General features: G+C 37.9%; 1 protein-coding gene and 1 pseudogene across 1 annotated transcript; both read right to left on the bottom strand.

The window, feature by feature from the left end:
• Positions 1–26012: 26012 nt before the first annotated feature.
• Positions 26013–27166, bottom strand: LOC128108787 (cilium assembly protein DZIP1-like; annotated as a pseudogene).
• A 3966-nt stretch (positions 27167–31132) lies between these two features.
• Positions 31133–40889, bottom strand: Prr27 (proline rich 27; the record flags this gene model as incomplete). The annotated part of the gene is made up of 5 exons (XM_052735958.1): positions 40839–40889; positions 39331–39354; positions 36077–36100; positions 33765–34694; positions 31133–31150 (listed from the first exon to the last, which is right to left on the bottom strand). Coding segments are annotated over exons 1-5 (1047 nt in total), but the record flags the coding sequence as incomplete, so codon positions are not given.
• Between the last annotated feature and the right edge of the window lie 31200 nt (positions 40890–72089).

Below are 72089 nucleotides of genomic sequence, written 5' to 3'. Positions count from 1 at the left end.
AAAAAAGTTGTACGGTCAAGAACTGGAATGGTATAAAGAAGAAATCTGGTTGAAGCAAATACAATTGTGTCTGTTAGTATATGTAATTGAGAGAATCAGGACAAAGTGATTTCCCCTCCAAATATTCAATTACCTTATTTACTTGTTGGAAAATGATATTCTTTTCTTGGAGTAAAACTCCACCAATATGTAAAATGCCATAAGGATAACTAAAAAGTCAGGCTTCCAGAAGTAACACTGAAAGACTTTGGGAATATTCAAGATTGTTTAGATTGCTAAAAGACTTGAGAGATAGAGAAAGGGAGGGAGGGAGGGAGGGAGAGAGAGAGAGAGAGAGAGAGAGAGAGAGAGAGAGAGAGAGAGAGAGAGAGCGCCCACTATTACTTTATTAATACATTGTCCCTCTGCCTCAGACAGGCTCCAGCTAACTGGGAGATCACAGTTAAGCTGGGAAACTGCCGGGTCTGGTCTGGTGAAATGGGAGCAGAGGCAGAGAATTCTCTGTGCAGTTTGTCCAGCATTGATGCTTCCGTGGATGTTTTTTAGTGATAGAGCCAGGAAGGAGCCTCACTTTTCCACACAGAAAGAGGGCTGTTGGATTGCATTCAGCCTTCCCTCTGGACATGCCTTTCAGCCCTGAAGTAAGGTTAAAAAAAATGACCATATGAAGAAGGGTGGTCCACCCAAAGAAGATCCCCTGTTCAAGAAAAGGCTGATTTGGCAGTCAAAATTTTGAGGTGCATCCTATTACAGGAATTGAATGAAAATATGGGTCTCCTAAGTGACTTCAGTGAAGTGACTGGGTCTAGGGGTGATGTAAGAACAATTATGTATTAGTATAAGGAAGAAAAATATGCAGTGATCTTACCCCAAGTACATACCTTTTAGCACAAGTGTAGTGTCTTATCAGTATTCAGTGAAAAGAGTTGAAAATATTTTCTCAAAGGGCAGAGAACTGAAATCTTCCATGAGTCTAAATTTGGTTTTGTTTGGCTGAATTCCCTGGACTGTGACTTATGGAGCACAGAAGAGAAAATGAACCAGTTATAGAAAGGGAACACTGGGTATTTATAGCCATGTATCAAAGCCTTCTTGTGGAATTGCATATTTTGGGTAGTCAGGAAATGAGATTTACTTGGGAAGCACTCATCAGAAAAAAAAAAAAGAAGTGGATTGATAATTAAATCAAGCCAATGAGAGATGGGTAAGATGAGTTATAGAAACACGCACACACTTCTCAGGAAAAGGTCACTAGTGACCTTGACAGCACCCAGGAGCACAGAGAAGATAAGAGACTAGGGGCTGAGGAGAAGGAAATTTACAGTGAGAAAACAGTACTAGTGAAGATGTCTCTTTGATTAAATGTGTCCGTGAAAGCCAAACGAAACACATTTAAAGGAAAACAAGCATGTTAAAGACTTTGTAATTTGCATGGTAAGCTTTGTTTTGTGAGAACCTGGCATGTTCAAAGGGTGTTGAGTTAAATACACCAAAATCAAAATTTAGAGAGAGTTATAGAAGTTTTGCGCTCAAGTTTTCCCAAGAGGTGTTTGTACTAACACACAGAGCAGAGGATTTTTGTAGTGTGGAAGGTACATGCCTTTTTGGTTTCTTTCCATTGTTCTTTCCTTCTTTCGTTTCTTGAGTCACAGTCTTGCTATGAGGCCCCAGTCCTCTGGCCTCATGCTGGCCTCAAGCTTACATAGAATTTCTTGCTTCAACTCCCCTAAGTGTTGGGATTACATTCTACTTGTATTTTTCTTGCATAATTAAATTATACTTATCTTTCTTTTATATACTTACCTATTTCTGTAGGGAAGACATAATGTTTGAGGGTTTGGAGAAAGTAATATAACCAATCCACTCAGCTTTCTCCTTGTACTATATTTCGTTTAGTAGATACAACATTTTCTTTTCATTTTTTTCTGATTGCCATCGACTACTTAAAAACATACTGGTATGGTGACTGGGGTTATATGAAAAGAAAAGACTATATTTGGGGGCATTTGGGCATAGAATATAAAGGGGATAAAAGGTGAGAAGTTGGAGAGCGTCATGAATGGTACAGCTGAGGATGCAATCAGAAATCCCTGCTGTTTTCAATGTCAAAGTTTCCATTAATACCGAAGTCAGGGCATCTTGGGGAGGTCACTTCTACAGCAATAGACAAGTAGGTTGGAGAAGGAGGTTGTCCAGGATGAACTGAGTGGCTAAAAATGAGAATTAGAACAGAGGCAGCTTCTAGGAGGTTCCTTTCAAGGAGCTAACTGCCTAGGCCAGCGGGGATGCTGAAGGAAAGTATGGAAAAAAGGCTCATGGGCCTATAGCATAGACAGGACTGAATTATTCACGCAGTCTATTACATTTCCCTATTCTCAGGAGTTGTGGCTTGGGGATTTGATGGCAGTTAGGTCAGAAAGATTCTTAATAAAATATAAGATCCCAGATGATCTTAGTGTGGAAGCATAGGAAGCAGTGTGGTGGTTTGCATTTCTAGAGGCATGCTGCCAGTTTTCACGTAATACTGGGGCAGAGTTCACCAACAGCAAGTCTGAATGGAACTAGTGCAGAACATAGGCCTGAGATATACTTTTACTTGACAGTAATGACCACCATCTTTCCAGAACAACCCTATATTTGCCCAATTTTCAAATAAATCTCTTCCCTCTGATGCATTGAAAGGAGCCAGAAAATGCAAATGTACTTTAAAGTACGTTAGTAATGTCTGGTAAAGCCTTGTGCCAGGCTCTATCGAAGCACTATACTCTCTTCTTCAGCACTTCTTTTATTCACTTCTTGTTTTATCTTTTTTCCCTCTGTATAATTCTGCTGTACTGTAATATGACTGAGAACAATTATTTTTCTATTGTTGACGCTTCAGTTCCTACTCCACAGAATAACTCCTGTAGCAGATATAAGAGAACTAAAGGCTGCTTGTTAATGACTATATTTGGAGTAGTGTAGAAGTAACCGTCTTATTCAATAAGAAACACAGAACCAATGCAAAGATGAAAGCCCAAGAGGTCAGAGCTAAGAGCCTTACCCTTCACTCTGCAGCTATCCTCTTCAGCCTATAGGCTTAGCGTATCTGACAGGCTCATTTGTGAAGTAGGTTGTACACAAGGTCAACAGTTCGACCTCACATTGGGTGAGAGCAGTCCATGTACCAGAAACACCTGAATTCCACTAGTGTCCTGTCATGATTCAGGAATTTGTTGGTTCTAGAAATTGTTGATTTTTTTTTTGTACCTCCTCTGTGGTTTGGAGTAAATGTCTGTCTCTCAGAACCATGAACGTTCTTCCCTAGAAGAGAAAATCTTCACAGCAATTTCTCCCCACCATTTGTCTTGCCAAATTTTTTCAAACTGACCTTTGCCGATGCTTTCTTGTAACACGATGGTCCTGGCAATTCTTCTCTGAACAAGCAGCAGTAAACCTTTTGTCCCAGGTAGCAGCATCATTGTAGTCACCAACACGAAGAGAGGTAGCCAGCAACATGGAGCAGCAGCCTCTGCCTCCATGGTCCCACCACCGTTTGTGGCTGGGCCTGGGCCAAAGCTTTTCCTTAGCAATCCTCCTAGGTCGCCCTCAAACTTGGGATCCTCCTGCCTCTGCCTCCTTCAGCAAATCCAACCGGCGTGCACCACCACAACCGGCCGAGTGTAGCTGGGGTCTGAGCAGGGACCTGCACGGCCACAAGCAAGCAGCTTTTTCATGAATTCGTACCACAAATGTTGGGCGCCAGATGTAGCAGGAATCTTAGAGAGTCTTATTAATAAAATCAAACCTGAGGCCAGTTATTGGGGTGAAATGCTGGATGGTCAGAGAGACAGAACAAGTCACAGCTAACCTCACCTGGCCAACTTCTCAGCTGATCTTGTTTCCTCAGACAGGAAGCCTCTGTGTCCTCATCCCAATGGCTCTCAGCTGAACTGTTGTTCAAAAGCCTGAAGCTTAACCAGCTAAAAGCTTAACCAGCCAAATGCTTCTAGTTTCTGGTCTTCACACCTTATATACCTTTCTGCTTTCTACCACCACTCCCTAGGATTAAAGGCTCACTTTCTGGGATTAAAGGCGTGTGTCACCATGCCTGGCCGTTTCCAATGTGGCCTTGAACTCACAGAGATCCAGAGGGATTTCTACCTCTGGTTTGCTAGGATTAAAGGTGTGAGTGCCACCATTTTCTAGCCTTTGTATCGAGTGGCTGTTCTGTCTCTGACCCCAGATAAGTTTATTAGGGTGCACAATATTTCGGGGAACACAACACCACCGCAGAGTAGAGCTCAGAGAACAGCAACATGATGTCTTATTCCATCGAATATATTCCTCAGCCTAGGCGCTGCCATTTTGGGTGCTTCATTCTTCAGAAAACGAGGGGCCACTTTAAGATGAGTGGTTAATGGTGTGATATCAGGTATGATACATGTGTGGTAAGGCAATGAAGACATAGAAATTAGGTGAGATAAGCCAAAATATAGCAGCATATAGCTTTGGCTGTTATATATAGGCTCCAGAGAAATTAAATAAAATGAAGCAAAACATTTAATGCTTGCAAGAGATTTATTAGTAAAAGTAAAGAAATTCCAATTTCAGGCCACTATTCTTCTCTACTGTTACACTTCATGTGGCTCACAGTCCCATCACAGTAGAAACAACCTCATGAGAGGAAAATGCTGAGTTAAACTTTGAGTTGCTAAAAAAAGGACCATGTTTCAAAAGTTTGTACCTGAAAATTTAAAAAATAATATATTAGTGACTCAAAATATAAGCGACCAGTTTGACTGATTTCATTTGTTTTCCCTCCAGGCTCCCTCCAGACAGTGTGGTGTGTGGTGTAAAGTGTAAGGGCCTTGCTTTCTCCATCGTGTTTTCAGACTTCTTTTCAGGCCATGGAGGCTCATTATGTTTTCCATTCCTGGTTATGGCAGTCAAGAGTGTTCCTTCTCTCTCTCCACCCTTGACTTGAAACTTTGAGGTCATATGTACTAGAGGGAGCACATGAGTGAGAGTCATGTGTCAGATACATATGTATATGATCTAGTGTGAGGAAGAAATAGTATTCAAAAAACATTAATATTTTTGAGATAACTTGTTTTCATAGCATGATGATATAGTGACTGTTGACTTATTATCTAAATGGGGTCAGTCATCATACAAATACATGCAGAATTCTTTAACATCAAGACTAATAACCACATTTTTCCCAACAAGTATGTCATTGTTATACTACTTTAGAATATCATAGTGCTTTTTATTATACTTCTTTTTATTATAAATACATTACCTCAACATTGTAAAGTATATTCTTGGAACTATCAGTGATCATCAAACATTGTAACCAGTGTGAGTAAGTTCTCTATCACCCACAATCAATGTAATTCTAGGCAAATTAGTCATTTGTGTTTTAGTTTACTCATCAATAAAATAATACAGAACACACAAAATTAATGCTTATCTTAACATAAGACTTTGAAAGAGAGTTTATGTAGATGCATGGGAAATAGAAATCAATATTTGCTTTTGAAAATCTATTTCTGCTGAGGTAATACTAATTTGGTGTATTTATGGGTACATAAGTATTCTAAACCTGGAAATTGTTTTTCATATGCTAATAAGCTAAGACAAACATGAATATTATGCCCTCTTTAAAATTTTCATTTTAAAATGATTCATTGAAGAAATGTTCCTTTAAAAAAATCTTGAATCAATAACAATCACATTTATCACTTGATTATTTGGTGTTGCTTAATCTTATATGTTACTCAGACAAACACCATTCTTAAAGTACTATTATTTCTACTTGAAAGATGTGGGAATAAAATCACACCAATAAACAACAATTAGCTTGGGCTATCCTGTTACTAAGTGTTGATCTTGAAGTATTGAACATTGTAGTCTAACACCTGAAATTACCTTGTTTTCATTACACAGGAGAGGTAAAATACAGAATTTCTTCACTACCATAGTCTGGAAGATCTTGTAAATTGTCTCCTGGAGGCACCCGTTGGGAATAATCATCATCCTGAAAGTTAAGGTCATCTAAATGCTAAGGATGAAAAAGATAAATGAGAAATGAAGTGCTTGTGTTAATAATGAGGTCAGCATTCTGACAGCCTCACTGGTTTCTGGTCTGGAAGGGGTTTCTGGGTAAATACATTTCCAGAAATGTTGCTACCCATTATTGCTAACCTGAGAATGGGCTAAATTTATTTACATAACCTCTGGCTTACTCAGATGTCTTTGTATAGTCCTTGGGGGCATTTGGAGACCTCCTAAAAGTTCTCACCTTGTGCTTTTCCAGAAGTCAGCAGGTGATGAAGGTGACAGATGAAGATATGATGAGGAATGAATTAACTCTGGGGACATATCTCTTCTCCTACTGGAGCATCTTTCAACTTTGGGGACATACCTCTTCCCGTACTGGAGCATCTTTCAACATTTTGGGACATAACTGGTTCCCTGCTGGAGCATCTTTCAACTTCTCTGATATCATCCCAGAATATCCCATCACATTAGATACTCATTAAATCATAATTATATGATATGGTTGTTAAAATAATTCTTCAACAGAAATATCTTCTCCATATGAGGAAATTCATTAATTAACAGTGCAGCTAAGATTTAGAGAACCCACACAATAGTTTTAAGATCATGTCTAGACTCTTGGTACTTTTTATTGTATTTTATAATAACTACATAGCTTTATTTGGGGGTATATATTTATTTTTGTGGAGGAATATAATTTCCTGTACAAGTTGGAACAAAGATGATGTGATAGTGGACATCATCTGACTGGGTCACCACAGCAAAGACAGGTCCAGCAGTTTGAAATCTAAGTGAGATATTTCGAACTGCATGCACCACTGGCCCTTTAAACAGTTTAAAAAATATACCTTTTTTTTTTAACATTTCAAACAAGGAAAAAAACCTTCAAATAAACAGGTAAAAATTTGCACTTATTACTTAATTTTATATATTCTTCTTTATTCTTCAAACTTTAAATTACCAGTGTTTATGTGATATATATTCTGTCTAGGCACAGCTCAATCACAAATGAAGAACATAACCCGAAGGTATGTAGCCTTGGAGGCTCAGGCAAGAGGATGGGGAATTTGAGACCAGACTGGGTTCTATAGTGGAACAGTACTTTAAACAAGCAAGCAAAAATCTACCCTCTAATTTTATAATTATATATTTAAAATGAATGATGATACATATAATACTTAATTAACTAAGATTTTTTTTTCCGGTAGTCATAGTGATTACAACAAATTTAGAAAATGATTAGGGGGATCAAGAAATGCATTTCAGATGTGGTAGAAAAAAATCAGTAAAAGTCTTATTTAAATGTTAAGATATTAAATGATTACCTTTTCACTGGATGGATCCCAGGCATTTGGGACATTTTCCCTCTGAACCAATGACAGAAAGAGAGTTAGTTGTTTAAATTTTTAAAAAAATATTTTAGAATGTCCTCTAAAACAATCCATGATTGTTTATATTCAAAATAATTGTGGACAGAATCCTCTAGTTGCAATACTGAATTTCATAACTTACCTAAATGTATAGTCATTTTCAATTAGATTATCCCTCATCATATCACACAAAATTGCATTTTATAGAATCATTTTTAATTTCTGGCTTGGATTAAGATTTTTTACCTAACACATATATGGATACACACACACACACACACACACACACACACACACACACACACGTAGCTAGAGTTTTCCTGCCTGGCCCACAGTCAGGACAAATCTCTCTCACCTGCCAGTCCCACAGCCGCTCAGACCCGACCAAGTAAACACAGAGACTTATATTGGTTACAAACTGTATGGCCATGGCAGGCTTCTTGCTAACTTTTCTTACAGCTTAAATTAATCCATTTCTATAAATCTATACCTTGCCACATGGCTCGTGGCTTACTGGCATCTTCACATGCTGTTTCTCATCATGGCGTCTGGCAGTGTCTCTCAGCCTTCCACTTCCCAGCTTTATTCTCCTTCTTGTCCCGCCTATACTTCCTGCCTAGCCACTGGCCAATCAGTGATTTATTTATTGACCAATCAGCAACACACTTGACATACAGACCATCCCACAGCACACACACACACACACACACACACACACACACACACACACACACACACACATGTTTTATATGACTATATAAAAACATTTCTATTTTATTGAGTACTAAACTATTTAAGCCCATAGCAAAAATAGTTTTCCCAGGTTAATTTGCAAATTCCTCAAATATGACCTATGATTATATTAAATTAATTTGTCAACCCTGTTGTATTATATATTAAGTTTAAATTTAACCATATATAAAATTTACAATCTCAAAACTCTATTATGTATAGACAATACCATTTATTATTTTAAATTAAGATATAATTACATAATTTACCTCATTCCATTTTCTCCCATTAGTCCTTTCCATACCCTACCTTGCTCTTTCTCAGATTCATGTCTTCTTATTCTTTGTTTTATGTGTTTGTGTGTGTGTTGATTCTGTTTAGTGTTGCTTGTATGAAAGTGTCACTTAAATGCATAAAAATTAACAGGGGTGACCTAGGCAAGTGTACACACTAAGTTCACATTGGGTAACATTTTGAGTGGGATGCAGTGGTCTTAGTTTACTTGGGGAAAACTTCAGCAGGCTTGATAATAGTTTCTTTTATTGTAAAGGACCCAAGTTTCTGTGGCAAAACATTTTCACTAGTAAAATTATAAATTTGGGGTAAATGGAGTTCTTATATTTAAATTTGCAAGACAACTTGCTGTTATTTACAATTATTGAGTTTATAACTTAATATACAGTCTAACCATAATGTCATTATTGTCTAGAATCCTTTTTATAAAGCGAAGGAAACCCAGAGTTTTTGATTTACTTACTGTTCCTTCCGTCACCACATTCAAAACACACATAAAAACCAGGAATTTCATTGTCAATTTCTATGAAGAAAAATGATAATATATTTATTAAATATTAAGTATCATCATTGGAAGAGGTCATCTTCTTCCAGGGAACAGTGGTAAAATAAGGAAGGAAAATTAATTTTCTCTTTGTAGAAGATATTTTATGTAGATTTTTCATCGTTTCATAATCCTCCCAATGAGAGAAGACCAGCTGACTTGATGAGGAACACATCCCTACAAGCACTATGTTCTCTGGAGGGGTAATTGATTCACCTCAGTCTTATGTTTGAGCACTTAGAGCAATAACTGCATCTATCCATGCAGAATGACATTTTGTTCTTTTGCAAGCTGTTGATACTCCATTTCTCCAGAATGTGCCAATTCTTTGAGTATTGCTACCACTCATTGCTACCTACCCTTGTCTTATACACATTCACGATCTTGTATCACATTGGCTTCAGTGATCTAAAAGGTGGATTCATCATTTTCCTGATGGTTAGGCATCAATCTCCCACCCAAGGAGTGAAGGGGTGCTTGAAATTATCACTATCCCTCCTGTACACTCTCCAAATAGTTCGTCGAGTCATTATTTAATTTTACTCCCAGAATTTGCCTCTAGAAGCCGTGTATGCTTAGAGACTCAGATTCCTACAAACTAGCCCATAAATATGTGGGGATGTATAAAATGCCCAGCTTTAGTTTCAGTGAGAATATATCTTAATCTGATCGGTTGGAACATTCTATTTTTTTAAAAAATGATTTAGCATTTTAATATTTTAAACATTGATTAATTTTGTTGATACTTTTATCCATAAACACAATATATTCTGACCAGCCTTCCTTCTTTTACCTCCTTCCCAGTGCCTACCAGCCATTCCCCTCAGTGTTACTCAGCCCCTCCACAGATTCATGGCTTTTGGTTTTGTTTCATGACCTCTTTAGTTTAGTCATCTGTGTAACTATTGGAATGGAATTATGCCCTGGATCCTGGTAGGGTTATCAGTGGATGCGTATATGAAGGCAATAGCTCCCATTGCCATGAATATGTCAGTAGTAGTTTTTTTTTTTTTATTTTTTAATTGTACAAGGTTACCTAAGTTCGAGGTTTGGAAAATTCTTTAGGAAAATAATATGCTACCTCAAATGATCATGTTCTATCTAACATTGTCTATTTATATACCATGATGGTTTGAAATAAGGTAGTTGCAACTCATGTCCACCTCTGCATACCATCATCCTACACAACCACTCATTAGGCCACTTAAGACCATATTTGCAATGCAAACCATGAAAATAACATCTCACAAAGTTATGCTGCCAATAAAGATTGTTAAAATCTGTAATTTTGCTTCAGACACTGTTTTTTTTTTTTTTTAAATTAGGTTCCAGCTCTTTTTTCTTTATGGAACAAATTCAATTATATTCAAATTTGAATGTTTTCCCCACTTAGTGTTTTTGATATTTAAAATGCCTTTATGCTACAATTTGGCATTGAAAAGGGATTTTTTTTTTTACATAGAAAAGCATGAAAAATACCTCAGAATATTTTATAGGATTATGGGATTCATACTTAAATCTTGGAACAACTTAATTGAACATCTATCTGTTTCTCTCTCTCTCTCTGTCTCTCTCTCTTTCTCTCTCTCTGTGTCTCTCTCTCTTTCTCTCTCTCATCTATCTTTTAAATATCTTCTATCATCTACTTATCTACCAATAAACAATATATCTATGTATCTATCTAATCTATCATCTATCTATTATGTATCTCTATCCTCTATCTATATATCTCTCATCTGTCAGTTCATCTGTTTCTCTACCCATTTTGAACTTAAGTTAATGATACATCAGGTGAAATGTTAGTACTATGTCATTAATGTCCTTCTTTATCCATAAATACTGACACTCTCAGTTAAAACTGGATAAAGTAAATAAAATTTTACTTTTCTTAAGTCACCTAATATTGTCAGCAACAACCATTCTGACCCCCTCCAGAAGCCTAAAAGAATCTTTTAAAATAAATATTTTCATATGTAGATGGGGTAAATTTCAGTGATAATTAGTAACAGTATTTGCCAGGTAAAAAATTTCTTGGTCTAATAATTGTTCAGTTTTGGTGACTTTATTGTGTCAAGTAAAATGATGCATGAATAAAATAAAATAATGCTATTAATTCACTGTTTATATTCTTTTTTTTTTTTAAATGCTTTTTTTTTTTAAGTTTTTTTTTGGTTTTTCGAGACAGGGTTTCTCTGTGTAGCTTTGCGCCTTTCCTGGTACTCGCTTTGGAGACCAGGCTGGCCTCGAACTCACAGAGATCCGCCTGCCTCTGCCTCCCGAGTGCTGGGATTAAAGGCGTGCGCCACCACCGCCCGGCTTTATATTCTTTTCAGATGTTAGAACTTCAGACAGTCTTGAAATTAAGTAACCATTGCAACTTCTACCATTTAAAAATACTTCATGGCATCCCTGACAGCTTATGTTCTGAGTTCATTTTCTTAAGTCTCTACTTGTGTATTAAGTAATTTCTGATATACTTAGATTGAAATAAACATACTGTTCTAAGGCATCTTAATTTTCAGTCTCCATGTGGTAAGTCATTTTTCCCTCCTGAAGAAAAAAAAATTAAACAGACGCAGTGAGTCGTTTTTAATAGTGTTACCTTATTTCCAAGCTTTGAGATGGGCAGATGGTTCCCGATGTGAGCTGAGATTCAGTCTCACGGCTATTTAAACTTTTTTCCTACTTAACTTGTATCTGTTATCTTACTGATGCCAATCTTTTCATTCAAGCATTGCCAGAACTGGCCAGTATCTAGCTGTTTCCCTGATCTGTATCTATCTCAGGGCATTTGATCTATTTCTATTATGAAGTAGAATCAAATCAAATCTAGGCTTAAATGTAAGTAGAAGATTCAGAGGCAAACTCAATGCTTTTTTTTTTTTCTACAAAAAGTGAAATGCATTCTTAGTAAAATTGTAGTTGTTTTTTCTCTTTGGCAAATGATCTTTTAATAACATCTGATTTGTACATTTGATTTCTTGTCCTTTTTATAATGGAAACAAGAAGTAAATGGTATACTCACAGGATCTTAAAATAAAATAATTAGATCAGATGCAATTGTGCATGATTGCTTTGAGTTTTATACTGAAAAAAAGATAGTAATTGGGTATATGATGTTCAGTGACAGAAAACAGGGAGAAATTTAAGAATTTATAGCAAAGGTTCAGGAATAAGGCCCGAGTCATGATGGTATCAATGTAGGCATGCTTATAGACCATTAAATTCTTGAAAGTTTGAAGCTTTAGCTCACTGGATTTATTGAAAATCAGATATATAATTTTAGAGGAAAAGGAACCAAGGATAACATCCAGTGTTTAAATATTTATTTAAGCAATTTTTTTATTCATTTTACATACCAACCACAGATCCCTTCTCATCCCTCCTCCCGCTTTCCCTCACCCCCATCCCTTCCTCCAAATGAATAAGGCCTCCCATGGGGAGTCAGCAAAGCCTGGTACATTCAGTTGAGGCAGGACCAAGCCCCTCCCCACTGCATCAAGGCTGAGCAAGGTGTCCCAACATAGGTAATAGGCTCCAGAAAGCCAGCTTATGCACCAGGGATAGATCCTTATCCCACTCACAGGGCTCCTCAAACAAACCAAGCTACACAACTGTCTCCTGTATGTAGAGGACCTAGTTTGTTTGGTCCCATGCAGGTTCCACAGCTGTTGGTTGGAATTGGTCTACCTCAAGACCCAATGGTACCACTCTTGGGCATATACCCAAGGAATGCTCAATCATACCAAAAAGACATTTGCTCAACTATGTTCATAGCATCATTATTCACCATAGCCAGAACCTGAAAACAACCTAAATGCCCTTCAACTGAAGAATGGATAAAGAAAATGTGGTACATATATGTTGCACAAATCCTAAATGGTCTTATAATAAAAACCTAGAGCCAGATATCAGGGTGAAAGCTGAAAGATCGGAGAAACAGAGCAAGCTGCAGCTACCACCTCTTACCTCACCAGCTCTGCAAGACAGTAAATTCCTGTCTTCTCCCGCCATGTATTCTTTTCTCTGTCCAGCCCCATCACTTCCTGTTTCAACCTTCCTAGTGTTGGGATTACAGGTGTGTGATCTCAAGTGCTGAAATTAAAGGTTTGTGCCATTACTGCCTGGCTCTGTTTCTTCTTTAGCCTGGATTAATTTCGTGTAGCCCAGCATGGCCTTGAATCTCTACAAAGAGATCCAGACAGATCTCTGACTCTGCCTCCTGAGTGCTAGGATTAAAGATGTGTGACACCACTGCCTGACCTCTGTGGCTAACTCTGTGGCTGGCTCTGTTCTCTGATCCTCAGGCAAGCTTTATTTCTTAGATTACAAATATATCACCACACATGTACACAGTGGGGTATTACTCAGCTGTGAAAAGCAATGACATTATGAAATTTGCAGGCAAATGGATGGAAATAGAAAATATTATCCTGAGTGAGGTAACCCAGACCCAGAAATTCAAACATGGTATGTACTTATAAGTGGATACTAGCTGTAAAGCAAAGGATAATCAGACTACAACACACAGCGCCAGAGAAGCTAGGAAACAAGGAGGATCCTAAGAGGGATGCCTTGATCACCTTGGGAAGGGAAAACAGATGAGATCTCCATCAGTGTTTAGTCTTAGCAACTGATAAAAATAGTCTCAGTACTAGGGAAAATGTGTAAAGGACAAACAATGTGTGTGGGGAGGGTTAGGGTAAGAAGGAAAGGGATATCCCTCTGAAGAGTTTACAGTTTCAGTGTCAGGGCTTGTGGGGCTGCCACCCAGACTTCTGATGAGGAGTCTCTGTCATGTCTGTGAGGAAATAATAAGACTGATACTGACTGAACAGTAATATGTGCAAATTGAACCTCTCTTGCTACTTCATGCCATCCTGAGGATGAGATGCAGAGGTGTGGGGGAGGGGGGATGGCTGGAATGGAATGGGAATAGTGTCCTATTGCTTCTTTCTTGAGGATTCTTTTAGGGAAAATTTAGTAAGTAGTTGGCACAAAGAGGAATATGTTGTGTATTTTAACCTTACCATCACAAAGAAGAACATGAAAAGATGGCTTTGAGCTGGTGTGTGTGTGTGTGTGTGTGTGTCTACACACACATCTATCTATCATCTATCTATCTATCTATCTATCTATCTATCTATCTATCTATCTATCTATCTATCTATCTATCTATCTATCTATTTATATATTATCTATCATCAGTCTATCCATTCATCCACCCATCTATCCTCTTGGATTAATCTACATGTACTATCTCCTTCTACATATATTTTGATTTTCATATAAAAAATGAATTTCTTTCCTCTCTCTAAGTAGAGAAACTTCCCTATATATAAATGAAAAGACTTTTTTTTTCCACAGATATTTGGCTTCCAATCAAATCTTCCATTGAGTGTCTTTACTTGGATTGGAAACGTAAACCAAATTTGCATTTCCGAATGTTTGGGAACCTAACTACCCCACCTTCTATATTATTTTTTAAATAATACTTTTCTACTAGCTTCAATACACGAAGTACTACCAAGTCTACTTGGAAACCAATGTCTAAACACAACATGATTTCTTTGCTTATTAGTTAAATGGCTGAAGACCACCACAACTACTGGAACATTTTGGAGCATTACAAATTTATTTATTTGGAGCATTCCTTATTTATTTATTTATTTATTTATTTATTTATTTATTTATTTATTTATTTATTTATTTATTATGCACATGTGCACATGTGCCACAGCTTATGTTGGAAGGCCAAGAAGACGACTTACCGTAGTCACTTCTCTCCTACCATGTGTGCCCTGGGAATTAAAGTCAGGATATCAGGCTTTCTTGTAACCAAATACCTTTATCTGCTGAGTCATCTCACTGTCCCAAACATTGCCCATGGAGTCTGTGAAGTATTTTTGGTCTTTAATAGTCATGGTTCATTAGGCATGGTGGTCCATCCTTTAATCCAAGCACTCCAGAAGCAGAAGCAGGTGAATTTCTGAGAGTTTGAGGCCAGCTTGGTCTTCATAGAAGTTTCCAGGAAAGCTACATAATGAAACTGTCTTTAAAATTATTCTTCTTATGGTACATGAGATATTCACATCACCAGAATTCATCCCAACAAAGGTCTTATAGCTGGGTTATTAAGTATAGTAATAAGAGAAGCAATTAATATTTCTATCCAGTTATCCCAAAAACAATAATACTATCATCTTGGAGAAAGAATAAAAGAACACTATATGCTTGTCACTGAATAAGCCTTATAAGGCTATAAGTCTTATATATATTATTTGTAAGACAGAAGCTCATGTTTTAGGAATATCAATATCCTGATGAGTTTCATAATTGAGTTGTTATTTGCTATTTCATTATTTTGGTAAGCTGGCTGCATCTATGCAGGGTTCCATGGTAAGCCGTTGGTCATTGATGTCTTATTGTTTTTGTTTTTATATAATCTAATTCTTGGAAAAGAGGCAATACTTTTCAGAGTCTTTTGTAACATTTTGTAAGACTATTGTCAAAGACAAAGTAATCTACATGTAGAACAAAAGCCAATTTCTGGGAGAACAAAATGATGATCTTACAAGAATAAAAACCATTGAAGAACTATGTTAATTCCCTTAGGGAAATATCTGATATCTGGACTCAGCTTTGATTTGTGCTGATGGCATGCAAGAAGTGGCAGAACAAGGTCAGCCTAAAAATGCATGACTTAAACCAGTTTCTGGCCTGTGGTTTCTTGCCAGTATGAGTATTTTGTGCATGAGCCTTTTTAGCAAGCTTGTTATGGTTAGGAATAAATAATGACATTCATAAAACATACTGTGTGTATCTGATTACTGAGAACTTCTAAGGTAAGAGTCATTGGTAAACATATATATGGGACAAAATGTTTTCAATCTGGTACTCAATCCAAGAAGTCAATCAGTAGACCTATTCAAACCCCTAAAATCTTGTCACATACAAAGAGGTATATCAGGAGAAGATAGTGTGTCATTGCCCAGTAACATGAATTATTTCTTGCATCTGATAGCAATGTAGAGGTATGAATATCCTTAAAATCTAGCAAAAACAATTATGTGATGATAGAATCTAGCACTGGGTAAGAATCAGATACTTTTTTTTTTTTCTTTTTTTTTTTTTGGTTTTTCGAGACAGGGTTTCTCTGTGTAGCTTTGCGCCTTTCCTGGTACTCGCTTTGGAGACCAGGCTGGCCTTGAACTCACAGAGATCCGCCTGCCTCTGCCTCCCGAGTGCTGGGATTAAAGGCGTGCGCCACCACCGCCCGGCCAGATACTTTTTACAAACAACTAGAGTATGTAAATATCTTATAGCAAAATAGAATTCTCTATAGCAAAGGAATTATGAAGTAGTCATATACATATACACTACAGATTACAGATGTATTTTAATATTGATCAAAAGAAGCAAAGTTTGAAATTATCTGTACAAAAATATTATAAAAGTTGTTAAAATAGACAAAACTGAACAATATTATAAGGAATGCAACAATAGGGAAAGCTAGAACTAGTGATCTTGTTTTACTAGATAATTTTTAAGTCTAGGAACAAGAAAGAACATAGATAAATAGAAGGATGTAAGTGCTAAGTATCCAAACATATTTTATGAGTTTTCCAGACACTGGAAATGTGTACTTAATTATTACATTATACATCTATCTAGGCTTTTATCTAAAATACAGGCTTTGTAAATGTAAGTAAACAGATCCTTTAAAATTAAGAAGAATTTTGAAAAATTAAATTGAATAAATAAATGAGAGAATAATTGAGGAAGTTCTCAGGTTCCCAGTATTCAGATTTGGTTGAATGTTCTTTACAAACCTCAGTACCCATCTTTACACACTTACCAGTTTTTCACAAAGGAAATGACATTAATTCAACCTGTTAATATTTCCATTTCATTCAGTCTAGCTTTCCTCAATGCAGCCAAATTAGGAAACTACACAAATATTGTGTAATGTCAGATGACTTATTTGTGAATGACAGAAACATTTTACAGAACTTTGCAGTAACACTGACAAGTATAAATCATCCTCTATCATCAAATGCCATGTTTACACAAAACTTCATTTTTTCAAGGCTTAAATACTTCCTGTTACCTCTTACCTAGAGTAAAGCTTAAAAAAAAAAACAAAAACAAAAAACACCCCAAACAACCCCTGCCCAAAGAAAACACACTGCAAATGTGGTGTTGTTATAACATGCTCTTGATATTTCAGTTCATTTTCTCCATCTCCTTGGTTTCTTTTTATCCACTTAATAGTTATAAACTTTAATTTCTGCAAAAGAAAAAGCCCAATCCTTGACACCACAATTGTTAAAGTTGAGTATGATGTGGGCGTGTATAGCTTTCATTTATTTGTTTCATTCTTTTTTTCTTTTGTTTGTTTCCTCCTACTCTTCTAAAAATATTTAGTTACTGATCACTAAATTTGCCCCTGAACTGCTGTGGGATCTGTGGGACAGTGGTGAATATAAGGGATTCTTGCACTTACAATTGTTTATGTTGGATGAAAACAGCAATAAAGGACAGATGAATGAAGAACTAATGAAATAACTACTCTGAAAAAATGTAAGAGAAAGGAAAGCAGCAGGGCTTGGGAAGAAGGATCTATTCATATAGCAGAAGCAGGGAAGCAGACTATGAATAGGATAGTTACATGAGACCCAAAGCTCTGTCATGGAGAAGGATGCAGAATGTGATGGGGTGGTCATTAGCTAGGCCGGTTCAATGTGTCCATGGAGACCACTGTAGACTATGTTCTGTGTCCTAGAGAAGGCCCTGAAAAGCTTTTGAAAGAAGTGATTTGAGTGGAGCAGGCTTTGAGTTCCCACTGGAGTGCTGCTGCTCCCTGGAGCGGAGGAAGCAAGTAGAACAATCAGAGGATATTCTTTACAGCATAGGTATGCTCTCAGTTTCTCAAATTGATGTGAGGGATGGTATCAGCGAAAGTTGGTCCCCAGGCAGTGGAGAAGGTCAGAACGGTTAGGACTTAGGAATATGTTTCTCTTCTAGAATACAACCAGGTTTCTTGTTTATTATAAAAATATGTAAAATACAACTCTGCTCCAGTTGCCAGCCAGCAGGAAAAGTTCCTGTGGGCAGGCTCCCACACCAACCCCCACCCTGCAATCTACAAAACCCATGCCATACCCCAATACTCATCCACCTGTGACCCCAGTAACTTCCTGAGACATGGATTCCACCAGCTTTCACTGCATCAAGAGGTGAGTGACTCTTTTTCCACGCAGAAAGTCCTGTCTCAAGAACCCAGGCCCTGGGACACAGCCAGTCCCTGGGAATCCCCACCCAACTCTGCCCCAGTTGCCAGCCAGCAGGGAGAACTCCTGTGGGCAGGCTCTCCCACCAAAACCCCCCATCCGACCCTGCAATCTACAAGACCCACACCATACCCCAATACCCATCTGCTGGTGACCCCAGTAACTTCCTGAGTCACGGAATCTGCCAGCTCTCATTGGACCAAGAGAGGCTTTCTGAGCCACAGAATCAGCTAGTTTGGATTTGACTAAGAGCAGTTTCCTGAGATACAGAATCTGCCAGCTCCGGTTTGACCAAGAGCCTTTAAGATTGGACCCAGAGGGGCTCCTGAGACAAAGACACAGCAAGCACAGATTGGACCAATAGCAGCTTACTCAGACACAGGTACCTCTTGCACCTGTTGGAGTAAGAGATGGGTAGACACCGGTGCAAAAATATATACAACAACATAAAGAGCAATATGGCATTACCAGAACCTAGCCCTTCTACAACAGCAAGACCTGAACATCACAATGTAGAAGAAGCAGAAGAAAGCCACCTAAAAATAACTTCATGAAGATGCTAGAGGCCTTTAAAGAGGCAATGAAAAATTCCCTTAAAGAAATTGAGGAAAAGACAAATAAAAAATTGGAAGAAATCAATAAATCTCTTAAAGAAAGCCAAGAAAACCATGAAAAAGCAATTAAACATGTGAAGGAAACAGTTCAAGACCTGAAAACTGAAATAGAAACAATGAAGAAGACACAAACAGAGGGAATGCTGGAAATAGATAATCTGAATAAATGAACAGGAAACACAGATGCAAGCATAACCAACAGAATACAAGAGATGGAAGAGAGATACAATAGAGGAAATGGTGTAGAGGATACAATAGAGGAAATGGATTCATCAGTCAAAGAAAACACCAAAGCCACAAATGTCATTATACAAAATGTCCAGGAAATCTTGGACACCATGAAAAGGCCAAACCTAAGAATACTAGGGATAGAAGAAGGAGAAGAATACCAACTCAAAGACACAGAAAATACATTCAACAACATCATAGAAGAAAACTTTCCCAATTTAAAGAAGGAAATACCTGTGAAGATACAAGAATCTTATAGAACACCAAATAGACTAGGCCCCCCAAAAAGTCCCTTCACCACATAATAATTAAACCAATAATAATACAGGATAAAGAAAGAATATTAAGAGCAGCAAAGGAAAAAGGCCAAGTGACTTCTAAAGGCAGACCCGTCAGAATAACACCTGATTTCTCAATGGAGACTTTGAAAGCCAGAAGGACCTGGACAGATGTAATGCAGACACTAAAAGACCATGGATGCCAGCCTAGACTAATACAACCAGCAACACTTTCAATCACCATAGACAGAGTAAAGAAGACATTCCAAGACAAAACCAGATTTAAACAATACCTATCCACAAATCTAGCCCTACAGAAGGCACTAGAAGGAAAATTCCTAAGGAAGTCAGATAACCCCACAGCAATAAATCCCAAACAAGAGAAATACACACACTATCACCAAAAGATAACAGGAATTAACAATCACTGGTCATTAATATACCTTAATATCAATGGACTTAATTCACCTATACAAAGACACAGGCTAACAGAATGGATATGAAGTCAGGACCCATCCTTCTGCTGCATACAAGAAACACACCTCAACTTCAAAGACAGACACTACCTCAGAGTAAAAAGCTGGGAAAAGTCTTTCCAATGAAATCGACTTAAGAAGCAAGCTGGTGTAGCTATCTTAATATCTAACAAAATAGATTGCAAACTAAAATCAACAAAAGAGATTGAGAAGGATATTACATATTCACCACAGGAAAGATCCACCAAGATGAAGTTTCAATTCTTAACATTTATGCTCCAAATACAAGGGCACCTCTTGTGGACTGCAAGAATATATCATAGAGATTCAGCTGTGTATTAAAGCTGAACTTTGACTGGCCAAGGGTCTGTCAAAAGGCAAGGCCATTTACTATGAATATTTGGTGTTATCCAGCCTTTAATATTCCAGCTGTCTTCTGCTATGAAATCCTTGTGTGCCCAGACCAATTGGTAAACAGTTCAGCTCCCCAGATCTGCTGAACCTACTAAGTTATTAACTGCCCTGCTGAGCTTAGGAGACAAGCTGGCAGGAGACACATAGCTTTGTTTCCTGTGCTAATGAAACTCAGACCATCCCCTGGCCTTGAGGAGGCCTAGTGGTTCTCCAGAGCACTTTGACTAAGAACAAAAGAGGTTTTTACATATCAAGGTGAGAGATAAAACAATATTCCTGAGGAGGCAGGGAACGAGGTGCCCAGGGAAAGAAAAGGCAGGCATTTTCTGTAGACAAGGACAGAACAACATAGAGAGAAGAGAGGAAGACAGAGGTTCCATAGAGGGTAAGCAGATCTCAAGTAGAGTTTTCTGAGTGCCAGGAGTAGAGAGTAGCAGAGATGGAGAAAGAGGATGCAAAGATGGAGAAAGAGGATACAGAGGACGGATGAAGATGAGGCTGAAAGCATAGGAGTTAGTCATTAGCTGGACTATGAGCTAGGGAGCTGGACGGAACTGCAGTTATGGAAACAGGATTTCATCCCAGAGAAATAAAGTAGACAGATACAGAGCTTGGTATATCTAGAATTATTCCTGCCTTGAATGCCTGGTGGAACTATAGCTGAACCGATGTAATTTTTGTCTTAGAGGAATAAAGTTAACAGACATAAGAACATAGTGTACATAGATTTTTTTCCTTGATATCCCACGCCAGACATAGCAAAGCCCCCTTGGACCCTGGGGAATTGATAGGCACCCACATATGTAAAAGAAACATTCCTAAAGCTTAAATCACACATCAAGCCCCAAACATTAATAGTAGGAGACTTCAAAACCCCACTCTCACCACTGGACAGATCTGCCAAATCAAAACTTAACAGAGAAATAAAAGGCTTAACTGATATTTTGACTCAAATGGACTTAATAGATATCTACAGAACATTCCACCCTAACAAAAAAGAATATACCTTCTTCTCAGCACCCCATGGAACCTTCTCTAAAATCAACCACATACTCAGTCACAAAGCAAATCTCAACAGATAAAAAAAAAAGATGGAATAACCTCCTGTATTCTACCAGACCATCATGATTTAAAGTTAGATTTCAACAACAACAAAAATTACAGAAAGCCTACAATCTCATAGAAACTGAATAGAGATCAATGAAAATGAATGTACTACATGCCCAAACTTATGGGATACTATGAAAACAGTGCTAAGAGGAAAATTCATAGCACTAAATGCCCACATAAAGACGTTGGAGAAATCCTATACTAGTGACTTAACAGCACACCTAAAAGCTCTAGAACAAAAAGAAACCAACTCACTGAGGAGGAATAGATTCGGGAAATAATCAAAATGAAAGCTGAAATCAATAAAATAGAAACAAAGAGAACAACACAAAGATCAATGAAACGAAGAGTTGGTTCTTTGAGAAAATCCAACAAGAGAGACAAACCCTTATCCAAATTAACCGAAAGGCAGAGATAGCACATCCAAATTAACAAAATCAGAAATGAAAAGGGAGACATAACAATAGACAACAAAGAAATCCAGAGAATCATTAGGTCATACTTCAAAAACCTGATATTAACCCACACATCTATGAACACCTGATTTTTGACAAAGAAGCCAAAACTGTACAATGGAGAAAAGAAAGCATCTTCAACAAATGGTCCTGGCATAACTGGATGTCAACATGTAGATGATTGCAAATAGATCCATATCTATCACCATGCACAAAACTCAAGTCCAAGTAGATCAAAGACCTCAATGTAAAACCAGTTACACTGAACCTGATACAAGAGAAAGTAGGAAGTAGTCTTGAACGCATTGGCACTGGAGACCACTTCCTAAATATAACACCAGTAGCATAGACACTGAGAGCAACAATTAATAAATGGGACCTCCTGAAACTGAGAAGCTTCTGTAAGGCAAAGGACACAGTAAATAAGACAAAACAACAACCTACAGAATTGGAAAAGATTTTCACCAACCCCCACATCTGACAGAGGGCTGATCTCCAAAATATATAAAGAACTCAAGAAACTAGACATCAAAATAATGAACAATCCAATTAAAAATTGGGCTATAGAGCTAAACAGAGAATTCTCAAAGGAAGAATTTCAAATGGCTGAAAAACATTTAAGGAATTGCTCAACATCCTCAGTCATCAGGGAGATGCAAATCAAAACAACTCTGAGATACCATCTTATACCTGTCAGAATGGCTAAGAACAAAAGCGCTGCAGACAGCTTATGTTGGAGAGGATGTGGAGCAATGGGACACTCCTCCACTGTTGGTGGGAGTGCAAACTTGCAAAGCCACTCTGGAAATCAGTGTAGCAGTTTCTCAGAAAATTTGGAATAAATCTTCCTCAAGACCCAGCTATACCACTCTTGGGCATATACCCAAGGAATGCTCAATCATACCACAACTATGTTCATAGCATCATTATTCATAATAGCCAGAACCTGGAAACAACCTCGATGCCCCTCAACTGAAGAATGGATTAAGAAAATGTGGTACATGTACACAATGGAGTACTACTCAGCAGAGAAAAACAATGACATCACGAAATTTGCAGGCAAATGGATGGAACTAAAAAATATCATCCTGAGTGAGATAACCTAGACTCAGAAGGACAAACATGTTATGTACCCACTCATAAGTGGATACTAGCTGTAAAGCAAAGGATAACCTCACAACAACCCACAACTCTAGAGAAGCTAGCTAGCAAAGAAGACCCAAAGAGGGATGCATGGATCACCCTGGGAAGGTGAAATAGGTGAGATCTCCATGAGTAAACTGGAGGTGAGAGGTGGGCAATGGAGGATAGGGGATGAGAACATAAGGGAATGGGATGATTGAGCTGGAACAGGGATGGAGTGGGAAAGCAATGAAAGAGATACCATGATAGAGGGAGATATCATGGGGATAGAGAGAAACCTGGTGCTAGGGAAGTCGCCAGGAATCCCCAAGGATGACCCCAGGTTGGACTACTAGAAATAGTGGAGAGGGAACCTGAACTGAACTGGCTTACCCCAGTGATCAGATCGGTGAATACCCTAACTGTCATCATAGAGCTTTTCTCCAGTGACTGATGGAAGCAGACGCAGAGATCCACAGCCAAACACCAGGCAGAGCTCCAGGAGTCCAGTCAAAGAGAGTGAAGAGGGATTCTATGAGCAAGTGCACCAGGATCATGATGGGAAAACCTGCAGAGAGGACCAAACCAAACTAGTGGGAATGCATGAAAGTTAGATCAATGGCTGTGGAGCCTGCATGGGACTAGACTAGGCCCTCTGCATGGTGAGACAACTGTGTAGCTTGATCTGTTTGGGGGGTCCCCTGGCAGTAGAATCAGAATCCATCCCTGGTGCATGAGTGGGCTTTTTGGAGTCTACCACCTATGATGGGACACCTCATGCAGCCTTGAGGCAGGGGGAAGAGCTTGGAATTGCCTCTACTGGATGTACCTCCCCATGGAAGGCCTTGCCTTCTTATAGGGGAGAGTGGGGGGTGAGTTGGGATGGGGAGGTTGGCAGGTCAGGAGGAGGGAAGTAGGGGATCTTTGATTGGTGTGTAAAATGAATGGAAACATTTTCTTAATTAGAAAAAAGAAAAAAAGTAAAATAATGAATGTATGTATGAATCAAGCTTGAGACCATTTTTACTTGTGTTGGAAACGCAGAAGTTTCTGTGAATCAGAGTCTTGTTCACCTATGGATAAATCAAGTCTTGAGGATGTCAAATTTAACAGACTGTTTTTTAATATGAGCAACTTGGCCTAATTATAGGATTGTTGTGTTGTAGCTTACCAATGGACGTGAAAACTGCTACTGGATGTAATATACATCTTATAGTATTATTGTAAGGTAAATCAAACTGTATTTACTGACACACTGATTTTGTGCAGAAGAAAAATGTTGATGGAAAACTAATTTTGCATTTAAACTACTAAAATCATGGATAGCATAAGGAGTTTGTTATACACACAGTCAAACTTCTGTGTTTTGTGGTGAAAGATTCTTGATGAAAGATACGATCTTTTAAAATTAATAACCCATCTCATCAACACTAAAATCACACTGAAGGAGTGCACTCAAATCCTGAGACGGGAAGCTATTTCAGTCTGCTCTACCACAGCTTTCCCTCAGGTCACATGGCAGCTTGCCTAAATTATCCTGACAGATTAAGGAATCTAATAATCCTAATAACCCCCTTTATGATGAATTCATTCTTTCCACTTTCTTCCATGTCTGTTGGTGGTGTATATATTGCTACCAATATGTATCACTATGGAACTTTCTTTATCATATTCTGATTGTATTTCTCTACAGTTAGCCTGTAAAAGTTTAGAAGAGGTGGCCTTGGTTTCTAAATGTCATATATTAATAATTAATAGTGTCATATATTAATGTAGTATATGTTTATTCTATAACTGATAAATAATTGAAAATTTAAAATTTATTTGTATTGTTACTTAAAATGACAGTTTGAGCATTAATTTTTTACTTTTTCAAATTTTCTCAATTTCTGTGAATTCTAATATCTAATGTGATCACCAGAGTTGTTCATCATATATTGGAGGAAGCATTTGTCACATCTAAATGTTTAGTTTTACCCCCCAGTGAGAATTTTTTTAAGTAAAAGGTTTTTTCTTTTTTAAATTTTTGTTTGATACATCTTTGCAACTTGGCATTCCTAAGTGTGCATACTCTCTGCCTGGTGCCTTTGCCATTGAAAAATGGACATGACCCTGTTTTCTTTTTCCATATTTTCCCCTCTATACTAAAGTAGAATTCCTCATAACAAGTAATACTTCTCTATCTTTTATGAGTTGCCTATGTTTTTTTCCAATGTCTTTTTCAAACAACACAGAAAGCCTAGATTCTTGTATTTCTCCTTCCATTAACAGCATTGGTTTGTCTTAATTATCAAATATTTTTTTATTATTTTTTCTTCTAAATGTCTTTCCTAGTATTTGTTGTTGTTGTTGTTGTTAATGAGAACAGTCCTTTATTTATACTTGCTTAGAAATGAGAAAAAACATTAGTTACATGTAAAGGTTTTCAGCAACACAGGAAGGATTAAGTAACAGCATCCAGAGGGATCCCCACTTAGCTAATAAAATGATTCTGAAAATATTTTAAAACATAGAGAAGTATTTATAACCTGGGAATTGAAAATGTAAATTTTGTAAGGCTACATCTGTACATGGGGTTGGGGTCCCTGTACTTACAGAAATGTAAATGTTAAGATATTATTATGGTGTAATAGTGGCGGGAATGTGTGTGTGGGGCAACCAACTGCTTTATGATGGGAATTGAGACTTAACTTGCTTAATGGATAGAGCTTCAAATTACCTTCTAGATGATATTTTATACTTACAGATAAATAAGGTAACCTCTTAGCTTTTATCAGAGAAGCTTCCTTTTTGTGATGCATAGAGGCTAATACAGACTTACAATTGGCCAACTTGTGGAGAATACATGGTTATGGAGCTCTCAGCCCTGAGACATTTCACACACACACACACACACACACACACACACACACACACACACACACACTCATATACCCCAAGAAACAACACAGGGAAGAAAGGGGTGGAACGAGTGTAGGAGACAATGTGGATGACAGGGGTCAATCAGTGTCTTCTGGACCTGACAGGGCTGTTGCACTCATGACCTCGGGGCGGCTGTGGTTGCCAGAGAAAGACTTGACCCTGCTCCTTGCCGCATTCTTCCTTGAGAACTTGGAAGTCTACCCGGCCACTGGCTTACTCGCGCTCAAGGAGGTGCAGCACGTTTGGGAAACGCTGGGATGTGGAAATCAGTCTTTAAACCGAGAAGTCTCTCCAGGTGCCCATGTGGAGCTTGCCCTGCATATTGGATTTCTGGATTTCCAACAACTGATATTCTAAAGCTGAATGCTTAGAAGTTAAGTCTTTAAACTCCTTCATAAACATCTCCTTGACTTTTTCCATCTCATCCCTCAGTTTCTGTTTTTCTTCCTCCTCCCATCTATCAACTAATTTCTGAAAGTCCTCTTTGGTTTTCAGCGCTTCCCCGTCTTCAGAGATCCTGACTGTGTGGGTGTGCTGGGTGGCCTCTAGCTGAGCCTTGGTGAACTGAAGCTGCTCCTTCAACATGTTGATCTCCTGCAGCTTGTCATTCTGTGCCTTTGTACTTCTCCCAAGACAAGAATCTGCAGGGTGACGGCGATGAACGTGGCTCTGTAGAAAAGCTTGGCTCATAAAGGCCTTGTCACAAAAACGGCACTGGTAATGGCTGGCTTTGGCCTGGCCCATCATCAGCTGCTGGGCAGACAACACCTTCTTCCTGCGCCTACACTCCTGCTTGAGCAGTCTGATCTCCTCAGCCTGCTTGGTGAGTAGCTCTTTGTTCCGCTCACAGCCACTCAGACTGAGGCGCAACCGTTCCTCCACCACGTTCAGCTGGGAGGCGAGGAACTCCTGAGAATGCATCAGGTACTCGATCGTGAGTTGCGCCAGGCGGGTGAGCTTCAACAGCAATGGGTCCACCCCAGACTGGCAATGCGGGCACTTCTCGTCCTCCAGCTTGCCGAAGGTGATGTTCATGATGTTCTCCTGAAGTGTCAGGATATCCACGGCTCCCACCACCTTGTCCACATCAATGGCGCCCAGCCGCCTCCAGTCCACATTCTGTATACGGGGTTGAAATTGGAAGGAGGGCAGAGATCCGGATGCTGAGCTGGGGGTGACAAAGACCCTGGAAGATGTTCCTTCCCTTGGAGCATCATGCCTCTCCGGGCTGTCGGACTGAGGGTAGCAGATGTGTTTCTGGAAAGGCATTCTTGAAAGCCACCCGTCTGTCTATCGTCTGTCTATCCTCTTGCTGGAGGAGCAGGGCAGTCTCTCCTACCTGGTTGGGCCATCTGTAGTCCCACACCACCACACCCAGTGTGAGAAGGTGAAGACCTGGGTCCCTGCTGCAGCGGTTGCGGCCAAAGACCATTTAGATGTCCAGGACGTTGCTATGGCAGCGCTCAGCCTCATCTTGGAACTCAAGGCCTGTCGGCTCACGAGCATTCTGACTGCACCCACCGACCTTACAAATGGGGAGTGCAGCATTCTGGAGAACTTAAGTCTTACAGCGACTTGCAGGCCATATGATTCTTGTTTTGAGAGTCTTTGGGGGTGGGGTTGCCAGTGGTTTCCGTAGAGATCAAGGAGCCAAGAAAAACCAGGCATTCCTTAATCCACCAGGGAGGATTGGAACAACTATGAGCCCTCTCCCCTTTTCCTGTCTTCTGGCATTTCTGTGGATTTTGGGCTCCATCCACTGTGCTGGCAGGATTAGAGAGAACAAGTGGTCCTTGACCTCTGGAGTATTATCAGAACTTAACACAGTAGAAGAAAAAAGACTGTGCCCAGAAGATGCATGAATAAAGAACAATTGACTGAATTAGGCACCTGGTTAAGGTAATAATGGCTCTAGGCCCATATCCCTCCTATCTTCTCTGGCTGGGGCCTGTTCAAGGGACAAGCCCTCGCTCTGGGCCATAAGGCTATGAACTGTTGTATTTATTTGTATGTCACTAACCAACCAAGACTTTCTAACTGGGGTTCCCAGTTTCAGTCTCTTCTAGCCCACAATACTCTGTCTCTGTATCAATTGTCATAAAACTAGTACTTTGATACCATCATTCTCTGTTCTGAAAGTCCTTCTTGGCTGCCCAGTGCACAGAGGTCCTCTTAAGGCCTTTATGATGTGCAGCAGTTTGAGCAGTCGTTTATACCCTGGGGCCACTGAACTTTTAGATTTTTCCAAAATATTGCTTAAATTCTTGCAATAAGCTTCAAATTTCTCAGCATTTGGCCATAGGCACATCATTCTTTAATGCTAAAAAAATTTATAGATTTAGGGCTGGAGAGAAAGCTCAGTGGTTAAGAGCATTGGTCGCTCTTCTGGAGGCCTGGGTTTGGATTCCTGCTTGGTGACTTGCAACCTTCTGGAACTCAGTTCTGTCGCCCTCTTCTGGATTGAGCAGGCACTGCACTCACATGGAGCAAAGACAAGCGTGCAGGCAAACACTCCTACACATAAAATACTTTTTTCTACATAAAATATTTTTTAAAGTTAAGATTTATGAGTAAAATCTTCTATCTTCATAGAATTTTCAATGTTTCACTTCAAGATAGGATATTATTTTTCCAGAAATTAATTTGATACAATTTTTATCTCCCCTTTGTCATGTTGTGTCGTCCCCCCCCGCCCCCCCCCCGCCGCGCCCCCCCCCCCCCCCCGCCGCCGCCCCCCCCCACCTCCCACCAGCCCATGCCCCTCCATACTTCTCTTGGCAGTCATGGGTTTCTTTGTAGCCCAGGCTGGCCTCAAACTCAGACTCTTCTTGCATCTGCCTTCCCAATGCTGGAATGATGTGGCCTGGCCACTAGGCTAGCTTCATCTTTTCCGCACTATATAAAGTTCATCTCAGCCATGAATGCACTTTAGAGTATGTGAGTTATACTATCTGCCTGTGATAAGATGGGACAGGAAGCTAACTCAGGAAATCTCCCTCACATGGTATGAGGAGTGTGATTGCCAGAGGCTTGGACTTCAACAGAACTGAGAAGCTGACTTCTTACCCCAAATAATGAGTAAAGCGCTGTTTAACATATCACATGCTGAAGGCCAAATGCATGATTTTAGTTTAATAAAGTGACCTGGGGAAAAGATCTAGTGAGTGGAGCTATATTCTCATGGATTCCCTGCCCCCCCACCGAGAATTCATTGGAGTAGCCAGTAAAGTAAGGGAGCAACATGTAGTGACATCAAGGTATGTAGAAAAGGGAGGATTTTGTAATTATTGGCACACTAGCCTTCCCTGAAAGCAAGCTGATTAGCATCCTGAAGACTTTTTGCTATTAAATTAGGTTAATTTATTATTAAATTAAATCAGACCAAATGCAAAAGGCTCCATTGAGTATTTGTGTCTTCAGATAATTTAACTCCTTTAAAGAGATAGGCTTTACATTAATTATAATCAATAATATTAATTGGTTGATTGAGATATTCTTTCTTTCTTTTTTTCCCTTTTAGCTTTCTTGGGGTCTGACTGAAAAAAAAATGTCTATTTTAAAAGTGTATAATGGCATTTGATATATATATATATATATGTGTGTGTGTGTGTGTGTGTGTGTGTGTGTACACATATGCATATATGCATACACATGCATATACATAAATACACAGAGTAAAAAGATTACCACTATCATGTAAAGTGACATATTCACATCACCTGGAACAGTTGCATTTTGGGGACTGACTATCCTTAAAGTAGACCCTCTCCATACGTTTCTAGTACATAATACATTAATATGTGGTCATCCAGCTGCAGTTTTGTCCCCAGACTGTTTTATCTTCCAATGGAAAATCAACACCCTCTGAACACTCTTATCATTCTGGTCTTTACAAAGTAAGTCCTGGGGCTTCAGCCTTCCAAGTAGGAGGTGGACTTTGACAGCCCAAGGATGGAAAACAAACTTCTAGCATTACTGGAGAAAAGCATGGCTACAACACTTATTTACAGAGAGGGAAATCATGCACATTTTTCTACCTTGGCTTCCCCGTTTCCATTTGGAATGCTGCAGTGGTGGTAATTTTCTAATGGGGAGTATTTTAGTTATTGTGTCTCAGGCTTATCATGGGACCACCATTTAGAGTACAGGTAACTTGTCCTTTCCGTTCGATGTTCAGGAGCAGGAAAAGTCCCATTTTGATGCAGTTAAGGGTGAGGATCTTGAATTTTTTTTTTCTGATATGGTGAGAACGTGTCTGTGTTCTATTTGTGGGAGCTAGACTGAAGTGGGGAGATTTTAATTAGTAAGTTAAGACATGCTGAGATTTGCTGTTTATTTATTTATAACCTAGGATTTCTCAGCTTCCCCTTTATTCCACTGGGTTCATTTAACTGCCTTTCAAAGAACCAAAGGTGGGTAGAAGCCAAAAAAATGACAGCCCAAGGCAAAGCCTGGAAGAAATGTCCAGGGCTGTCTGAGTACATATTGCCAACCCACTGACCTTAATTCAGTAAAATTAATTTTGAACTTCTGATCTTCATATCATGAGAAAATAGTTTTCTTTTGTTTCAAACTGTGCATTTTGTGGTAATTTGTTGCAACAGTCAAAAGAAACTACTCAAATCACTGTTCAACAGCACATTAGTTTACTTTGCCTTTCCTTCCAGTAACATTCAAAGTCCATAACTTCTTGGTATGCTTTTCCATCTTGCTGCAAATATTTTGTAGCTATTTAATTGTTGGCAAGTCGTTGTCTTTAAAATAGAACAATATCTATTTGTATGATTATTATCAGGGCTGAATATTTGTAAGGAACATGGCATAACTTTTGAGACTCAGAAGGGCCATGTAAGTTGGTATTAAATGTATTATTCAGAAAAGTGGCTGACATTTTGAAGTCAAGGGATTGGGGATGGGTGGGAGGGTCAGTGTTGTCAAAATGGTTTCTATGAGAAAGTATTTAGACACAAAAGACAAAATTGTCTTGTATTCTAGAGACTGTTTGAAAAAAAGTGCCTACTATTACTGCATATTTAAATTTTTAAAAATTTCTTTAGCCATACCTATGAAGTCTATATTTTATAATTTTAACTGAAAAGAAAGCATTCCATCAGGTTTGTTTTGTTATAAGGTCTAAAGAAATCCAGCACAAAGCAATCACTATGGAGAGACTGATAGTTTTAATAAAACATAGTAAACTATTGGTTGAGAAAAGAAAGAACATTTAGATTTCTTTGATTTGTTCATCGGTATCTGTAAAAAAAAATTAAAATAACATCAGTTTTGTTTAACAAATTGTCACATTTCTTACACATAAAGCAAAATTATTTTTTATGAGTTTGTTTTGATAAACTATGCAGAATAGTCATTTAAAAATCTATGACATAATACATGTTTAAAAGAAATAATGGTTTTTCTTCTGCTTTCTTACAGATACAGCATCCTTACAATTCTGTATTTTTATAGGAATTAAAATAAACATACTTATTAGAGTTTAATTAGAATGCAATGTCACAGTTTATTTGAATGTATATATAGGTATCAAAAATTATAGGCTTGAGTGGCGTTTGATTTAGATCAACACTGTCTCTTGATATTGAATAATTTAAAGAAGAATTCTTTCTCCATTTTAACAGACTTTCCAGAAAGGTAGCATTTTTCCCCTTTATTTCTCATTGAGTATCTTACATGTAATAAATTTGAGACACATGCCTGTGATAATGTGAAATTGTTAAATGTATCTAATATTTTGATATTATTCACTAACAGGTCTCTCATCTTAAATATGAGTAAATAAATGGTGTCAAATAATTTAGCAGTGGTTAAGATTCAAGTAAAAACTGAAAAAGGTTGAATGTCATTGGGAATGGCTATTGTTAAGGGGTATCACTAATATTACTAATTGCCATCACATTTGATTTTCAATATAACTTGAGGCACTGATGTCACCTCAGTTGTTAGAATTTTGATTTGACTGACAGTCAAAATAATGTCTCACCATTTCCTTGTCCAGTGAACATTTATAATCATAATCTTGTAGTAGTTTTGGGGTAGGACAGAGGACCAAGGGATTATAAATAGTTTAATCATTTTATTTATTTTGCTGATTTTTGATTAAATAAGGAGTGGGGAGATGCTCAGCTGAGCATTTTGGCCAGGGCCTTTATTCTTAGGACAGTGATTGAGGTGAGATAGAGGAGTAGAAACGGGGTAAAAATGGAAGCTGATAGATAACATACAAAACGGCCCGCGGTCCTTAACGGGCAGCACTTCTCTATAGTTTAGTCTCCTTCCCATTTACTGAAGCTTGTTCCTACATTGATGTCTATTATACAGGATAGCCAGGTCATAGTCAATTTGGATCAGTTTAAAGAAGAACTTCCTATTCTCAAAACAGCCTGAAAATTTTACACAGGACATACATTCACCACGTCTTAACTTCTGGGGCACAGATAACCAGCAACCACACTCCACTTTTTCACTTTCATGTAGTTAAAAAAAATTGGAGACATATATATATGTATATATATATATATATCTTCATATATATATAAAATTACGTATATTTTATATATATATAAAATCTCCAAAGATAGTTTCAGCAGAGGAGATGTAGTATAGTTAATCTACAACATCCATATCTCATTATTATGCATGACTTACAGAAACTCTCTTCTCCAGAAAATCTCACTTCTCTACCTAAAAAGAAAAAGGATATTTTTATTTATTATTAAAATACACTTCATTTGGTAGCACTAGGGCTTTCTTTCCTAAATAAGTGAGCAATTCTGAAATGCATTATAAAAGGTCTAGAGAAATCTGTTTCCAGACATGATGAGTTACAGAAAGTGGATTTGCTCTCTTGTCTGAAACAAAGTATGTGCTTAAAATTATGCAAAAAGGGCTAGGTGTGGTGGTGTACACCTTTAGGCTTAGCACTCAGGAGGTAGAGGCAGGTAGATCACTGTAAGTTCTAGGCTAGCCTTGGTTACATAATGAGACCCTGTCTGAAAACCAAAATAATTATGAGGAAGAAGAGTTTTTTCATGATTTGAACTTCATGTTGTGAAGAATAGTTAGTAAGACACAGAAAGCAGAAAAAGTGGACCAGTAATTGGTTTAGCATGGTTTTTTGTTTTTTGTTTTTTTACCTGCACAGAGTTCCAGGGATTACACGTTATAGGTTAAATGTTGAATATGTGTGTGTGTGTGTGTGTGTGTGTGTGTGTGTGTGTGTGTGTGTGTACGTAATATGTGTGTATAGTATATGGGGAAAAACATTAATCCTTCCTATAACACGACAAAGTCAATTTGTCCAGCTAATCAGTTTAAAATTTTTATATGTGTGTTTGTCTGCTATATACATATGTATGCATCACACACACACACACACACACACACACACACACACACACACACACACACCGCACATGTGTGCCTCGGGCATGTGGAGGCCAGAAGAGGGTGCTGGATCCCCTGTAACTGGAGTTACAGATGGATATGAGCCTCCATGTGGGCGCTGGGAACTGAACCTGCAAGAAAAAGTGCTCTTAACCACTGTGCTAGCTCTCTAGCCCCGATTCATTACTTTTATCTAACAGAAAGTTTACCAAAGACGTGAAATACGAGAAGATGCGAGAAGGAACAAGAGGCATGGGGGTTCTGGTGGATATGTTCAAATATTCAAATCCTGAAGATTCTTTTCATGGGTATAAGCAAATGCCCTATACACTTTCGATACCTGCCGTTTACGTATCGACTGTCTGCTAAAACAGCATCTCCTGAAGCTGGTGTTTTCTTGTACAGAAGTTGGATGTCTTCCCTTCTGCAAATCCCACACACTGCAGTGGTGACGAGGGTAACCTACCTGGTAGAACAGAAAAGGCTGCGGCTCTTGGCTACCAGGTTTGGCCTCAACAGGCTCAGGCGCCTCCGCTTTCGCTTCAGTAGGTTCAGCTGGAATAAGCTTTCCCACCACAGACTGGCCGGCAATAGCAATAGGTTCAGTTGCAGGAGCTTGGACTGCAGCAGCCTCAGCTGCAGGAGGCTTGGCTTCGGCAGCCTGGCCTGCAGCCGGCTCCACTGGTATAGGCGGGGCTACAGCAGGCTCACCTGAAGCAGGTTTGTTTTCAGCAGACTGGTCTGCAGGGCTTTCCCCTGGTACAGCCTGGGCTGCAGCCACAGATTGGGGTGGAGCGGGTTCAGGTATCATGGGGTGGGTTGCAGCAGGCTCAGCGGCCCCAGATGGGGCCGGAGCAGGTTCAAGTCCACCAAACTGGGCTGGAGCAGTCTCAGGCGCACCAGCACCAAATTGGCCTAGAGCAGGCTCCGCTGCAGGAGGTTTGGGTTCAGCAGGTGGTGGTTCAAGTTTGATTGCAGGAGGCAGGCCTGAAATAGTTTTGTCCATAGAGAACTCAGGTACCAGACCCTCGCCTACAGCAGGCGCTGCTGCCTGGGGCGCTGCTGCAGGTTCAGCTGCAACAGATGAAACAGAAATCTTTGGAGGTATGACAAAGGGGTATGCCCTGGGAGGAGGGACTGGAGGAGGAGGAGCAGCTGCTGCAGGATCTGTGGGATAGCTAGGGTTTTGGTATATATAGCGAACTTTAGAAGAAGTAGGAATCCAAGGGTACGGAGTTAGCCCTCTTTCAGCTTCAGGATTTCCAGAGAATTTGGTGATGGCATTTCCTTGGTGAGCGTCAAGAGGAGGCAAAAGGAAAGGTGGTAAATTATCATTCCATAAGCCGAATGGGATATTGAGAGATGGAGTAAGTGGGTAGCGATTTCCATAGTAATCCTAAATAGAAAGGAAAGTAATTCATTGTAGTTGATTGTTTATACCCATGTCTATACTCCTACTTCTGTTACGACTGTGGTCACACATAAGTAATGTTTTTAAAAGAACACCCATTTAATCTTTCTTAATAGCTAATATGCATCCATAATAACTGAAAGGAAAATAGTTTGAGAAAATCAAATAAACCCAAGCTGCAGGAAACACTTTGCATATAGGCAAATGAGTGTTACATACTGAAGGAGAAACACTTTGTATATAGGCAAATGCAGAATACACTGCCTAGGCTAGGATGCACGTAGATATGCATGAGTGTATTTTAGAAGATTGGCACAGGATGAGAGGACTGGTTGTTCCAGGCTTCTGTCCACCATGTTCTTTCTCCATGCCTCCTGCACTTGGTACCCTCCTTGTCTCTAAATTTTCCCACTTGAGTTCTTCACTTCCACATTCCTCTTCCAGGTATGGGACTATTTGTGACCTGTGTCCTGGATTTGTCCTGTTGTATCAAAGCTTCAGTTCCTTCAAGGAATCGTTATCAGAAGAGTAGGCAGGAAATGTGGAGAATGAACTTGGCTCTACCTGTATGATTTTCCCAGTACTATTTTTTGTTTTAAATGAGTATTTTAGTAACATTGGTCATGAATTTTTCATCAAATTTTCAAATTCTCCCTTGTGGTAAGACCTCCATATGTGCCTCTGGCTGTTCTAGATTTGTCTATTCCATTCTGGAAGACTGTCAGGAAGCTCAGGTCATAAATTACGTAAGAATTCACAGAAACTACTCATGCATACATAATATTTTATATCATATCACAAATCCTTTCATCATCAGACTACCCCTGGTTTACAAATCAGGATCTTAGAATTTTGGTATGCTCTATAGCTAAAGCTTGATTATAATTCAAAGAATTCTGACAAACTGCCCTTCATGATTTCATGCCCTCCTGTGTTGTCTTATTGAGATTTGTTCCAAGGTGGTTTCCGAACAATGCACTTCCTGTGGATACAGATTCAGTTTTCACATTTTTGAAAGCCCTGCCTTCCTTCTCAACTATACTTTCTATAATGTCAAACTTTATAAGATTATGTTTCATTTTAACCCACTCAACCTAATCAGCAAGCACAATGATGGGCAGGATATCAGGGAGGATAAAAAGGTTTATGATGTGTAAGCATGGGTATGGTACATGGGCATACGTAAGTGGACCATGAGATGAAAAGAAGTGAACATGTTTCTAAATGAATCCTCTAGTCCTTCAAGGAAAAACATAATAAAACTGAATTATTTAGTATTATTTGATGGAAAATGATAACTTAAAGAAAAAGTAGTATAAGCTACATATTAGTATATTTAATTATAGATAGATGTGAATACACTTTACCTCTTCACTGGGTGAGGGTGATTTCTGAAATAAAGAAAAGATTCATTTTAAACTTGATGTCACTGAAAGAATAACACTTCAAATCCCTGCTTACAATTGGAGAGGTTGTGAGCAGTGAAGTTCTTGGAATTTTCTGTTTTAAGAGCCATAGATGGTTGTCCTATTTTTAGTTTTCCTATAACTATGTACCATCTTATTATTATTATTATTTTTCTTTTGAGACAGTATCTTGCTGTTTGGCCTTGGGGCTGTTACTTGATATATAACCCATGCTGATCTCAAAGTTATGGCAATCCTTCTGGGTTGGTCTCTTGAGATCATGGGCATGTACCACAATACCTGATTTTCAGTAAACATTCTTTAAATGTGGTATGATGCCTGACAATGTTAGTGAAGGAAGAACGTGAGAATCAATGAGACAATGGCAGGGGGGAGGAGGGCATCCACTACTACTATTCTGCTAAATGGACATAGCAATAAAATAACTTTTAATGACATACTGCTATACCCATAGATCAGTGCACCTGCTCAATCATCACCAGAGAAGCTTCTTTTTGCAGTAGATGGCAATTAACACAGAGACCCACAACTGGACTACATGCAGACAGTGAGAGACCTCAGAGCACTTAGCCTTAAAAGAAATGTCTTTATCAGACCCCTGGATTCAGGTTCAGGGATCTTTAAAGAATGGTTCCAGGGACAGTGTCTTCCGGACACAGAACTGATCCACGTATGAACTCACAGAGATGGTGACAGCGTTCACAATACCTTCACAAATTCAAACTAGACACAAACCCAACACAGGGAAGAGGAAGTGGGTACATACTCTTAACCAAGAAGCTATTTGCAATTGATATCTGCTGCTAGAGGGAAAACTGGCTTTCTCCGATGGAGTGATGCACTCCAGGGCAGACCTCATGCTCCAGAGTAGTTTATCAACACCAAACAGACATCTTGTTTTTTTTTTTGTGTGTGTTTTCTTTTCCTTTGTTATTGCTTAGTATTTTTTTTTGTCTTCTTGGTTCTGTCTTGTTTTCCTGTTTTTTTTTTGGGGGGGGGGGCAGGGTGGGTAGACTTTTTTGAGAGAGAAAGAGTATGAAGTTGGGTGGGTAGGGAGGTGGGAGAATCTGGGAGGACTTGGGAGAGGAGAAAAACTATGATCAAAATATATTGTATGAAAACATTTAAAAGTAACAAAAATGTTATGTAAATAAGTAATATTTAAAGAATGACGTGATATACAGGGCTGAGGAGATGCTCAATCTGTAAAGAGGCTGTTGTACAAACATGAGGACCTGCCTTTTATCTCCAGCATTCATACTAAAGCCAGATGTAAGATTTAGAGAAAGAGGGGTAAATATGGTTCAAACACATCGTATGAAACTTGAAACTCTCAAAGAACTAATAAAAAATAAAGATTATTATGTACGTGGAATTGTTTTCTTTGACAAGCCAGACACAGAGGTATGCACCTATCATCTCAATTTGGGGGGTGGGCAAGATAGGACATAAAGATAGGAGGATGTCTACAGCTTTTTGGCCAGTCAGCCTTGCCCAATCGCTGAATAAGAGAAGGGACCTTGACTTGAAATATAAGGTAAAGAACAACTAAGATACCAACTTCGACTTCTGTTCTCCACACATGTGTGCACACGCACCATCATACACATGCACAGCCCCCTATGAATACATGACTGCACACCCAGAACACTATGGATATCCAAGCATTTCTCTGTTTACTAGTTCCAATGTTTCCATACTGCCACTTAAATTTCTTATTCACAACCTATTTAGAAACTTTTGAGTACCAGAGCCAAAACTTCTTATTCATTTTTATATCTAGTTCCTTGTTTACAACAGGTAGCCACATTATATCTTCATTTGTGCTTATTACAAAATCTTAGCTATGAAATGAGGCTTTCAGTGTAACTTTTCAGTCAATGAACATTTTCTTTCTGGGATGAAGGAGTCTAAGCTTTTTCTTGAATAGTAGCATTTCTTTCTTATGTATACACACACAGTGTTTGCTTTGTGGTACACCGGTTGTAGGCACTGGGATCCTAGCTATTACAAAATACAGCCAGGTTTCTTTTTTAAATGCCTGGAATAATAAACCTGCAGCCAGCCAAACTTTCCAATTAAAATGTAATATTGCTTTCCAATTTTAGATTGATTTTCTAGAATTTCTAATCTTAAATTCTTTCAATAGGTCATTTTTCCATATTCCCTAAGGTATGAGATATGCACAAGAAATAATATCCCAGGACAGGAACAGGGACAAAGTCGATTATTTTTACTATAGGGTAAGGCACTGTCAAATCTGATGATAATTAACTTAAAAATTAAAAGTAACTTTTCAATTTTGAAAAATTTTAAAGATTTTCAACTGATTTACAGTAAGTTTAATTGTTTTTATTCAAAAGCATTTACATCACAGGCCATTTCTTTGGGTCTGTCTTTACTACACTTTCCTATCCATGCAAAACACACTTATGGATAAGATCATTTGTAACTTTCTGATTACATGTTTATCATCAGAATTTGAGGCAAATAATATAAATAACTGAAGAAAATAAATTATCAGTAAGAACTTTTGTTTCCAATATGGACTAATTCATGGCTAGTTGCTGCACAGAGATCATCTAACTCCTTGGGGTATGCATGCAAATTGTTTCTAGTTTCCAATATCTAGAAGAAATTCAATCAGGTATGATGGTAGATGTCTACAATCCCAACACTTGGGAGGGGGAAGCTAGAGAATCGAAATTAAACATCATGGTCAGAGACACAGAGAGTTTGAGGCCACCCGAGGCTACATGAGACCTTTTTTTCAACCTCTTTAAAAGAAAAACAACCCATATACAACAAAATATATAATTGAATATAAAGTTGCTCAGCATCTCATGCTTTCTTATCTAATATGTCACCATTGTCTAATCAGTTATATTACTTAAGTACAAATTAATATCATAGAGGCATGACATTAAATCAGGACATAACAAACTTGTACTACATCATGAAAGGAGCATTTCATGCTTCTGGTCATTAGAAATGAAGGCTTGCTGGTACGTATGTTTATCACAAGTATACTTATATTTCATAAATTTTTGTCATCTAATATGAAGAAATTAATAAAACAAATACTTTAATAGCAATCAAAGTCAATTGCATTGCCAAGAAAATAGAGAATCTTTAAATAAAATATACTTTAATGATAAAACAGATGTATTTTTATAGAAATTGAAAGGTTTTACCTTATAAATGAAGGGATAACGCCTCTAAAACAAAGAAAAATATTTTAATGTGGTTATTTATTTTTTTGAGAACACCCGCATTCTAACTTTCCTGTTAGTGATGAATGTTTCTCTTAATAGGAGTCTCTGGTCTGAATTGAGTAGCCATCATAATCATTATGATGTTTTGGACAGGAAGTTTTATTTTGGCTGAATAGAATTTAGTTTGTGACATTGTGTATGCAGGAAAATCTTTGCCATATGCAAGGTCATTCGGCTGTTATCCATGAATGTTGTTTTCACTTTTCTCTTTCACCACCCTGGTGTTGCTGCGTGTGTGTGTGTGTGTGTGTGTGTGTGTGTGTGTGTGTGTGTGTGTGTATGTGTGTGTTAGGTGTTTCTGTAGATCTGTACATTGTTTTCTAATGAAGCTTCATTATGTCTTATGAATTCACCACAGGTAAGGTACCCTAAAGAATAAAATCTAGTGTAGGAAAATCAACATACACTGTTTTAAGAATTAGAAGTTAACAGGTGCATTTAAGGGACACAATAATATTTTGAAATTTAGCCAAGACACTAATAATAATTAGAAGTGGCAAGCTGTCTGACTTTCTACTCCATCTTGGAAATTTTGCTAAGCACTTTCAGTAATTATCTTATTTAATATTCAAAGCAATTACTTGGAGTCGTTGTTCCTGCTTTCCCAAGGAGAAAATTTCACACACTCATTTGCTAGTATTAAAACTGCTGTCGGCCGGGCGGTGGTGGCGCAGGCCGGGCGGTGGTGGTGCACGCCTTTAATCCCAGCACTCGGGAGGCAGAGCCAGGCGGATCTCTGTGAGTTCGAGGCCAGCCTGGTCTCCAAAGTGAGTTCCAGGAAAGGCGCAAAGCTACACAGAGAAACCCTGTCTCGAAAAACCAAAACCAAAACAAAACAAAACAAAACTGCTGTCGGTCTAGGTATTATGAGGCCACACCTTTAGTCCCAATATCCAGAAGGCAAAGGTAGAAAAAACTCGGAGTTTGAGGCCAGCTTGGTCTCCATAAGGAGTTCCAGGCAAGACAGGACTACCTAGTTGGATTCTGAATGAAAAAAAAAATTAATCTAGAGCTTCATCAGTTCACATCACACTCATGTCCATTTACTTCTGCCCCACTGAGTATCCTTTGATTCACTGTTTTATATCCCATAGCTGTCTCAGCAATGGGATTTCACTGCAGGAGAAACCCTGCTAAGATTATCTATACAGGATTCCAGTTCTCTATAAGGCTTTCTCCTTCCATCTTCCTACTTCTGAATTCACCTCTTCTCCAAGCTGTTGACCTGCTCCATGTTTTAGAACCCATTGTTTTTGCTTTTGAAAATGTCCTTTCTAGATTTTGACAAAGCCAAATTTATGCCCACAGCACGTTTCTCTGATGACGTGCATGAGCACTGTACTGACTTGGCCTTCAGAATGACTTCCCGCTAACGATTAGTTGATATGTTTACCCACTGTACAGATCTGGAGAGTCCAGTTACTTACCCTCTTTGCAAAAGCGACGCACATGACGCAGGCCCAAAGAAGCAACTTCATTTTGATTGACCCTGCGGACATGAATAGTAGAATTTGCTTTCCAGAAAGGATACGTTGTTTTAAATTGCTTCTTTCAGAGAGAAACAGATGCCACGCGGGTTTACTAGTCTAGCAAGAAGGTCACTGAACAGAAAGGCTGTCCTGCTGTTTCACTACTGCCAGCAGTAAATGGGGGTGACACTAAAGTCCAGTCATTTCTTTTTCTCTTTCCAGTAATTAATCAATGTCTAACTATATTTTCTTTATATGGAAGAAAATTCACTTTGTTATTCAAGGACGTCTTTTGCAATTAATGTGTTTTGGAGGACATATCAGGAAATAGAACTGTTTTAAGTAGTCACACTGTGGGGTGCCTTATTAAGAGTTTGCATCTACGGACTCAACAGGAGACTAGTAATCACCTACCTGGAAAAATCTCTCACTTTTAATTTTTTTTTTTTTTTTTGCCATTGGCATATTAGACCTCTAATTACCTCAACTTTTATGTCACCTAAGAATACAGGGGTAGGGCTGGAGAGATGGCTTAGTGGTTAAGAGCATTGATTGCTCTTCCAGAGGTCCTGAGTTCAATTCCCAGCAACCACATGGCGGCTCACAACCACCTGTAATGGGATCAGATTCCTTATTCTGGTGTATATATAAAATACATGAATAAATAAATCTTAAAAAAAAGAGGTACTTATATATTTTTTGGGGCACAACAAGTCCCCAGTTGCTTTATTGTTAAGGTTTACTGTAGCTAGAGTTTTCCTGCCTGGCCCACAGTCAGGACAAATCTCTCTCACCCGCCAGTCCTAAGCCGCTCAAACCCAACCAAGTAAACACAGAGACTTATTTTGGTTACAAACTGTATGGCCGTGGCAGGCTTCTTGTTAACTGTTCTTACAGCTTAAATTAATCCATTTCCATTTATCTATACCTTGTCACATGGCTCGTGGCTTACCGGTACTTTACATCTTCCTTATCCTGATGGCGGCTGGCAGTGTCTCCCCCTCTAAGCCTTCCACTTCCCAGCTTTATTCTCCTCCTTGTCCCGCCTACACTTCCTGCCTGGCCACGGGCCAATCAGTGATTTATTCATTGACCAATCAGCAACACATTTGACATACAGACATCCCACAGTACTTCCCCTTTTCTTTTCTTAAAAAGGAAGGTTTTAACCTTTACACATCTCCAAAGTCAGCTTGGTATATTTGGGAATTTGGTCCCGCAACAGAGAGAGCGCCCGCCAATCCAGATCTCGGGTCCCCAGGCGCCTCCTTTTGCCCCGCCTTGTAGGCGTGACAGTTGCCGAAGTCTCAATGGGGGTTGGAACTTCCAGATCAAAGCTGGAATGGCTACCCACTACAGTTTACTGCTCAACACATAAAGCATCCCCATTCTTATAAAAATATCTCCATACAAAGACAATATTTCAGCGTCGTTCTGAGTTCCCAAATGTGAAAACTAGAAGTATCCAACCTCATGTGTCTTATCAAGAATAATAACATTACGCTGGGCGGTGGTGGTACATGCCTTTAATCTCAGCACTTGGGAGGCAGAGACAGGCAGATCTCTGTGAATTTGAGGCCAGCCTGGTCTACAGAGTGAGTTCCAGGGCAAGCTCCAAAGCTACAGAGAAACCATATCTTGAAAATCAAAAACAAAAATAAAGAAAGTGAAATAATAGTATTAAATCCTTGATCTATTTGAAATGACCATTTAAATGATCAATATATCTAAGGTGTGTTAAGAACTGTTTATAGTTATATATTAAATTTTTATAATTGTTTCCACAATTTTTATTTATTTTCTATAACCTATAATTATGGTGGTATACACACTAATTTTATGCTATGTATAGTCTAAAAATAGGAAGGAATTCCAAGTTTGTTAGATGAGACTATGTACAGTTGCTGCTGAATCTTTAAGAAAGTGTAGTTTGTATGTTTACGGGAAAAGGCCTGGAAGAAAATACACTGTGTCCATGTCTCACTTTTTCCAACTCTTGCTCAACTATTTAAATGTTCAAGATGTTTTGGGCCACATGTTGCATGATTTCTGTTGTGATCCTTGGGTGGCACACCAGGTTTTTATTAAGACTTTAAAAATAATAGTAGATATAATGCTATCTAAAAATTACAATGTGTGGTAAACATTTATGTCATTCTGTTTACACATGAGTAGCATTAGAGAATTCTGGGAAAATCCTCAGAGACATTTCTTGAGTTATTGGTTTAATTATCTTAATGTCTTAGAATATATATATATATATATATATATATATGTTTTGCTATTGTTCTTCACTGGAAATTTCAGAATTTACTGTGCCCACATTCAGAGCTCAACAGGGTGGGTGGGACCTCATTTTCAGGTGGTTCCTGCATTTCTGTTTTTTTTTTTTAATTAACTTTTTTTAAAAAGATATATTTATTTATTATGTATACAGTATTCTGCCTGCATGTGTCCCTGCAGGCCAGAAGAGGGCACCAGATCTCATTACAAGTGGTTGTGAGCCACCATGTGGTTGCTGGGAATTGAACTCAGGACCTCTGGAAGAGCAGTAGGTGCTCTTAACCACTGAGCCATCTCTCCAGCCCGCATTTCTGTTTTTAACCTTAGTTTCTCCTACTCTATTTTTATCCCTTCTCAGAATAATCATGCCTACCTTTGTTAGCCACTACAATCTCTTTAGAAGTGATCACATTTGTAATCAAACAGAAAAAGTGATTTTAGGTAGTTAAGTGGATCTTCCTAAAATTACAAAATTATGTCAAAATTTTCTTGAGATGCATCTTAACATGTAAATTTTACCTTGCAGTATAGTATAACTAGTATATAATTAGCATGACTTAGTTATTGGCTACATACATGGTGATCATTCTAAAATCACCGCTTTTATCGCTGATTGAATTTCTCAAATAAGATTTTATTGGCAGTTGCCAGATTTTCATAAGCCTATTTTGAATGCTGTTCCTTTGGCAACTTATAATTCTGAGTCTATATAGTGGTCCTAAGCTAGAAATATAGCCAGCACAGTATCTCAATAAGAGAAAATTTAAATGAAGCTCAAATGAATGAACAATTCTAGTAAAGACTTAATGATCACTTATTCTTCATAAAAGATATGCAGAAATATTTATTTCTGTCTGAATAACTAATTAACAATAGGTAATTAACAATATAGAATTAAAATGGTGGAATCCTTAGAAACCCCCTGAGAACTGAAGTAATCTAAGATTTGTTAAAATTTAAAAATCTTCTAGAAATGTCTTGCCTTAAGGTCTTTCAACCTCAATACATAAGACTTGTGATTTAGTCCTTTAGAATATTCTAAAAGTAAGGAAATCTGTGCTGTTTAAGTCGTATAGATTTGGATCTTATTTTCCTGTTTATTTTTCTAACAGATTGTTAAACAGAGATTTTGCTTGATCCTATTGTTCCGTTTATGGAGTTTATGCCAATGTCTAACTATGACCTGGCCCCAGAGTGTCCAGAACAAGGCAAGAATGTGAAAACGCCATGTGTTAATAGTTGTCCTATTAAGTTGATGTGTTCCAGATCAACTGAGAATCTTAAATAAAATCAAGAGCATTTTAGGATGGGAAAAAGGTACCTTGTTTTCAGGGCTGAACCAATAGTTAGAGATTCTGGTCCTGATCTGGACTAAATGTCTCACTCCCTTTTCCTGTAGGGATAATTATAAGACGTATTTTAGTTATTATTATTATTATTATTATTATTATTATTATCATTATCATTGAAAGAAATTAGTATCAAATCTGAGAAGAAAAAAAATCAGTCTAGCTGTGAATAACTTTCCCCATTTCAGGGAACTAGAAGACTTGAGGTGTTATTTACATGGGATGTTATTATATAGCATGACAATCAAAGTCACATTTATGAACTCTCTGAAGCTTGATTCCTAAACAGACTTTGGAAATATTCACTAGACTACATTTTGATACCAGTTAGAAAGGACTGTGAAGGAATTTCATGCTTTATTTCCATCTTCTGTTAAGCATTTAATATTATGAATTAATAAACATTCTTCAATTTCATTTTCCCTTTCTGTTTTAGGGATATAAATGAATTGCATAGAGTTCACAGTTGGGTGAGATGTACATGTCTTCTCTCCCTAACAGCCTGAAGGACACCTTCCAGTGTAACATGAGTCTTAAAAGGTCTTATTAATATATTAAAAAAAAAACCCAGAGCCAGATAATGGGGTGAAAGTGGAAAGATCAGAGAAACAGAATAAGCCACAGCCAATGTCACCTCGCCAACTCCTCAGCTGATCCTGCTTCCAGGAATCCTCAGACTGAATGCCTCTGGGTCCTCACCCCTGAGGGTCTCAGTTGAACTGCTGCAGCCACTGGCTTACCGCTATGAAATCCTCACTCAATAGAGAGAGTTCCTGTTTCCTCATGTCTTATATACCTTTCTGCTTCCTGCCATATTACTTCCTGAGATTAAAGGTGTGTGTCCTTCCCAAGCACAGATATGAGATCTCAGGTGCTGGGATTAAAGGTGTGTGCCACCATGCCTGGCTCTGTTCCCAGTGTGGCCTTGAACTCACCGAAATCCAGAGGATCTATCTCTGCCTTCCAAGTGATAGGATTAAGGGTGTGTGCCACCACTGTCTGGCCTCTATGTCTAATCTAGTGGCTTGCTCTGTCCTCTGATCCCCAGATAAGTTTCTTTGGGGTGCACAATATATCACCACACTCCAGTACTTCAAAGCCATCTAGCAGGGAGGAAACTTCCTAGTTAGGACCAGCTTGATTTCTCCACTCCTGCATGGTGTCTTCAGCAACAGGGTTTTACTATATAGTTCTGATGGATATCCAAGAGCAGCCGTCGTCAGTATTGTTTAGAAGGTCTCTGGGACATCACTGAGCAAAAACTAGAGAGGAGGTACTCTACAACTCTCATTGGCCTTTTTATTTGGCAAACTATGGCTTCTGGGAGGAGCATTATCCCTTGTGGAGAACTCCATTTAAACTATTTTATATGGATATAAAAAGTTTATAAAAGAATAGATTTCCATATAGCTTTTCAAAAAATCTTAATCTTAATTATCCATCCTTTACTCCCTCCTAGATCTTATTCTTTCACCCTTCTCCACTTAAACCTCTCTCTGTATTCTCCTTTTCTGCTTCACCTCATCTATGTTCTGCTATATCCTCCAATAAGTTTTCTCTTTCCCCTACACACACATAATGCTTTTCTATTGCCCTGGATTCTACAGACACTCCAAGTTAAACACACAAATCTAATAATGACCCTTGTGGCAAGATATGTGGATTCCTGCAATTCTGGCAGGAATGTTATAGGGTAACCAACCACTTTCTAATTGGATTGAAGGCCTGCTTCTTAGGAGGAAATGAATGCCTAGTACTGCCAGTCTGGTCAAGAACCTATGGCTAGGGAGCTCAGAGATTCCGAGGGTGAATCTGCTACTATGGTTTTTATATATTTTTATTTTATAATTAACTTGATTTCACATATCATCCACCGATTCCCCTGTCCTCCGTCCTCCCACCCTCCATCCCTCCCCCCCAATCCACCCCCACTCCCACCTCCTCCAAGGCAAGGTCTCCCCTGGGGAGTCAGTCCAGCCTGGTAGACTCAGTCCAGGCAGGTCCAGTCCCCTCCTCCCTACACCAAGGTTGTTGTTAAGAGAACATAGTACCAAGCTGCTTTCTAAATTTGTATCTCTGTACCGACAGATTAGTGCAACTCTCAGTTCTCAGCAGAGAATTGTCTTTGTGAGTGGAAGGTGATTAATGCAGAAGCTCACAACTGGTCAAAGTGCATAAAGTAAGTGTCTGTGGAATTCTCACAGCAAATGTGACATCTATATAACCTGCTTCCCCAAGGCTCCAGGACTACTTTGAAAGAGAGAGCGACAATATCATCAGAGCCAAAGGTTAGGGAAGACCAGGGTATGGTGATGGTTTGTTTGTGCTCCAATGAATAAGGCTTGCCTGGAGATCAGAGTATAGAGCTAGCCACTAGTTAACTATAGAAGCCAGGCAGTGGTGGCACACACTTTTAATCCCAGCACTTGTAAGGAGGAAGCAGGAAGATCAGGAGTTCAGGGCCACCCTGGGTTACAGGAGATTGATCCAATCTAAAAGAGTAACAGAGCAGAGCCAGGTGGTAGAGGCTCTCAGCTTTAATTCCATCACTTGGGATGTCTTTGAACCCAGTACTTGAAAGACACATGCTTTTAATCCCAGCAGTAGGGAGGTGGAGACAGGAAGTTATATGGTGGGGTGGAGAGAGGAACATAAGGTGGGAGGAGACAGGAGCTCACTCAGTGAGGTAAAAAGGTGGCTGTGACTTGCTCCTTTGTCTCTCTGATCTTTCAGCATTTACTCTGATATCTAGCTCCAGGTTTTTATTATTAAGACCAATTAGAATTTGTGCTGCACCAGGGTAAAAGAGATCTTCTGGACATGACAAGACCAGGGCACTTATGAACTCATAGTCGCTGTGGTTGCCTTGGCAAGACCCTTAGAAGATCAAATCAATCATCATTCCAATATTGCAAGGTGCCAGGGTTGAGGTTGGGGCTCACAAGCTCCCAGAATGGCAGGGCAGCATGGAGTGGGAGGATCATAAGCTCCCATTCCTGAGAGATATTGACATCTACAACTTATGGCCTCTGGGAGAAGAGCCGGTTTTATTTTTATAAGTGTTATGGTCCCTGTTAGATAGACCACAGTCCAGTAGATGGCTCCACACCATGGGTGTATGGGCAATACAAATAGGACTCTGTGGGATCGATTATAAACCACAGTGTCCAATTTGTTGAGAGGTGTTAGTGTTTGGGGTGCATCTGGGAGAAGTTAGGGAAAGTAATGGAGGGTGGATGTGATGAAAATAAATTGTATGCATGTATGAAATTCTCACAGACTTAAAATGCAGAAAATCAAGAAAAGTGTCTGATGATTATAAAAATGCTACAATCAGTTAACATAGATTTTGCAACTCTCAAATCCAGTGCTTATCATAACTTGAATGGCTTGAAGATTCTGATGGCAGAAAAGATGGACATTCACAGAGGAAATTTTGGCAAAGAGATAAGAACTATTTGAAAGGACATAATGTACATGCCAGGAAGCTGAGATTCAGTAATGAAGAAATGGAATGTTTTTAAATAGTTGGTGCAAAACATACCAGGAAAATATCAGAGAACTTAAAGATATTTCTCAGAGAAATGACCAATATGAAACCCAACCTGAACAGTGAATGTCTTAACAAATTTGTTGTCGTAATCACAGGAGAATCAAAGAGGATACAAGAAAGAGTAGTTAAAGAAATAATGGCCATGAATCTCACACACACACACACACACACACACACACACACACACACACACACACACACACACAGAGAGAGAGAGAGAGAGAGAGAGAGGGGGGGGGGAGAAAATCACAAAACAAAAATATATAATCACAGACAGCTTGTTAGATTCATGTAAACAAGAAGAAAAGAGAAATGAAACCCCAGAAAGAACCAGAGAAGAATATTGCTAAAATGTAATTACATCCTTAAAGAGTGAAGCATTAGAGCTGAGACCTGGAGCTTTTAGGTTACATCCACAGGCCCACTCCTCTCTGCAATACTCTCTGGGACATAGACTTAGAAGCTGTCTGTGTGACTTAACAGTTACATAGCTTTCTCCTCCATGCTTCTTGTCATGTATCTATGCCAAACTATGCATCTATGCCAAACACTGCCAAATACTGATAGGAAGCTTCCTGTTCCTCTAAATGGTTATAAAAATCCACATTGTTCCTTTGTCCTGGTTATTGCTTTGAGACTCCCCAGGAGGATTTGCTGGGTTGATTGCTCTGAAGGCTGATGTCTGAAGAGACTCCTCTGACTTCACCTCAATCCCTCTATGGAGGCTACTATTTTTTTGTCTCTCTCCATTCCTCCCTCCCTTATCTTACTCTTAATGAAGCCTCTCCATCACTTTCCTTCCCTATCCTGTTTAGTTCTCCAAATGGATTTTCTTTGTCTAATGCTCTCTCTCTGACCTGGAGGCTCACAGTCTTGAGATCCTTTCATTCTAAGAAACCTTATTAAAGGGACTCATGTCAGCTTCCTTCTCAGATAGCCACTGCTGTTCACATTGCATTACACCAAGAAGAAATGTTTTATAAAACAAATGTCATAGAGGAAATTACAAAGTATTCAGATAGCAACAGAAATTGAACAGCACTCTCAGCCCTGTTGGTGCAGTTGAATTCATCGCTATTTCCACCAAACAGGTTAAAAAAGGGATGTACCTCAAGGTAGACCACATTTGTGGCTGTAAAACCATTCTAATCACATTTAAAATAATAATAAAACTATATTGCAATTTAATAGAATTAGACTAGTCACCATTTACAAAAAAAGTATCTTAAAAGTTATATATTTTGGAAGTAAACATCACATTTTTCTTTTTTTAGGTCAGTAAGCAACTACATTTCTAAATGGATTTTTTGATAGTTATTTCTCTCTATATAGTATTCTGATTATTATATATTATATATATAGTATATGTAATGCTGTATCTATATCTATATATATGTCTGATTGGTCCCCTCTCTTACCTCCTTTCCATCCAGTCCACATTCTTTTATCCCTACCAGCCCTTTTCTAAGATTCATGACTTTTGGTTTCTTTTTGTGACCCATAATTGAATCCTTAATTAATAACTAGGATCATCTGTGTGAATATTTGCTATCTAATGAAGCCTTATGGGGTCGTTAGTGAAGTGTGCATGCGGCTAAAATGAGTTCCATACTACCAGAATGTACCAGTAGGCAATAGTTCAGCTACAAGGGGTAGAGCATCCTGATTTCTTTCTTCTTCAGCCACAAGGAATAGAGCATCCTGATTTTTTTCTTCTTCAGCCACAAGGAGTAGGGCATCCTGATTTCTTTATTCCTCTATCCTTGCTTGGCTGTTGACAGGTCCATTCTTATGCAGACCCAGTGCATGTACCCACAGCTGTTGTAAGCTTCAGATTTGAACGGTTGTATCTTACCCAGATCTTATTTTACAGCCCTTCTCCTTCTTTTCTGACTCTTGCATTCTTTATGGCTCCTCTTCTGCAATGCCCCTGAGCTTTACAGAGGGTAGCTGTTTGACTGAATAGTCATGTGTCACCCATTTTCTGCATCTTGTTCAGCCATAAATCTTTGCATATACCTTTGTTCACAGGAAAGAGGGATTTCTTTGATTAAGGTCTACAGTGGCAATTGTTTTATGACCATAAACATATATTTAGAAGGCAGTTGGACACCATGCCAATTTAAATAAACAACAGAATAAAGCCCTACCCTCATGCCTGGTAGAGCCTATGATCTCCCTATAATGGATTTTTAACTAGCATTCAATACTGAGCACACATTCTCTCTCGAGGGGTGAGTTTCTCCTCATTAGTAGTGCCACGTAGCACAGTGGGCACACTGAATACACAGGCCATCGATGGTCTTTCTTCCCAGCAGCTGGAACAGAATTTCTGGAACCATGAGAACTGCCCCGGAGGGAAGAAGCTTTCAGTTCATTTCTAGCTTACTTCCTCCATCTTGTGCTTCTGAGGTGTGTGGTATCAGCAACAATAGGTCTTAACACCTAGTTCTGGGGTAATCAAATGGAATGGCAAAAGCCTACAGTGTTTAGGGGTGTCCCCTACCAACATCATGTTTTAAATAATTTTCAGTTTAAAAAGGCTGACTGATGGTAAGTAGGATTTTTTTTTTTTTTTTTTTGGTCTTAACTCTGAAGATAGCCTTTGGTTAGTAATTCTCCTCTCTTATTTCAGGGAGTTCATGCCATGCATTTTTTAATTCTGTTAGATTTATTTTATCTTAGATTTCCATGTCATCTTGGTTTATTGACTTTTTTCTGCTTGCAATTAGTAATAATCACTGCTGATGATTTAATATTCTATTTTGACTATTACTTACTCATAGACCCACTACTATACATGAAAATTCCATCACCCTAGGACTTCCCTCAAGTGGCTCCTGAGTACTCATATCCTTTCCTTTCCCATAACATTTAGCAACCACTCAATGATTTTTTTTCAATTTCATATTTCTGGTTCTTTCCCTTTCATTTTTTTGTCTTATTCTTTTTCTTTTTATTTCCTACTTCCAACTTTCCTTTTCATCCTCTCTTCTCATCTCTCCCTCCATCTTTATCTTCTTCAGTCATTTATTGGCTATCCTGTACTACTGTAGGTCTTGGAGATTTATATGAGAACTATAATTATGTATATAAAAGGAATCTAGGAAAAAAGTTATGTGGGGGTACTTGACATTCACTGATCTCAAAGCACTACTTATAAATAAAGAAGTTGAAAAGCTATATTTAAACCTAGTTTTTATTATTTCAGAATTGAATATTAAAAATGTGTAATACCCAGACCATTGCCATGAGATTTGACAATGTAGAAAATGCATAAGCACAGGTCAAGTTTTTTTTGTTAGGTATGAGCTCATCTTCCACAAACATTGGATTTTAGAAAACTGATGGGCCAGAACATATTCTGTTATTTTGTAATCATGGGAATGTGCTTTCTTTTAGTCCATGAATAACTGCTAAATTTTGAAAATGTCAGAAGGTTTAATTTACAAGTTAAATGTTCAGAAAAGTTATCATTAAATATATTTTTATGAATGTGAAACACATGGCTGGGTTTTTGTAATGTGCTTTATGCTTTAATATTTTCTAAACCTCCAGTGGTGTCACCAAATGAAAAAGAAAAAAACAACTGGATAACAATCATATCAATCCAACTATGTCGCTGAGATCATCTTGAATCTGGACTCTTTGAAAACCCTCAAAGCTTACTTACAATGGCAAAAGGAGACATGATTGGTTGCTTTGTTACAGTTTGGCCTGTTATAACAAAATACTGGTTCCAAAATATATGAAATAAGTTCAGTGCTAGACAATGGCTTGAGTAATAGAGACTTGAGAGAATCGATGCTTATTCCTTAATTTTTATATTACAGTTATAAAATTTTCTGTGAAAGCAGCAAATATAGGACAATACTCAGGAGATAATTGTGTCATATTGGAGAGCTGGCAGCACATTTGAGGTAGATTTAGAGAATTGGAAACTACTTTTTAATCAGTGAATCATCAGTATAAATTTAAATGATTAAGTGAATCAGATTATATAGAAAACATGTAAAGTTAGAAAATATGCAACTGAGATGAAAGCCCTACAAAATATCAATCTTTGTATAGATAACGGGAACCCACAAAAAATACCTTGGAGAAATAGTCAACGAAAATGTAAGAATGATCAGAAATTATGTTATGACAAGAATCAAGTGGAGTGGTGCTCTTGCAAGAAACATTTCATTTCTGATATAAATTTATCATTATTGAGCTACAACATCAGTAGTTATATTATGAATAAAATATTTTTAATAATAGTAAGATTAGTTCAGACACTATGTAAGATACTTTAAAAAGTAATGCCTGGCCAACTTTAAGTAATAAAATCACTATTACTTTTGATAAAACATTCATTCAAGAGGATAGAAAACTGAGGAAATAAAAAACATGAAAAGAGTTATTAGCTTTGAAGATCACATACCTGTAGAAACTTGAGGGGAGAGTTAAAGTTATTTTCAGATTTAAATCATGTTATCAGCATGTTACACCAAGATTAAAATAAAGTTATCACTGTGAGTTGTGTTTTTATTCCATGGATTCAATATTGCCATATAGGAAGTGAAATATCTTTGAAACTTAAGGTAATTCTAGGAAGACTGCTAACTTTAATTCTGTCAAGTAAAGAATCTGATGAGATATCCTTAGCGACCATCAAAGTTTAGAAAATAAACTTACTTTGAGACTCGGATGCTTAGAGGAAACAGAAGCAAACATTCATTTCAGGGTCTTAAGTGGCCAGATATTGGCCAGTGTAGAAAGGCAGAAGAATTGTATCAGCTATGAGGATAATATTTTAAATTATCAAGGATGAAGTCTGGGAGAAGTGAGGCCACCAGAGAATGTAGCAGACAGAATGTCTCATCATCAGATTGCTAAGGCATGGAAGGTTCTAAGAGGACAAAGAGGAGTTCTTGCAGCTTCTAACTGTCTACCTTTTCAAAATACATATCAGAGTCACCCTTTTCAGGAAAACTGTTTAGTCTTTAGACTATACAGGAAAGGAGCTAAGGGTAAGAGTACATGATAAACTGAACTATGCTACTGGAGTAAAGGACAGGGGTAGTTTATAGAGTCAAAGATACAGAGTTCATCCATTGTCTTGGCATCAAAGACATCCTGCAGTGCTACCTACAAAACCTATCTAATGCTTCCTTTGTAACTGAATATGTAAAACAGATTTCATAACTGAAGTGAATACCACCTTTCTTCCCTGCTACTTTATCTGCTTCTCAATCCTTTCCTCATCCCTCTAGAAGTACTGGTCTACTCAGTTGCCCCCTGCAGCTCACACAGCCATTGGCTGCATGGGTTTGTCATTCTGCTATTTGAGAACACCACAAATGGAGGGACTATGTTCTAGCTGAAGTGACCAAGGTAACACCAGTTTGTCCTGACTCTATTTCCTGATTTCTTAGGCAGTTCTCAGCCCTCTATACCAACAGTCACGTCTGCCTTTGCAACACACTTGAGATTTTCGAGACCATGGTCCAGATGACCATGGTCCAGATGTGTTAACCAAAACAATTAAGTTTAAGAAAGTATAAGTGAAATATAATTATCATGTAATGTCTGAAATAACTACTTTGTTCTGCCAAAAATAAATGTTGCAAGGTTACTCTCCTCTGACCTTCATTTAGCATTTATGTTATTGTGTTTTGTCCTTTAAAAATGCTATGTCCCTGGGCTTTAGCTCCAAGAGACCCTGAGGTATTAGCCCTCTTTTAATCACTAGTCAAAGAGAAGGGACTTATAAACTCTTAACTGGCTTAATCAACATAATGGTCTGTATCTTTCTGATGTAGATTATTTCACTAGCAGGATTCTGTTCTTAGTGTCTGATTCCTTTCTTGTGACTATGTAATTGGAGAGAACATGAAAGGTTTTGGTGAAGCTTTGGGATTAATGCTGTGACAAATTGTAAGCAGAAACAGGCAGAGACAAGGTGAAATAATGATTTAATAGAACCATGAACCTACATGTCTTTGAGTTATGATTCAGTTGCTGAAGAACTTCATATTACAGTCACTAGCCTTCTGGTTCAATATAAGTAATACAAATTACAATCTCACACAGAAGAGTGCACGTAAAATTTTATGTTTTGAAAAGTAATGTAGTTCAGTGACACAGGAACAGTAGTGAAAAGACATTTAATTGTCATCAACCCTGCTGAGATGAAACCCAGATATAGACCTAACGTTTTCAACGTAAACAAGAATAGAAACCATTCAGGAGCTGCTTTGCAGCCTTCCTGTGGCTCAGCATTTCTGTGTCATTTACATATCTGTCCCCATATACTGGAACTAAGAAGTAATTGTAATAGGAAATAAAGTGGAGATGTGGATTTTCCACTCCAACCTGTTAAAAACACACACACACAATGATGGATTTATAGTCCAGAAGATAATGTTTATTTGTATATAGGATACAGATATACTCATCCATCCTAGTTTAGCATGATTTTAGTATTTCTAACTGATATTAGAATTTGCCTGCATCCCAGATGATGCCTAGTACAGTCAGATTTTATTTTATTTATTTTTTTATTTTACTTAATTTTTTTCTTTTTCTGGAGCTGAGGACCGAACCCAGGGCCTTGCACTTGCTAGGCAAGCGCTCTACTACTGAGCTAAATCCCCAACCCCAGTCAGATTTTAAGAATTATTTGCATTTATGCTTGATGGGGAGCACAGAGAGACTTTCATATAACTTTTAACAAATTAGTGATTGAGAGTTAATATTTAGCTTCTTCAATTTACCGTGCATTTATTAAATGATGCACATTTACCTTTTGAGTAAATTTTGAAGCAATGTTCTAACTATTTAATAGTTTCTTAGGCATATAAAATATTACCAGTGATATTTAATCAACTAATTTTTTTCATGGAAGTTAAACACACATTACTTAAAAATATTAAGCACATATTCATTACAGAAATATCTGACTTAAATTATCTCTTAAGTTATAGGAACACTTATCAAAATAAAATAGAAGCATTTAATTCAAGAATCTTAAAAATACCTTTTTAAAATATAAATATAAATTATAAATAACAAATTTTATTGTAATATTGCAGAAAAGAAATTAACAATGTTTATTTACATCCCCATGGAAATATTTACAATATTCTAGTTTTCTTTGGCATCTTCTATACAAATATTAGGTACAAAACTTTTATCTAAGTAAACTATCTTTAAATGCTGTATGTATGAAGACTGCTATGAAATATTGAGAAATGACATCCCTGGCCTAAGGTCAGCTGTTTATATTCAGTCTTCCAACAGAAATCCCACACTGATGTAAAATTGCCAGTTTTCTGGTTTCAATGCCCTTTTTTTTTTTTTTTTTTTTGGTTTTTCGAGACAGGGTTTCTCTGTGTAGCTTTGCGCCTTTCCTGGGACTCTCTTGGTAGCCCAGGCTGGCCTCAAACTCACAGAGATCCGCCTGGCTCTGCCTCCCGAGTGCTGGGATTAAAGGCGTGCGCCACCACCGCCCGGCTCAATGCCCTTTTTATTCCTTATGTTATAGACTGTATTTCCTTTGTGGAGGTGGTTTTTTGTTTGTTTGTTTGTTTGTTTGTTTTTATCAAGTGAAGATAAATGCCAGACCTGGACACAACCGAAGGAAGAAAAACCTCGTGTGGATATATTCTTAATGGTACCATATGGGCCTAAAAGAAGGGCTGCTTATTCAAACCCAAGTAGCTCAGAGGGTGTATTCGCTGATGAACTGGGGAGTGTAGAGAACCTGGGGTCAATTCAGACCCAAAGGCTAAGATACTGAAGGGAAGGAAACACAAGGAAGTGAAAAGGAAACAGGTCCAAGAGCAGGAAGACCATTTGTTAATGCGCAAAGTGTCTCAGCTCAGGTTCTTTCCCAAGTGTGGCAGAAGAGCCCCTATTCAAGCTACTTCGTCCCTGTCTGTTAACTACCTGGCAGAAGTAAATGAGTTAACATAAGGAAAACATGCTGCACAGGGCGTTTACACAATTCATGACTAATAAACATTCTTCTCATGTTCTGTTTGGAGTCGTCTCTGTAGATCCGTCCATGGATTATTATTATAGGGATTCAAGCTCCCGTTAAACTTAGTAACATCTTTCTCTAGGATCAGTTCCAGTTAACAAAATGCACTCATTTATTTATTTATTTATTTGTGTGTGTATGAGTGTGTGTGTGTGTGTGTGTGTGTGTGTGTGTGCGCGCGCGCGCGTGCGCCTGTAAGGTTAGGTGATGAGAGTCTTTACCTGCTGAGCCTTCTTTCTAGCCCTTCCATTTTTATAACATGAGGCATCAATTTGATTTTGAGAATTATCACAGAATTCTTGTTGGCTGGGTATTGATTGGGGCAGAATTGATATTCTGAGAGCCAGCTCTGCAGCACCTTTGACAAGATGCAAGGAAGTCATTATAGTCCTTATGTTCACTTTAACCTGAGTGTGGGGAGTGGAATTGGAGGGGTGGGGAAGGACTGGAGCAGGAGGATTGATTTGAGTTTGAGTCTGGCTTGGGGTACCTAGTAAATTCCAAGACAGCTTTGTCTCTTTCTCAAAAACAAAACAAAACATCCCCCAAAATTTGCCATCAACAAAAAACTCAGTTTTCCCTAAAAGTTTCTTTTGGTCATTAGGATTTCATTAGTGTTCAGGAGTGAAAGTTTGCTAAAATGATTGTATGGAAAGTGTACCATGGAGTCTTGGATATTCTTTTCTTCTTCAGTCATCACAGTTTTCTGTTCAGAATAAAAACAGTTGTTTGAAATGCAAAAGAAAATTTTCTGGAACGATATTTAGTTAATTGAATAGAAAATACTTAACCTCAGTTGAGAACCTCAGTTGATTCCATGGTGGGTAAAATCTGCTTCACTTGGATAATCTACTGACAATTTTGTCTGTTAGGTCATATCCCTACTACCAAATGTCACATTTTACAGAATTTATGGCTTTAAATATTATCAGACCGTGTTCTCTGAGCAAAATAGTTAACTAAAAATATGTATTACATCCAATTCAAATTCTTAATTTATCTTCCTTGTTCTTATCATTCTGAGATTTCAAGCAGTGTAGGAAGGTAGAGGAAGAGGGAGGTTACAGAGGAGGGTGTGAACCAGGTGACTTTCCTGGGGTGTCCGGCAGAGCCCTCATGCCTTTTCTTGGAAGATCACTGTTTTATTGGAAGTCTCCAGTTCTAGGTTGGCAATGTTCAGATGAAGTATACTTTCCAGGCCCTGAGGAGGAAGACTGTAGGCTGTGCCTGAGGCCACAGGGTCACATCCAGCTGCACCTTCTCCCAGAACCCCCCCACCCCCAATTCTGCTCACTCAGTTGGCTCATTCTGCAGCAGCAGGTATTTCTTGTATGTATGATTTACACCGTCTTTGGCTCAGTCCAGAAAACAGTATTATAGAGACAGGAGAGAAGGCCCCATGTTAACTGCAGTCAAGGGCATTGAAAATCCTGGCCTGGCTTTGGTACATTTTAAAAGTGCATAGCTCCATGGAACCAAAAATCCAACTCTACACTGTTTGAGAGCATGGGGAGGATGGATGGCCTATGCCAGAAATTCACTTCTGTGTATGTGTTTATTTCTTAACAAGAGTTTTATTTCTTTCTACTGGATACCATAAGAGATGGAGAGAGGGTAATTTAGTGGTAGAAGACTTGCCTAATACACACAGATACACATACACATGCAGACACAGACACACCTGCTTTATTGGATATTTTGTTAAAATTAACAACACCTCATTTGATTTGACTAGTCATCCAATAGCAAGAAAAAGCAGTTTCTCTCCGTAAAGTGGCTGGTTATTTGGTATTTAAAGATACTGTTCGTCTCTCTAGATGAAGGGCTACAAGATTCCTTGAGAAGTAAAAATAGTAATAATAGTATTAAGGAATCAATGATGAGGGGCATTGAGTCATTACAGGTATGTTCTCAATATTTGTGGAATTAAAGATCTTTTTCATATGACAGGGGCAACAGTGTAAGAATGACAGGGACCAACTTCAGTAAAGCTTTTATCTTAAGAAAGAGTAAAATTTTAATTTAAAAGAAAAGAGAAAAAGAAACTGAGGAAACTGTAAAACTTAGGTTCTGTGGATAGAAACCTTACATGAAAGGTCTTAGCTGAAAGACTTCAGCTTGGCTGAGAGATTCAGAATTAAGGGGTTTAGGGAAACTTCATTAGTATTTTAGTTAACTGTTGGAAACATGAGTCAAATACAGATCCTATAAAACCAATACACTACCCTATGAAGTCATCTTTAGTGTTTCCTTAAAGAAATAAATGAAGGGTTAAACACATTTTTCTCATGTGTTGATTGTACATAATTTTCTCTTATTTTATATATATATATATATATATATATATATATATATATATATATATTTATAGAAATTTCCAATAATGACTTAAAAAGAAATGTGAATTAAGTTGTACCCTTCCTTTAATCACAGTTATATATATCCTCCAAATATGAAAGTATGTAAGGAGCAGAATATTTGCTAAATATGTATTTTAAATGAATGAATAATAAATGAATGAATGGATTCCTAGGGCTAATTTAGGTAGTCAATAAAGTAACTCATTTTAATAAATTAAACTATATGTTTATGTTGAGCATAGAAACATAAAACTAAATTGTAGAGCTGAGTGAAATGTGCACAACATTAACAATACTTTTACAAAAGAGTAATTTTAAGAAAAATATTAAACAAATCTTAAATTGGAAATATGTAAGAAAATAGCACCAGTAAGTTTACAGATTTAAAAGATTGAAAACCGAGAGGAAAAAGAAGAAATTTATTTTAGGGAATCATTTGCTCAGAGAAGAAGTGGATCAATCAGCCTTATCAATAATTGTACTTACACTCTTGGTCCCTCACCCTCATCAGAAAAGCTAATTTTTTACAATGGACAGAGGCTAGTTAATACAAATACCCACAATTTGCTAAAGTGCAGAGGGTAAGTGACTGTAGGGTATTCAGCCCTAAATAAGACATCTATCTGTATTATCCCCACCCCCAAACAGTTCAGGGAACACTGCAGAAGAGGGAGCAGAAATTTTGTAAGAGTCAAAGGCCAGAAAGGGTTTATGTAAAAGAGTGTCTTCTAGACATGACAGGGATATTATACCTGCAAACCGACAGCAGCTGTGACTGCCTGTACAAGGCTTGCACAAGATCAAGCCAATCAACATTTGAGCAGGAAGGGAAGAGGGGATCGGGAGGAGTCAGTTTTCTTCAGTTATATAATCAGTGGTGGTTATCATGTTCCAGCAAATGGCCCTACATCCATGAATACTCAGTGGGTTATAAACATACAAACAAAACACAAGGACATGAAACTGGTAGATATGAAGGGTGCAGTGGTCTGAGAGTAGGAGGGAGAGGATTGAGGAATACATATTATCAATGTACATTGTATACATGTATGAAAGTCTTAACGAATACAAACATTTTAAAAAACAAGAAAAACAATATTCACATAGTTGTACTTGTAATACAAAAGATGGGAGAGATATTCTCAACAAGAGACAACATCAATGTAAGTATATGCAGTGAAAATAATTTAAGAAGTAAGTAATACATAAAAAATACAAAGTAAATAATACTAAATGATCAGGTATTTGTTTTCCTAATAGAAACTCACAAATTTAATTTCACTCACTATTCCAATCCAGATTAAATATTTACTTATTATTCATCAAAGTACAGCAGAAGTAAATGTTGTCATTATTAGTATCTCTGTTCTAAAATAAAAAAAAAAAAAATTTTTGGTGGTCATTAACACCATAAGAAGTTAATGAATCCAAAATGAAATACGCAGCTTGAAAGTCACCTGACAGAAGAAGATTTACCATATGCAAGAATCGTGGTAAGACCCCAGGATCATAAAATGAAACTTTCTAATAACAATTTATAAATGTAACTATATAAACTATGTGTGAAAAATGTACATGCATTTACATCACCCTCTATTGGCATTCTACTGATAAAAGTGTGAAATATTTTTGATTTTTTGCTTATAAGAATACATGTCATAGAAGTCATTTTACACTATTCTGAGTTCAAAGATCCCTGATATACTCAGATAAATTAAATAATTCCTGTCTTTGTAAAAATGAATGTATTTACAAAATCGTGAAATTTTCCTATTCAGCAAACGGTCTGTTGGTCTCAAATTAAGGTTACCCTGTCCTTTAGAATTTACATCCTGTCTTACTTAGAGTTACTATTGCTATGGCAAAACACCAGGACCAAAAGCAAATTGGGGAGGAAAGGATGTATTTCATCTTCTAGTTTTAAGTCCATCACTGAGAGAAGTCAGGGCAGGAATTCAGGGAAGGAACCTGGAGGCAGGAACTGATGCAGCAACCATGGAGGAATGCGGCTTACTGGCTTGCTCTTTATGACTTGCTCAGCCTGCTTTCTTATAGAACCCAGGATCACCAGCCCAGGGATGACACTTTTTACAGAAGTCTACGCCCTCTCACATCAATCAGTAATTAAGAAAATGTACAATAAGGTGGTCAACCGAGTGGGACATTTTCTCTGTTGAGGTTTCCTCTTTCCAATTGACTCTAGCTTATGTCAAGTTGACACAAGCTAGCCAATATACAAACTAATGCATAAGCTATTTTTCAGTTACTGGATAATAAATTCAGCGTGAGCGTATTAGTATAGGAAGAATGACCAAGATCCTGTTGAACAATCGACTTTTCAGACTTAATCTGTGTAAATAGAACCTTCATGCTGGATTAAAGCTGCAAAAATTTTAACTTATCCTAGTAGTGAATTAAGAATACACATTAAATGCAACAACAAATTCAAGTTAAAATTGCAGATGCATTTAGTCACACATTCAAATGATTTGCTGTTGTATACTGTTTCCAAATCTGTCCTATTAATCATTTTCTCCAAAGCAGCCTAATACACTTGTGGCACATCCTAATTTTGGAACAAGGGTCCTCCTAAGTTAGTGATTTTGGTTGTTGGAAGGAATAAAATATGTATGTATCTCCTCTTTAAAAATGAATGAAGTACAAGTACAATTTTTTTCTTTTAATTTTTTTAATTAAGAATTTTTTTATTCATTTTACATACCAAAGATCCCCCTCTTCCCTCCTCTTTCTCCACCTTCTGCCCCTCCAGCCTCCTCCTCCCATTCCACCCCCATTCCCTTCTATAAGAAGGGAAGGCCTCCCATGGGGAGGTACTTTAATAGAGGCAAGTCCAAGCCCCTCCCCATGCCTCAAGGCTGTGCAAGGTGTCCCATCATAGAAGTGGGCTCCAAAAGGCCTGCTCATGTACCAGGCATGGATTCTGATCCTACTGCCTACTGCTTACTGCCAGGGGTGCCCTTAATTAGATCATGCTACACAACTGTCTCACTATGCAGAGGGCCTAGTCCAGTCCCATGCAGGCTCCACAGCTGTTGATCTAAATTTCATGAGTTCCCACTAGTTTGGTTTGGTTGTCTCTGTAGGTTTCCCCATCATGATCTTGATGCCCTTTGCTCATAGAATCCCTCTTCTCTCTCTTCAACTGAGCAATTTTTTGATAATCTTGCAAAACAGTGGTGATACAAAGTGATGGACTAATAACAAGAAATCCTTCCAGTTATCCATAACTTTTACACTGTGGTTCACAGAAGAGTGCAACTATGGCTCATCAGGAACTTCACATATACTCATCATATGTAAATAAATGTACCACCATCTTTCATAGTCCTAGGTTTTAAAAGCTGCTTATTGAGTGGTAAATAGATAAAACATACATGCATTTAAGTTGTATATCATTAATGAAGCAATAATGGCTTGCATACTCAGGTCCATTCTCTGGTTATATTGCTACAAAATAAACAATATTATTCCAAATAAAAGTGTAAGCAGTGAAAACAAAATAAAAATAATTTCCTAATTATAATTGATATGATCTTGAATTGCTTGCTGAGAAATGATGTCAGATTCCTTTAAAGTGAAATAACATTCCTTGATTATATTTTATGGGGATAAAGCTAGGTTATTCATCGCATGGCACTAAAATGTCTCTATCACCTCTGACACATGGTGAGCATTTGAATGACAGCATTTTCTGTGGATCTGGGTGAGCTAGAGTTCTTAGTCCAGGATGAACCACTGGCCTCCTGTCACCCTGCTTGTAACATTCCGCATGTGCGCTATATTCCCTGGTATATATAACTGAAGTATCAATACATGTTCTCATAAAAGAGGAAATACTGTTAGGATTTTTGGCAGTGTCTGCTAGTACAAGTCTACTTTTTGAACTCTTAAAAGTTTACATTGGAGGCCTGCTCTTACCTTATATTTCTTACAATGCTGTTATTTAAATTCTGTGGATTCTCTAATTTATATTTATTATTTACAATTGAGGGTGAAGAGCATATTCAACTGTATATGACATCTTGCTATACACATGCTTATTGAGTGTAAAATAAATAAAACATACATGCATTTAAATTGTATCTCATTAATAAAGCAATAAAAAATAAAAGTTACAAGATACTGTTTTTATAATAAAATGCTTTACCTCTCTAACCAAGATTTTATTTCCATGGGAAAGAAAAGAAAAAAGCTTTAACTTTATATTCTGATTGAAGGACTCATTTTTTTCCTAATGAAACAAGAAGCTAGGCTACCACTGCCTTATAGTTCCTCACATCATGATTCTTCTAGTAAATAAAGACAATGACTTCTAATTTCTCTTACAGCAAAGAGTGTTTAGGAAACCAAGCACAAGGCAATATGAGCAAATACTGAGAGCATACACAGTAAACTTAAGTGAAATTTCTCATTAGTTACTATTGCTATACTGATAATTATTGTTGTATTAAAACTATACAGTAAGTTTATTTAAAACTTAATTTCATTTTTTCTCCTTTTATTGCAAATAGATTTTTCCCCCTCAAATAGTATATCCAGATTACGGTTTTCCCTCCCTTTTCTCCTCACATTTTCACTACTATCTTTCTTTCTAAATTACAATTTGGGGGGTGTTTTAACACTAATTACTTTATGCATTTTAATACTTTACTTCTTGCTCCTCTAATCCAGAACTTACCAGAGTGTGAGCGAAAGGGAAGACACTGTTCACAATATAACCCCATGGATTCCTAGCAATGTGATATTGGTCAAGACCCTTGAGGGCTTGGGGCATTTTGAATTTCTGAATAGACTGTTAGCATTTGTTCTAGAGAGAGGGAAATATTAAAAAAAATTAAGACAGAAGGAAAATGTCAGAAGGAAACAAAAATACAAAAAATAGAAATTAGAAATTGTGCAGGAGAAAAAGAATATATTTTATTTTTTTGTGTTTTTGATGCTTAAAAGCTTTTAAATTCAGTATAGTAAAGAATGAATTGGTTATCTGGAATATGATAAGTTCATTATTTAGAGAGTGAAACTTTTATCAACTTTGCCCTAAAATTCAGGCAAATGTTTTATCTGCCCATTGACTGATGTGTATAGATTGAGACTTTGTAGGTAGGGCAAATATCGAGGAAAATAATATTCTTTCTTTCTTTCTTTCTTCTTAACGAGTCCATGGACATCCTTCTCAAGAAGGAAGTCCTTACTTTTGAAAACTAAAAATATTTTAAACTTTCATTTTATCAAAATTGTAAAATAAAATTTTATTTTGTTGAGTTTTATCAGGAGAAGGGTATAGCCATTTTACCAGTCTGGTAAAACTTGATCATTTTAGCCTATTAAATTTGGTGAATATTTGGTTTCTATGAAACTATGTCATGCTCTCCTAATAAAAAAATGAGTATTTTGTTAATAATTGTGAAAAGAAATATTTTCATTGTTTTACCAAAATTGTAGAGCCTACAATAAAAAAGTCCTTGTGCTTTGCTGGCTCAATATACCAAAAGTTGCCACATTCAGTCCAGAAAATGATATACCACAGTTCATTTGTTTCCTTTTTAGACCATCACATTTAAAGCATTTTGTTTGGAATTAACGAGAGAGTCAAATATTTAGCAGATCACCTTCCAAATACCCAAATCTGGTGGTAGCTCCAGGAGGCAATAATATCTATCTTAACCAAAAACAAAACAAAACAACAGCAACAAAACCAAAAACAAAACCAAATATATTTATTTACTTAGAGTATTTTTGGGGTTTGTGTTTGCATGTGTGCATGCATGCCATGTTGTAGATGGAGCCTTCACCTCTATATTCTAGTGTGGGAAGATACTCTGTATGCTACCAAAGGAGAAATGTAAACAGAAGCCCAGCCACAAAACTTTTAAGCTACAATCTGTCCTCCCTGCAAGATATGATAGACAATGGTGGCACAGAACTTCTGGGAATAGCAAACCAATGTCTGATTTGACATAAGGCCCGGTCTATGAGATGGAACCCACACCCAACACTGCTTGAGTGACCAAGAACCAGAGACCTGGGGTAAAACCAAATACTACTGGTCTTAAAAGAAAAGGATGAATAAAATGATTTCTAATGATATTCTGCTATATTCATAGGTCAATGCCTTATTCAGTCATCAGAGAAGCTTCCTCCCGTGGCAGATAGGAACAGACACAGAGGGAGATCCACACATTATGCAGAGGGAAAGAGAGAGAGAGAGAGAGAGAGAGAGAGAGAGAGAGAGAGAGAGAGAGAGAGAGACAGAGAGACAGAGAGACAGAGAGACAGAGAGAGAGACGGAGACAGAGACGGAGACAGAGACAGAGACAGAGACACAGAGACAGAGACAGAGAGAGAGAGAGAGACAGAAGGAAGAGACAGAGCTTGGAATACTCAGCTCTAATGGGATGTCCACATCAAATCCCTCCCCCAGGAGCTCAGGGAACCCTGTGGAAGAGGAGGCAGAAAGAAAGTAAGAGTTAGAGGGGATGGAGGACAACAGGGGACAAGACCTCCAAATCAGCTGAGCAAGCCTATATGAACTCACAGAGACTGAAGAAGCAAACAGAGGACCTGTGTGGGTCTGTACCAGGTCCTGTGCATATATATATTATGGCTTTCAGTCTAGTGTTTTTGTGGGACTCCTGAGTGTGTGAATGAGAGTGTCTGATTCTAGTGCCTGCTCTTGGGTTCTTTTCCTTCTGTCTATAGAAACTTTAGTTGAATAAATTTCTTTTATATTATTCTTCTGGTTTCTTACACTGTTCATAACTAAATAACTTTTTTCAGATGAATTATTGGCATATTTGAATATAATTCTCAGTTTTATAAGGTGGTTTGGTTTTAAGTGTTAATCCTGTAACAGTTTTAAATACCTACATACATGCATACCTACATCACAGAATCTTTAAATGTTTTACTATCATGGCATTCTATATTATCTCATTTAGTTTATATTAACCATTGAAATTAACGTGAGACAAGTGTTTTTGTCAAGTAGCCTAAAAATATGAGGAAAAAATTTTTATGTGAAGAACGGTCATGTAATCTCAACTGTATATATGCATTGTTTTCATTCCTCTCATAAACTTCTCTAAAAATCACAAGAAAGACACAGGAAAAAAATGAAGTTTTCACCTAAAGCCAAACAAAGTCTCTAGCTACCCTTGGTTACCATGGTTCAGAATCTAAGCTTGTTAGGCAAGCAAGAGGGGAGCTTTACACATCACTTTCCAAATACCCTAATACAGAGCAATCCCTCCACTCTAGTGGAGATATTACAGCAATATTCATGTCATAAATGATAACTATATATGTTTGTAATAAATTAAAACTGTTAAAATATTGTTTCTGCCTATAATTACAACAATAACAGACTTTTTCCCAGATGATGAAAATTTGAACTGTCTGGATAAAATGCCAACTTCCATGCACCTATAATAATTGGAAAATGGATCATTTTAGAAACCTAAGGTTTTTGATTAGCTGAAAAAGCAACGTTTAAACACCAAGATTTTTTAAAATTATTATTTTATTTTATAATTAATTTAATTTTACATATCAGCCACGGGTTCCCCTGTCCTCCCTCCTCCCACCCCCCAGCCCTTCCCCCCAAACTCCCTCTTCTAAGGCAAGGTCTCCCCTGGGGATTCAGCTCAGCCTGGTAGCTTCATTTGAGGCAGGTCCAGTCCCCTCCTCCCTACACCAAGGCTGAGAAAAATGTCTCAGCATAGGCCCTAGGTTCCAAGAAGTCAGCTCATGCACTAAGGACAGGTCCCAGTCCTACTGCCTTGGGGCCTCCTAGATAGTTCAAGCTAATCAACTGTCTCACTTGTCCAGAGAGCCTGATCCAGTTCCATGGGGGCTCCTCAGCTATTGGTTCATAGTTCATGTAAACACCAAGATTTTAAGAATGCTGGTACTTTTGTGTGGAAATCTGTATGTAATTTTTTTTTTCCTGAGACAGGGTTTCTCTGTGTAGTTTTGCACTTTTCCTGGAACTCATTCTGTAGCCCAGGCTGGCCTTGAACTCATAGAGATCCGCCTGACTCTGCCCCCAAGTGCTGGGATTAAAGGCATGCACCACCACTGCCCAGCCAGTATGTAATTTATAATAGACAAAACTGAATTTTTAATAAGATGAAGACCACCAATAAGTCTTAGATCCCCTTATCTGTTATTCTACTTGTAAAATCTATTTCTCCAAAGCTTACATATTTTCTTTCTAAAACAGATGTGATAGTTAATTAAGCTGAACTAAAATATTTTCGTGTTTTTTGTATTATCTAAGATTTAGAATATTTTTTTGTAGACTCTAAAGCCTCTTAAAGTCTTCCAGGTAGTTTTATTTCCCCTATGATTTCGGCTATATATATGTGTATGTGTATATATATATATATATATATATATATATATATATATATATATACACACACACACACACACACACACACACACATATATGTATATATATATATATATATTTTTTCCATATTCACAATGTTTCCAGAGGACATCAGGAAACATCATGGTTCCTTCATTCCAGAATCATGGTACTCCTTGTTCTCCAGAACCCTGGACTCTGCTTTGAACGCATCTGTGTGAAGATTTCCCATATACTTGATAAAAGGGATTCAAGTTCTTCACACTTGCAATCACAAATCTACTATCAATAACTAATTTGAAAATATGATTTAAATGATTTGCTTTATAGGTTTGATAATTTTTTACTGCTCAGTAAGTGTCAGGAATTATTTTGGTCTTCTTGAATAAAACATAATTCTGCCGGGCGGTGGTGGCGCACGCCTTTAGTCCCAGCACTTGGGAGGCAGAGCCAGGAGGATCTCTGTGAGTTCGAGGCCAGCCTGGGCTACCAAGTGAGTTCCAGGAAAGGCGCAAACCTACACAGAGAAACCCTGTCTCAAAAAAAAAAAAACAAAAAACAAAAAAACATAATTCTGAAGCCTAAACTAAGACAGGATATAGCTAATATAATCATGGAAAGAAAATACTATAAGTCATAAAGAAAGGGCTTGGAAAAGATAAATTCATTAGCATATAAATAAACAGGATGAGAAAAAAGAATTCTTAATATATGGGAAGGCTAATGTTATTTCAGTGGATGGGTACAGACCCACTTCAAGGCTTCAAGTGCATTAGCACTTAACATCTTACAAAGATGATGATGTTTGCAGTTCATTGAGAAAGTTATAACCAAAAATAGTCTCACAAAAATGTGCACCAATCAATTGAGCTAAAAACAGATGTGTTGATTACATTAGGAAGACTAATAATTAATTGTTGAATATAGACCCATTAGAAATGCTTGAAAACTTTAAGTTTTGAGTCTGAGTGGAAGTAGTCTTTTGCAGGAAAAAACCCTACAGTGAATTACTTAATGATAAGTTATGTTACATATACCTAATGTTGTAATTGTTTATTGTATTATAATATAAAAGTAACAATAAACTTAAGTTTTGGTACATTCTGAGGCCTATGAGTGCAATCTAAGTTTGAAAATCAAAAATGTTGTTCTATTTATCTCTTTCCCCCTGTAAGAACCAGAGGATCAGGATTTTGATGAATGCTCAGTAAAGAGAAAGAAAAAAAAAAAAAAACAACTGTATGTAACAGGATTATACGTTCTCTGTCTAAGAGTATACTTACATAGTGATATAATAATATTTCAGTTGAAATATAGAATAAATATTTAAAAGTTAGAGTGTCAGTATGTGGTGATATTTTATTTGTGCTTTAATAAATAAAGCTTGCCTGGAGACCAGAGGGAATAGCAAGCTATTTTAAGTAAAAATAGAAGTGGTAGCACATGCCCTTAATCCTATCACTTAGCAGGCAGGATCTCTGTGTGTTCAAGGCCACACTAGGGAACAGAGCCAAGTGTGACACACACCTTTATTCCCAGTACCAACCATAGAGGTCTGTAGGTCTGTACAGACAGACAGAAAGTGACAGAGTTGTGTAGGAAGAGGAAGTGATGTAGCTGGACAGAGAGCAAATCAGATGACCAAACAGCAAGGCATATAGACATGGGTAGACAGGAAGTAACTCGCATTTGGAAGCTGCGGAGTTGGTGAGGTAAGGTTGGCTGGTGGCTTTCCCTATTTCCCTGATTATTGGTGAAATTATTAAGGCCACTTCACATAGTTAAAAGGGAGATTTATTTAGTGGCATAACTTACAAATGAAGGGATAGGTAGGTTACAGGGTCTGGGAAAGACGCAGTGCAGTCCAGTGGTGTTCTCTGGAAAACTCTGCTCTGTCTACTACCTTCAGCGTCCAGGGTCCAGGAACCAAGAGAGCTGGCACATCCGGATATCGGGTCTTCAGGGTCCTCTCTCGGCCTGCCTTATAGGCGTGACAGTTACCGAAGCCTCAATGGGGGCTGGAACTTCCAGATCAAAGCTGGAATGGCTACCCACTACATCTGATCTCTCTAAGGCTTTCACCCTTGTATTTGGCTCCGTGTTTTTGATTTAATAAGACCATTTAGAAATTTATCTACATCAGTAGTTTATGTGAATAAAAATATCACACACAGGGGCAGAAATATTCATTTTTATAGTAAAAGAAAAGGAAAAGTCTTAATCTTATTACGTGCTTGGGAATATAGTTGCTGACTCTGTGTCACTATCGTTATCCAACACAGGACTTACGTAGACATATTACTGGGTAATTCGTTAGAGTTGCTAATTTATTTAAAGTCGAACAAAGCTGATAATGAATAGCAATTTGAGTGAGGATCTGTCCCAAGGCCTAGGAATGAGTAATGTGTTTGCTTTGTTGATATTTCCCACGTTTTTGCCTTTTTGCTTTTCTGTTGTTTTACTCTTTTCCATGTCACTATTGAGAGAGAAAATAGGGCTTCAGTACTTATGTGTAATTTTAAACTCAGAGAACAATACTTGCTGATATTAAAGCATTGCTACTAGACACACACACATGGCTTTTCCAGTAATCAGATTCAGAGAACATCAGAGAGAAAGGTTTTCTGGTTTCACTGGAAGATCGGAGATTAGGGAAGTCATGTGATGGTGTGTAGATGCACCTAGACTCAAGTCAGGAAACAGTGACTCTGTTCCAGTCATTTTTACACGAAGAGTACTGTGCCCACTTAATCGACTCATTGCTTTACTGAGCAACCCTTGTTGAATTTGATTATGAGCCAAATACATCTGAGAAGGAATACATTTTCGAGTGTGCATCTAATCTATACAAAAATATGGTTGACTTCAGGCTATTTTTAAAGCTAAATTGTAAGGAATTACTCATGTGAAACTAATGTCATTTCATAAGCGATCTAAAAAGTACAGGAAAATATATTAGATTTTGTTCATTGAATGAATAAGAATTTTCTTCTACACTTGAAAACGTGGCAAACCCAAGAACATGGGTTACAGCAATGGACTGAAATTTTATTTTCACTTGAATCCTAATGAAGTAGATACCAGGAAAGAAGCTAAAATTTGACTGTGAGCCTAAATAGTGATTTAGTAGTGTGGGTAGAGAAGTAAGGTATATGTCCTGATTTCAAGCAGCTTACACACACACACACACACACACACACACACACACACACACACACACACACACACACGATAGATAGATAGACAGATGATAGGTAGATAGACAGACAGATAGATTATAGACAACAGACAGACAGACAGACAGATAGATGTTGTGAGACAGGGTCTTCCTGTGTAGGCCTTGTGTGGCAGAGACCCGAAAGAACAGGAAAACAGCCATGAAAATGGGTCAGTGTCCTTAAGTGTAGGTGACAGTCCACTACATCTATCCTGTAGTGTCTTCCTCCCTTCCCCCTCCCCTGGCATTCTAGCTATTTTTAGGCCTTCACCCCATGAGTTTAGAACAAGCCAAAGAAATTATGTGTTGCCATGTGTAGGATACAAAGATCTCTAAGGTCATAGAAAAGGCTCTGTCTCACAGTACTAGGGGCTTAGTCTCTCCTGACAGAAGTGCAGCAGAGCTTGGGCTAGCAAAATTAAAAGCTATTTTTTTTTTCCTCCAGAAGACACTGCTTGCAGCCCGAACTCTCTCTGCTCCCTGAAACACCCATACATATGCAATTTCTCACCTCTGAGTGGAGTTGCTCCCACTAAGGCACCTTTGCCACCTTAGATGACTGTATCATCTCAAATTGTGAATTAAATTCTGCCCCCTTTAAAAACAAAGAAACCAAAACCAACTCAAAAGAACAAAAACACCACCACCACCACCACTACCACCAAACAAACAAACAAACAAACAAACAACCCAACCCAAACCATGGAGTCCATTTTGTGTTGGCCAGCTACTCCTGAGCATGGGGCCAGTCCTGGAGGCTGATTGATATAACCAGCTCAGTCCTCTGGAGAAAACTGAGTTTTCCTCCTCCAGCAGCAGCTATCAATTGCAAGTAACATAGCTGTTGTGGGCTCATGTGTGCAATAGTCCTGTCATTTCCAGAGGACAATTCATACCCTTCCTCCTCTTCTTCCAGATGTTAAGATTGCTTTTACCCTCTTTTTATGAGACGTTCCCTGAACTTGGGGGTTGGTGGGTGATAAGTAAGTTCCATCTAAGACTGGGCACCCACAATCACAACTTTTTAATACAGAGACACAGTGATGAGTCTCTGCATTAACTGCAGTAAGAAGCTTCTCTGACCATGTTTGGGAGCTGTTTGGGAGCAGAACAAATCTATAGATACAAACAAAAGAGTCCATCAGTTCAAGACTGGATAAAGAAAATGCTGCATACTTAGGCAAAAAGAGCATCTCAGACCTTAATAAATAACTCTTGTTTTTTTTAATAATATAAACAAGCTTAGGGAACAGCATTATGAGCAATATGATCAGCCACAAAGACAAATAGTGTGATATTGCTTTTGATAAGAGTATGAAAAAACAGTCACAAGGATCTGAGGACAGAATGGTGGTTATCAAGGAGTAGGGCAAAGGGAGGATGATAGGGGAACTGTTGGTCAAAATGTATAAAATTTCCATTAATTAGAAGGAATAAATTATAAAAATATATTGTATAACATGCTAATTATAGTTAATAAACAATTAATCAAAATTATAGAAAGGTTCTAAGTGTCCTTGAAACAAAATAGAACAATAATGTAAAATAACTGATATGCCAGGTTGTTAGATCCAGTCATTTCCCAGAACATATCATAAAGTCACACATAACATAAATTTGCTCTCTCTTTATTTATGAATTTATAAAAATATATAAACATAAATGCTAAAATTCAAGTGCCATTGGTTTTATATAAAAAAAAAAGATGTTAAAAATCTTGCATACCCTTGTACCCTATGTTGGTTTGAATCACTAAATTTTACACATCGAAGCTCATTTTACTGAAACTTTCAATTCAATAGAATTTATTACCAATAAGAACTGCCAAGTCTAATACAAGCCTGGCACTGTACTTTCATCTAATGGTTGTTTGTTAGAGCAGTGGATGACTGTAGAAATCTGGTGTACCAGATCGTGTTCTGTCAGCTCTCAGTAGAGAGGAAAAACCGTGTATTTTCCCCTAGGACTAAATGTTATGCTCTTAAAAATGTCCAAGTTTTTCACTTACGTAACACATCCCAACACA

The sequence above is a fragment of the Peromyscus californicus genome, unplaced genomic scaffold (genome assembly GCF_007827085.1).
Source record: "Peromyscus californicus insignis strain IS unplaced genomic scaffold, ASM782708v3 Scaffold_13__1_contigs__length_99412109, whole genome shotgun sequence".
NCBI classification, from domain to species: domain Eukaryota; kingdom Metazoa; phylum Chordata; class Mammalia; order Rodentia; family Cricetidae; genus Peromyscus; species Peromyscus californicus.
This window is presented reverse-complemented; position numbering and strand designations above follow the sequence as displayed.